This window comes from Acipenser ruthenus, chromosome 6 (assembly GCF_902713425.1).
Source record: "Acipenser ruthenus chromosome 6, fAciRut3.2 maternal haplotype, whole genome shotgun sequence".
In the NCBI taxonomy this organism is placed as follows: domain Eukaryota; kingdom Metazoa; phylum Chordata; class Actinopteri; order Acipenseriformes; family Acipenseridae; genus Acipenser; species Acipenser ruthenus.
The window spans coordinates 2838723-2910811 of NC_081194.1; the positions used below are offsets into that span (position 1 = coordinate 2838723).

At 41.6% G+C, this 72089-nt stretch overlaps 2 protein-coding genes across 2 annotated transcripts; both read left to right on the forward strand.

Annotated features, from left to right (window-relative positions):
* Positions 1-11699: 11699 nt before the first annotated feature.
* LOC117410783 (tumor-associated calcium signal transducer 2-like) lies at positions 11700-16308 on the forward strand. The gene is made up of 9 exons (XM_034017606.3): positions 11700-12045; positions 13006-13110; positions 13669-13927; positions 14040-14105; positions 14419-14482; positions 14564-14656; positions 14833-15033; positions 15262-15309; positions 15703-16308. The coding sequence occupies exons 1-9, from the start codon at positions 11988-11990 to the stop codon at positions 15751-15753; spliced, it is 945 nt and encodes a 314-aa protein (XP_033873497.2). The 5' UTR covers positions 11700-11987; the 3' UTR covers positions 15754-16308.
* Positions 16309-19353: 3045 nt separating this feature from the next.
* On the forward strand, positions 19354-20652 carry LOC131737250 (DNA mismatch repair protein Msh2-like). Its single transcript, XM_059024827.1, has 2 exons — positions 19354-19549; positions 20314-20652. The coding sequence occupies exons 1-2, from the start codon at positions 19430-19432 to the stop codon at positions 20467-20469; spliced, it is 276 nt and encodes a 91-aa protein (XP_058880810.1). The 5' UTR covers positions 19354-19429; the 3' UTR covers positions 20470-20652.
* Positions 20653-72089: the final 51437 nt, after the last annotated feature.

Genomic DNA, 72089 nt, shown 5'->3' on the forward strand with positions numbered 1-72089 from the left:
CGTGCTGGTAATAAAATACTTAATTAAAATTATTAAGACTGTCTAATTATCAATAGAATATGGCGTGACATATATAGTACTACTTGAAAAACACTACAGCAGTTGTTTTATTCTTCTAAATCTTTGATAAAGTTGTTATTTAATTTATTTTGAACAACGTGGCTTTTGCTTGCCAGATAATGATACAGCCTTCCACGTGTGATACACATTGTTCACTGTATTCCTTTTTCTAATAGGGAATAGAGGACCAGAAACACGTGGAAGCTGATGTTTTTCTGTTCTGTTTTAATTATATTTTGCAGGTATGTTGAACTCCGTTGTTATGAATAGAAGCGAAAGCTAGTTTAAACTGCTAGTTATTGTATTTTAATTTTATTATCGCAGTAATACTCGTTAGAATGGCTGATTCATGAGCCATATTACGCGTATGTTTTGTTCCACATTGTTATGGTAACTATTTTGTGTATTTTTGATTACTGACGATCTGAAAAATGTAGAAGAAACGGTAGATCGTATCTTGAAATATATACAGTATAGGTTTAAGCTGTAACATAGGAAAAAAACGTGTTTTGTGTAAAGCTTCAGTCTGCTTTTCTTTTGGCTGAGAGGAGTTCTGAACAAGATTAAAGAACTTATTATCAGCATTGCACTGCCTTAGTGTCCTTCACTGAACAACACACCATAGCTGGCCTGACAGGCAGGGAAATCTTTTGCACACAACAACACAACGCAGAGAAATACACGAGTGGTAGCCAGCGCAGGACAGAATTGTGAAATGAGGAGCGCCCCGGCTACATTGGTGCCGTGACTCGGATTCATCAGCAGTGGATCGACACCAGTTCGGTCGCCGAAGGTTGCTGCATCCTACTTCTGGTCAGAGTTAGAGATGGTCAGGTATTCCATGTGAAAATTTGAAGTTGTGTCAGTGAGGGACATTATTTTATTAAAGTGTATTAAGTCTAAATATTTGTTTTATTATTGTAAATTGTGTTATTTTTTTTCTATTATTATTATTTATTATTATTATTATTATTATTTATATTATTATTTTTGCAATTGTTCGATTGTAACAGATCTGTTTGAAATGGCCCATATTATAGACAGAGAGAAGAATGCTCAATTAAATGACGAAGAATCTGAATGTCATTTTGGTTTTGGGAGGGGGAGGTTTTTCAGGGATTTTGATCAAACTCCACAAAAAGGTGTAGGTAGGTTAGGTACACCTCCATTTTGTTCCACCCGTATGCAAGATGATCCCCCAACAGCGAGTCAAAATACTACTTGCCCAGATTTAGGTGACCTTATCACGCAATTAGCTCAGCAAATTAGCCATTCCATCACTGCCCAGTTACAAAACGATATGAGAACCAGAGATGATGGTAGCACAGTTTCACAAGGCACAGGGAAAAATCAACAACCTGCTGAGTTAAATCTAGCTGGTGTTAAGTTGGTAATGCAGTCTGATGTCAAGGAACCCCCATTCTTTAGGGGGGATGGTTCTGATAAGTACTCTGTTCACGAATGGCAGGAGCTCATGGATCTGTACCTGAGGAAAAGGAGGTTTCCTGTACAGGAACAGTCACAAGAAGTACTAGCTAGGCTGATGGGAAAAGCTAGAGACATTGTAAAGATTAAATTGCGCAGCAATCCTTCTTTGAACCCCACCCAGAACCCCAAATTGCTCTTTGACATCTTAAAGCAACATTTTAGTGAACTGACTTACTCATGCATGCCCTTAGCAGACTTTTATAACACTTTGCCAACATCAGAAGAGAGTGTGATGGATTACTGGATTCGTCTGAACAAGGCAGTAGACGTTGCAGAAGAGTGCCTGCGGAGGCAGGGCCGCAACATTGAAGATCCCAGTCGTGAGGTTGCGATGATGTTTGTCAAGCACTGTCCAGATCCATCTCTTGCAGGGGTGTTCAAATTCAAATCAGCTGAGAAGTGGACTGCTGGTGAGGTTCAAGAGCGGCTGGACGAGAATCAGAGGGAAAAGAGGGCACAACCCACAGCCAAACCTCCAAAACCTGTAGCCGTAAAACACGCTGCTGTTCATGCGCAAACAGCCACATATAAAGATTTGGAAGCAGCTGGCTTTTCTACAGCAACTTCTCAATCTGTACAGGTGCCTGCTACTCCTTCTCAGACAGATGGTAACTGTATGCAGACTTTAATAAGTTTGCTAGATCGTGTACTTGAGCAAAAGACACAAGCGGCAGTGATTCCACAGCGCCAGTATAACCGTACACACTCTTTCCCTATGAAAACTTGTAAAGTCTGTGGAGCCTCGGATCATTCTACACTGTCTCATTGTAGGCAGGAGGACCTATGCTTAAAGTGTTTCATGCCAGGCCACTGGAAGAGAGACTGTCTTGGACGGAAACCTAGGTACCACGAGAGGCAGGCCGACGGTGCTCACCAGAGTGGGCAGCCGTTAAACTAGGAAACCCACATTTGGAGAGGGGACATGTGGGTGAAGAGCAACAAACCCTCATCAATGAAGAACAAGATTTAGAGCTCTTGTATGCAAATTCATGCATAGTAGCGCCGGAGGGGTGCCAAGTTATAGTTCAGAGCTCGCAGAAAGTGCAGCCATTTAGTGATTTATTTTATGCACCAGTCATTGTCAATGGTCAAATTGAACTTAAGGGCATGCTTGACTCAGGTTCTATGGCTTGCACCCTCAGTGAAGCATCAGAACAGAAACTGCTGGTAGCGGGTATTCTCCCAAAGAAGAAACAATCAACAGAACAGATAGTTTTAATTGGTTGTGGTGGGAAACAGGCACATCCTAAAGGCATGTATGAATTGCAGCTGCAACTGTATGGTGTTAACTGTGTTGTTCCTACCCTAGTAGTGCCAGGCCAGCGAGACGAGCTCATCTTGGGTTCGAACGTCATCAAATACATAATGCATCGAATGAAGAGAAGTGATGACTACTGGAGGCTAATATCCAGTGAAGGTTTGCAGTCCCCTGATCTCGAACAGTTTCTCGACGTGATGGCCAGTCTGACCCGGTGGAGAGGTAGTGAGATGCCAAGTAAAATTGGGACGGTTAAACTAACTCAAGCTGTTACTCTCCTTCCCAAACACGAACATTTAGTTTGGGGGAAATTGCCCAACAGTGTTTCCACTTCCCCGGGGAGTACAGTAGTAGTAGAACCCACTACATCCAAGTCCGTGCCACGTAACATCCTCGTAGGGAGAGTGATCACACCTATGTGGGGGGATCGGTGGATTCCCGTGAAGGTCACCAATCCCTTAGATAAGCCCATCATCATGAAAAGAAACTGCAAACTGGCAGACGTCTCACCCTGTCTCGCTGCAGAGGACTTGAATGTCTTCCAAGGCATGTGTCGGGGAGATGAAGACACCTCTGTGAGACATTCTCCAGGCAGTAGCGCCACTGATGCTGATCTCAAGCAAAGACTTTTAAGATTAGGCTTGGGCGATATTGACATTGATGCTTGTAAAGTCACTAGCTCATCCAAGGAGAAGTTAGTACAGTTATTAGCAGAATACCAGGACATTTTTTCTAAACATCCTTTGGATTGTGGAGAAGCTAAGGGGTTTGTGCACCGCATCCGTCTTACTGATGACCGTCCATTCCGTCTCCCCTACAGAAGGGTTCCCCCAGCACACTACCAGAAGCTAAGACAAGTCCTCACAGAGATGGAAGAGAAGGGAATAATTAGAAAGTCTGTCAGTGAGTTTGCTTCGCCCCTGGTTATGGTGTGGAAGAAAGATGGAGGCCTTCGCATCTGTACAGATTTCAGGTGGTTGAATGCACGGACGTTAAAGGACGCCCACCCACTCCCACATCAGTCTGATTGTTTGGCAGCCTTAGGAGGCAACACTTTCTTTAGCACGATGGATCTCACATCAGGATTTTACAACATCCCCATGTGTGAGGAGGATAAAAAATACACCGCCTTCACCACTCCATTGGGCTTGCACGAGTATAACAGAATGCCCCAAGGCTTGTGTAACAGCCCAGCTTCATTCATGCGAATGATGCTAAGTATTTTTGGAGACCTGAACTTCACCAGCCTTCTGTGCTACTTAGATGACCTACTTGTATTCGGCCCCACAGAAGAGGAGTCATTGAGTAGGTTGAGAGTGGTCTTTCAGAGATTAAGGGAGAATAACCTCAAACTCGCTCCAAAGAAGTGCCACTTGATGCGTGACACAGTGAAGTTTTTGGGTCACATCATTGACTGTAGTGGAGTGTCAGTGGATCCGGCGAAGGTGGAAGTAATTTCTAGCATGACGAAGCAGGATTTGATGGAGGAAGATGGCTGTACTCCTTCTGTACGAAGAGTAAAGTCTTTTCTTGGTATGGTATTTTATTACCAGCATTTTATCCCGGATTGCTCCTCAATTGCCAAGCCTCTGTTTGCCCTCACTGCAGGACAAAAGAGGAGTAGAAAAACTGCTGGTAACAAGAGGGGTCCAGGTGCATTTAGAAAACTCACAGCTTCCGACTGGATGCCAGATTGTGATAGTGCCTTTCTCTGTCTCAAAGAAAAGCTGTTAAATTGTGTGGTTCTGGCCCACCCAGATTTTGCGAAACCATTCATTCTTTCAGTAGATGCTTCCTTGGATGGACTTGGTGCTGTACTCTCCCAAATAGCAACTGGGGAAGACAGAGCACGACCTATAGCATTCGCAAGCAAGACACTGAGTGGAGCACAGCGAAGGTATCCTGCCCACAGGCTAGAGTTTTTGGCTTTAAAATGGAGTGTGTGTGAAAAGTTTAGCCACTGGTTGAATGGTCATAACTTTACTGTGTGGACGGACAACAACCCACTCACATATATCATGACAAAGCCAAGGCTCGATGCATGTGAGCAGCGCTGGGTGGCCAAGCTTGCTCCTTATAACTTTGATCTGAAACACATCCCAGGAAGAAAGAACACTGTAGCTGATGCACTAAGCAGAGTTCCATTTACCAGACCAGTCAGTCAAAGACTACTCCAAGAACCGTATCGCAGTTTAATAGACGAAGCTGAAGGGGTGGAGGGAGAAGCTGTGCAAGATGCATTCCGATGGAAGTGTCAGTCTTATCAGGTGAGCATGCAGGCCCCTATCCAGAAAGAGGTCTCTCCAGTTCACTTCTCATGCTCATACAGCCAAACTGCAGTCAAAGCTATCTGCGAAGCCCATACTGAATGGGAGAAAGCTACACAATTCAGGGCAATAGATTTGGCCCAGCACGTTCAACAGCTGTTACCCTCAGGACAGGATGTCTTACCTGTCCTTTCACTGCAAGAACTTCAGAGCTGCCAGCAACTAGACCCTGTCATTTCAAAGGTGATGCCATTTGTGAATCGGCAGAGAAGACCCTCCAGACGAGAAAGGCATGGTGAAGACCCGAAGGTCTTGATGCTGTTTAAACAGTGGGACAAACTAAAAGTCCAAGATGGAGTTCTGTACAGAGTGACGAAGGATCCCTTGAGTAGGCGGAAGAAGTTCCAATACGTACTACCTGTGAGTTTGAGGGAGAAGGCAATGTCTGGGATTCATGATTTGGCAGGACACCAAGGACAGGCCAGGACCCTACACCTTGCAAGACAGAGGTTCTTCTGGCCAGGCATGGAGAGTGATGTAAAGAACTATGTTAGATGTTGTCAAAGATGTGTTCTGGGAAAAACACCGGAACCTGCAGCACGAGCTCCACTAGAGAGCATCAAGACCTCTGTTCCCATGGAGTTAGTGTGCATCGACTTTTGGTCGGCTGAGGACGGAAAGCAGCGATCTGTGGATGTTCTGATTGTGACTGATCATTTTACAAAGTTAGCCCACGCATTCCCTTGCAGAAATCAAACTGCAAAGCAAGTTGCTAGAAAGTTGTGGGATAATGTGTTCTGTGTGTATGGGTTCCCTCAGAGAATACACTCTGATCAGGGAGCAAACTTTGAAAGTGAGCTGATAGCAGAGCTGCTCAGACTGTCAGGGGTTGCCAAGTCACATACTACTGCCTACCATCCAATGGGGAATGGAGGAACGGAGAGGTTCAACCGGACCTTGGGAAATATGCTCCGAACACTGCCATTGAGAGCCAAACACCAGTGGCCACAACAGATACAAACTCTGACATTCGCTTACAACTCAACTGTACATGAGACGACAGGTTATGCTCCATTTTATCTCATGTTTGGTCGCGTTCCAAGACTGCCAGTTGATGTTATGTTCAGACAAGTCCTGAATGACCCAATTGTAACTGATTACAGTAGTTATGTGGAGTCACTGATCACAGACCTCCAAAATGCAGTGAGCATTGCTCAGCAGCATGCCTCCAAAGAACAACAGCGACAGGCGCGAGAGTATAATAAGAGAACCAGAGGAACCTTTCTCAGTAAGGGGGATAGGGTACTTCTAGCAAACAAGGGAGAAAGAGGTAGAAGGAAGCTAGCAGACAAGTGGGAACCTGTACTGTATACTGTGACTGATAGAAATCTGCAGACTCATATTTACAAAATTACAGATGACTCTGGGAACACTAAGGTAGTGCACAGAAATCTGCTCCTAGAGGTCAACTTTCTGCCACTTGAATTACCCAGAGAAGATCCATCTTCTGGAACAAACACTGAAAGAGGCATCGATTCAGTATGTGAACCTCAGTCTGTGGATCTCATCAGCACCCTGGAAAGCGAAGCTCCAGAACATCGCACAAGCTCTTGGATACTACATGGATCAGGAGGTGCAAAGGACCAAAGATCCCAGGAATTGGAAAGTGACTTAACCTCTTCATCTGCTCAAAGTACTGCTGGTTCAAGTGTGCTAGATAGACCCGACAGTCCCCGACAGTTTATCCTTGACACAGGAACCTCAATTGCCCATGACAGTTTATCAGTTGTCTCTGAAACAGTTCCCTCAGATGAACCTGCCAGTTCCAGAACAAATGTACCTAGACAGGAACCAGAAATGGTCACTGGTCCAGTTAGAACACGAGCAGGTAGAGTAGTGAAATCTGTGAACCGCCTTATTGAGAACATGGTTCAAAGGCCCCTTACGAAGGGTATTGCCAGTTCAGTCAGCAAATCATCACAGTCATTACTCAGGTTATTTGAAGGGTAAATGAAAAGGTTAATGGCTATTTCAGGTCCTGCGCCGTGAAAAATTCAGTTGGGTTTTGTTAAACCATTTCTTTTTCTAAATTTCCTTTTTTTACTGTGAGTTTTGGGGACAAAGCAAGGGGAGGCCAAGTGTTATGTGGTGTATCTGGCACCACATTATTCTAGAAGGACTTGAGGCCTGATCAACCTCCAGCTCCTTTGAACCTGTTAAGCAGGTAGCTTTAAGCTGAAGTAAAGACAAGGTCTTTTTGTAAACTTGTGCCTAGTCTGTGTCCAGGGTAAATACTTGTACTTTTGTTTTTCATTGTTGAGCTCAGGAACAGGATTTTGGTGTAATTCAGGAGGGGTGAATGTAACAGGAACGGAAAGGCGTTTGTGTATTTACACCAAAATTCTGATCCCTGGTTAGTTGTATAGCGTTTCGTATATCTATTGTGATGGGAGATTCAACAGCCTGCATTTTTTATTGGCGTTTTGGTTCTTCTTGGCGCCTTATGATCACGTCATCACTCGGCTTCCTTCAGTCTGCTTTTCTTTTGGCTGAGAGGAGGTAAGCACAGCTTCGTGCTGGTAATAAAATACTTAATTAAAATTATTAAGACTGTCTAATTATCAATAGAATATGGCGTGACATATATAGTACTACTTGAAAAACACTACAGCAGTTGTTTTATTCTTCTAAATCTTTGATAAAGTTGTTATTTAATTTATTTTGAACAACGTGGCTTTTGCTTGCCAGATAATGATACAGCCTTCCACGTGTGATACACATTGTTCACTGTATTCCTTTTTCTAATAGGGAATAGAGGACCAGAAACACGTGGAAGCTGATGTTTTTCTGTTCTGTTTTAATTATATTTTGCAGGTATGTTGAACTCCGTTGTTATGAATAGAAGCGAAAGCTAGTTTAAACTGCTAGTTATTGTATTTTAATTTTATTATCGCAGTAATACTCGTTAGAATGGCTGATTCATGAGCCATATTACGCGTATGTTTTGTTCCACATTGTTATGGTAACTATTTTGTGTATTTTTGATTACTGACGATCTGAAAAATGTAGAAGAAACGGTAGATCGTATCTTGAAATATATACAGTATAGGTTTAAGCTGTAACATAGGAAAAAAACGTGTTTTGTGTAAAGCTTCAGTCTGCTTTTCTTTTGGCTGAGAGGAGTTCTGAACAAGATTAAAGAACTTATTATCAGCATTGCACTGCCTTAGTGTCCTTCACTGAACAACACACCATAGCTGGCCTGACAGGCAGGGAAATCTTTTGCACACAACAACACAACGCAGAGAAATACACGAGTGGTAGCCAGCGCAGGACAGAATTGTGAAATGAGGAGCGCCCCGGCTACATATGGAGCATAATTCGTGCCTAAATAAATAATCAAACAAACACAAATCGAAATACATGATATTTATTTGTTTATTTCTGTTTTTGCATTTTGGCACTTTTCACTCTAGCACGTCTCATTGCGCGTCAATCAAACTGGAAGGGCGGGACACTGCCGCTTTTGAGTTCGATTACCAACTGGACAGAATCGAGAACTGACGTCTGAAGAAACCATTAACATCCTCAAAAACAGGTTGCTTAACAGCTGAACATTTAACTAATTTTAAATAAAAATAAATAAATAACAGTTGGACTGTAAACTGCATAGTGAAGCAACGAACTTACTGAAACGGGAACCATGTATAGCACTAGTCCCGCCCCTGCGTCCGTCACACATCTCATTTGAGCTAAATGAGAATTTATTTTGCATATTAAAATAACCGGGGGGGTCGTTTATAAATTGCAAGATCGTAAGTTCAAATATGATGAACAAAAAATAAATACATAAAGAATGATGTATGTAACATTCTTAACACCCTACACAAACCTAATGGTGAAACAAGCCAAAAATCGCGTTTGTATTTAATCCAATAAAATCGGAAAATGACTTTGTGTGTTTTTTTTGTTTTGTTTATTATTTCTCTGCCCACAGAGCTAAAACAAAAAAACGTGTTGTTTTCCTGTTTTCCAATTTCCTTTTATAAAAGGAATAACGATATATACACAACCCCAAGGCAAAGTTACTAGATCATCGATTCACTTACGGGATTGTCTCGCCCTTCCAGGGTGATTGACGCTCAATGAGAAATACTAGTGAAAAAATCGTGCCAAAAATGAAAACGAAATAAATAAATAAATAAATAAATAAATAAATGTAATGTATTTCGGTTTGTATTTATTCCTTTCGTCGTTTATTTATTTAATTATTTAATTTTGGTACGAATTATCCTCCATACAAGTGTGTTAGTCTTTATTGAATTTATTATAAATAATATTTCAACTGTGTGCTGTCGGGTTTTTTTTTTCAATTGTAAAAAATATATATCATTTCAAGTACACCCTTACATTATATAACTGTAATATCGCCCACTCTTATAGCATATATTCATAACACAACTCCTTAACAGAATTAGTCAAGTAGATATTCGAGGTATGACACAGGCCCGGTTTTTGGGATGGAACCGCATAACAGTCTCGCGTTTTGATTGGTCCATGTCTGTCACATGAATATGTCGTCACACGAGTGGAAGGGCTTGCAGGCATTTTTAACATTGTGATCAGAGAGAGAGAGAGTGATCTGCTTTCGACCACCTTGTGGCCCCGCACAAGGAGTCACCATTTTCATGGTTCAGATGCCATGACGGCTTGGCAAAGTGAATTTTTTCGTCATGACGTGAGTTTTTGGGTGAACCACCACACTGTTTTAGGGGGTGGTTTTGGGTGCGCCCCTGAGTCTATATCACTTTGAATGGTGGTTCTACATGCTCAGGTTTGAGAGATATGCCTGAAATGTGTTTTTCAACCCTGCCATAGACATGAATGAGGCTGAGCACCCTGAACGCCCTGAAAATGTTTTTTGCAAAGAATTGCTGTGAAACTGGGCATATTACATTCAGGCTGGTCTAGAACCCTTCGAACGGTGGTTGTAGGTGCTCTGGTTCGAGAGATATGACTGAAAATGTGTTTTTTAACACTGCCATAGACATGAATGGGGCTGAATACCCGAAAATATATTTTGCAAAGAATTGCTATGGTGTGCATGTAGGGGTTGCATGGTAGTGTGTGCATGTAGGGGTTGCATGGTAGTGTGTGCATGTAGGGTTTGCATGGTGGTGTGTGCGTGCAGGGGTTGCATGGTGGTGTGCATGCAGGGGTTGCATATTGGTGTGTGCATGTAGGGGTTGCATGGTGGTGTGTGCGTGCAGGGGTTGCATGGTGGTGTGTGCCTGGGGTTACATGGTGGTACACGTGTGTGGAGGGGAATTGGAGTGCAGGTTTTGCGCAAAAGAGGGGCGGGGAAAAGACTGGGAAGGGTAGGGTAAAAGAAAAATTACTACAATCATTTATTTTCACTGTCGACTCCCAGTCTCCTTACCCTCATTTTATGATTTGATTTTGTGATTATTTAATTATTGTCAAATAAACGGCCTTCATCTACTCACAGATGCAGTCTCATTTCTGTCCAAAAAGAACCTGAAACACTACAATATATTGATGGACGTTATATAAGATGTCCTTTTTTCGGAATACCATGTTCCTTCCCCAAAATGTGTTTTATTATTAGTCTTTAATAAAGGAAAACGACTGCTTTAATTCGTTTTCATGTATCTATTTCAGTGCAATGTAGTTTCTTCATGTAGTAAGAAATACGTTTTTTTTAACATTTACATTTTATTTGTTTTTTCATAAAAAAAAGATTTCTGGGAAGAGTAAAAAAATACATTAACTTTGATTCATGTACTAAGGGTTACTCTCAAATGAATTCACGATCCAGTTTATGGTAAACTGCATGGATGACTTAGAAACTTGGCTGTCAGCTGAGTCCCCAAAATTGGGCTGAATTCGAAAATGCAAAGCGGCCCAGAATTTGGGACATTATCTAAAAACCAAGCGGCCCAGAATTTGGGACATTATCTAAAAACCAAGCGGCCCAGAATTTGGAACGTAAATGAAAACAGGTGCAGTCTATATGTAAAACTGTGATTACATTAGAGATAAACTAATGTATCCTCTAACAAAACTGCAATAGTGTATACATTTTATATTAAAATATATCGCAAAAACGATTACAGATATATGCTACTTGAAAGAAAAAAGTTCACCACCACAGAAAGCCAATTCTTAAATTCGTGCATAACATGATAATTCATATAAAGTAATCACCCATAGTTTGTTATATCAGTACAGCGTAATACCACATTATATTTTAATGGAAAGGTTGTGGAAAGCAGATCACTCTCTCTCTCACTCGCTCTGATCACAATGTTAAAAATGCCTGCAAGCTTTTCCACTCGACATATTCATGTGACAGACATGGACCAATCAAAACGCGAGACTGTTATGCGGTTCCATCCCAAAAACCGGGCCTGCCTATAGTTTCACACAGATTAAACCCTCTCTTTTTTTCTACAGGAAGGTCCAAATAAGGTATGTTGGGTTGTGCAGGTGAGACGATGAGGTAATCACTAATTTAACCACCGAAGTTTCATCTTCGAATCTGACGTCACTAAACAGCTATATAAACCAGATGCAGGGGCCAGTAGAACTATAAATTAAAAGGAGACGGTCTTAATAGGAACGCTATTCCTGAAACCAGCCATCTTGATTGAGCTATCGACAGTCTTGGGATAACTATTTTTTTCTAAATTGGTTTCTAGTGTAATCTGAGAAGATCCCACCCCCCGCCTTTTGTTCTGGTTACTGCTTTATATTAACGAAACCGGTTTCACGAGCCTTACCTGGGAGGGGTCAGACATCAGCTCGGAAAGAGAGGCTTGTTGCCCACAGGTTCATAATCAGATAACTTTTCGTCTTTAAAGAGTACGGTCGACAGCTTTATCACCAGAAACATGATGTCTTTTGTGGTCGTCCTCGTCCTGGTTTCGGTTGCCGCAACAACAGCGCAAAGTGAGTATTTTCATTTTTGGTGATTTAATTCAGAAGGTGTGTTGCTATTTTTTTTTTATTTATTTATGTATTTGGTGCACATTTGTTTTAATTTAGAAGTCAACAGCTTTCTAGGCCAACCTGTTTATCTTATTTATTCAAGGTTACCTACCTTTGTATGACATAAACAACTAAGTGTTTGCGTTGTTTTATGTATAGTGAAAATGATTTTTTTAAAAGTAAACTCCATATTTTAGATGTATAATTTTTCTTCATTAAGGATTAGAAAGTAGTCTGTTTTAAAATTGTTACTTGCTAAATACAGGTAAACTGTAGTATTTAAAGTTTCATCAACTATTTACAGTTGGTGTTTAGGTGCGATGCGCTAAATGCGTAATTTTTAAATGGCGTAGACTTTGAGGTTTTAAACAAACCCCGGATTTGTATATTATTGAGCTGGGGGAGGGGTTGTTTGTGCAGTGTTCCTCTTTACCTGGCGGGAAGGTAGCCGGATGTTCCTCGGGTCGTTGCGTTAGTACAGCGAGCCAACGCCCTTCCACCCTGATATACCTGTCCGCACTGGCAACGTTTGTCTGTGTAGTTTCTCGGACTAAATCTATGGGATGCGTGTTGAATGTATCCGAATGCATTTGCTGTACAGTCTTAACATTTCTCTTTGTTATAAGATCGTCTGTTTTGAAATGCGGTAACATGGCAACACTAATAAAATCAATGTTATGAGTTGCGTTTAAGAACGCACTAGCCTAGTTTTTAAACGGGTGTCTAGCCTTGCAGTTAAACTGAGGGTATTTGTGGTATACCATACTGTGTTGTAAAACACCTTGCCACAGTATTTATTAGAGGCGGGTAAGACCTGTATTCCAAGCATGTCAAGACAATGTTTAACTGCAGATTGCGCAATTTGTACCCGATTGTGATGACTGTCAACCTGTTTAAAGACGTATGTTTTCCTTATTCAAGATTGCGTGTGCAATACAATGAAGTGGGCAACCTGTGACGGCAGCCCGTGTGAGTGTAAAATCACGCTAACTGACCAAGTTAAACAGACGCTGGATTGCACAAAATGTAAGTATCACAACACATGGTATTTCAAATGTACACTGTGGGGGGGGGGGGGGGCGGCAGCAACAGCGGCAGCAACAACAGTAAAACCACTAGTAGTCTGCCACAATGATTGTATTGCATCTAGACAAGGGTGTGGTTGTTATGGATGCATGATTTGACATGTTTTTATTTGTGGTCTTAACATGGACCCATTAAATGTGTCTGGATTCCTCAGTAGCTATTTCTAAAGTGTTATCATGCACCCTAGGCCCGAAGTCTCACTTAGGGCTTGTGTTTGGTTTCGGTCTTGAGGCTTATTTGTTGGTTGTCTTGGTTCAATGACCTTTGCTGCTGCTTGAAAGGACCCAAGTGACTTGAGTAACACAGTCCTTGCGTCTCTCCTTTTAATGAGCACAGTAAAGCATGTAGTTACACTAATTTGCATTTTCAGTTTTACTTGACTTTCAGTGGCAGAAGAGGTGTGCACTTGCTGTGTACTTTTTCTGTACAAGTGTCTCAAATGTAGATGAGTGTGGGTCTTTGGCATAGCCTCTTATTTCTCTTGCCTCCCCCACACAGTGATTCCAAAATGCTTTCTGATGAAAGCTGAAATGTACAGAGCGAAGAAAGGATTGTCCACTCGTTCAGCGGGGAAACCGACTGACCATGCCTTTGTGGACAACGATGGCATCTACGATCCTGACTGCGAGGCCAGTGGTGTCTTCAAAGCCAAGCAGTGCAACAACTCTGATACCTGTTGGTGCGTCAACAGTGCTGGTGTAAGGAGAACCGATAAAGGGGGCCAGGACCTGAAATGTGAGAAACTAGTTGAAACTGTGTAAGTACTCTACTGCTGTATTTACATCCCATATTTTTTTTTTTTTTTTGCAAAGCGATTTCAAAACTAATGAATTGCCTCCTTCCCCCCCCCCCCCCCCCCCCCCCCACAGGTGGGTGCAAACCCAGCTGAAGCACACAGAAGGTGTGAATCTTAATGATGAAGCAAAACTGAAAAGGTACAGTGGCCTATATTTTGAGTTATTTATGAACCTTCCTTTTGGCCCAGATTTTAAACAACTAAATTAAGGGGAATAAGGTGGACTCCCCCCATAGCTATTTAAAGTTTTTCTGAACAGTGGAGATTGGGTCCACTGCCCTTTTTTTTGGGGGGGGGGGGGGGATCAATTTCATTGACGGTACCTCCTTATCGTCTCCTTGCCAGACCTGATGAAGTGAGTGCATGTATTGGTTATTGCCATTTCTCCCTCTTTGCATTTTATTTTAGAGTTTGGGAACTTCAGCTAACAAGTTTTGTTTTGCTCTCCACAGTGCCATAGTGAGGGCCATTGCAGAACGCTATAGTGTTGATGATAAGCTTGTGACTGAAGTGAAGGTAAGGAATTGAAAAAGAACACACCCAATTTAAGAATGCTACAAGTGAATAAGTATTACATATTTGTTTCTCTCCTTGTAGTATGATAAGGATAGCCGCACTATTTTGGTCGATCTGAAAAAAGGTGCAAGTAATGTGGATATTGCAACAGTGGGCTACTACATGGAGAAAGATGTAAGTATACTTGTCGAGGTCTTGCACTTCCGTGTTCACTAGAACTTTTGGGCGGGGTTCATATCCTCGTTGCACAGATTTTACGTTTTTTTTTTTTTTTTTTTTTTTTTTTTTTTTTCTCTTGGGTAGTCAAGACTAACTTGTTACCTCCTTTTTTTTTTTTTTTTTTCTTTCAGATCAAGATTCTGCCATTGTTTTACAATGACAGTAAGAAATTTTCTCCCAGTGTTGACTCGAATAATGTGACTTTTGAGAACATCCTGGTGTATTATGTTGATGCTGAGCCCCCTACGTTCACCATGAAAAGATTGACTGCCGGCGTTGTTGCCGTCATCGTTGTAGTAGTCCTGGCCATTGTTGCTGGTCTGGTTGTGCTGGTTAGTATTCACTTTAGATTAAGCAGTGAGGGTGGAGCAAAAAATGTGCATGCCAAACCCTTGTAATTAAGCTTGCTTTGGTTGCTTTGCATAACTAGTCTGAGAATTCCTGTGTTATATAAATTGCAGTCTTAATGTTTTGTAAGTGATTCGTCTGTCTTGGCTTCCCATTTTTTAGATATGGGAGTGATTCACAAGGCTTCTAACCATCTATCATTCTTTTCATAGTTCATTTCCAGGAAGAGGGAGAAGTCTGCAATGTACCAGAAAGCAGAGGTGGGTTTCAGAAACTGAACTTGTATGTAGCTGTTTTTGTATAGTGCATTTAATGAGGGCTGCCACAAAGTGCTTTACGTGAGGGGAGGGGGGGAAACCATGGTAGTAATTAACAGGAGTACCCATAAGTTACTTTTAAGTCAAATATGCTAAAGTAAAATGCCATAAGTGTCGCTTTAGATAACTCTAAGCCATGACTAATCTTGTAATGTGTTAATAGCAAATTTACGTTTTTTTAGAATCATTTCTTTAACTGATTTTGAAATGTCTGGGTTTCAACCCCCCTTCAGTTTTTTTTGTTCATGTGCTGAACCTAACTGCTCAAACTCCTTGCACCCTGGTTGAGCCAATATATCCTGACTTGATACTGAAACTTTTCTTTTGCTTAAACAGCAGACCAGGGAGCTGGATGAGATGCAGAAGGAGCAGCTGACTTCTTCATAATGCAAAAACTAGAATTGAGAGCTGGAGGTATTTGTTTTGACGGCAGGAAACTAAAAAGCCGGAAACTAAAGCCGGTTTGATTGGAATAAAGGACTTTGTACTAAAACCTGTCCCCCAGCCTTGTGTGCAGAGGAGCTCACTGAAGGTCTTGCATTAATCACCCTTGTGAAATTTGTGGCATTTGCTTAAATGCCATGCCTCACTTTGTACTGTATAGCATTTGACCTGTATTGTTAAACACCAATTGTTACAAACCACAAATTTTATATGCATAAGACATGCTTGCATTGCACGGTTTATGGATGTCAGACCTCAAGTGAAGACATTAGGTAGATGGGTTTCAAATGGGTAAATGCGATAAAGCTTTGTAATATAAATGCTTTTTGTAATTGCTATAAACTAATAGGTCAGGTTTATAAGTGGATTTATTTTTTGGAAAAATTGTGTTTTGCTTTTTATACAAGATGTGTTTTAACTGTACTATTGGGTGGGGAAGAGGGTATTCTATGGAGTGATTTAAGAATTTTTTTTAAACAATAAATTTGTATTACTGTTGTCCTGTCTTGTTTTTCTTTTCCCCATCCCTGAATTGCTAGTACTTTGAACATTGTCATGTTGGAGTGCAGTAAATTAAATGCCTTTGTCTGGCAGCATGCTTTGACAGCCACCATTAATACTGTGCTGGCAGATATTTACATAACTTGTATATTTACCTGTTCGTTTCCCTTTTATAGCAAAACCAACTTAAACTTCTATTTGTTTTCCACAAATAGAAGTGGAGCATTAATAGTATTGAAAGGCTGTAGCAAAACCTGAAATGTATTAATTTTGATAAACATTTATTTTAGTATTGTTTTGATGTGATTTAGGGTTTTTATAGTTATGGGTACATTGCTAAAATGCTTATGTTCAGCAATTTAAATGCAAAATTTAAAACTTGTGTGAACCTGCTCCCTGTAGAACCGGTGTCTTTAGAAGCAGTAGCTTCAGATTACTGTCAGGCTGGGAAGGGACACGGCTCATGTGAATAGGGAAAATTACAACACGACAGGAACAGGTTTTGTTCAAGAAAATAACAAGCGGTGCCACCCCAGTCTCAGTCTCCTACCTGAGAACCATTTAATTTACCTTGGATAAATCAAAGTTTTTCACAGTTCTATTGTATTTGATTATGCTATTCTGGATGCTGTAGATTTGTTCTCAATCTCCCATGACTAGTGTTTTGTTTTAATGAGTGAATACAGAACACTTTAATTGTGTGCAAAAAATATATATGCATCTAATTAAGTTTTAGATATTTCCTAAATCTATGGATGTAATTTCAATGATGGTTACATGGCTTATGCAAGTTTCTGTTGAATGTGTCACATGTTGAGTTTCAAAAGCCTTTTTCCCCACTGTAAAGAGCACATGGAGTCAGTTGCACTAGCAGCTGCTCAAATGAGTGATGCATTTGTTTACATGGGGAGTAATGCAGCATGGTCTTAATCTGAAACAGACATGACTGAAAATCACTTTACTGGGAGGTATCCTTGCACCTACATCCTGAAACCCTTTCACAGTCCCAGCGACCCACCTCAGGATCTGCGTTGACACATTTTGACCCGGGTCGAGTGAGATAAAATGCTTGACGGCTGTTCGTGAGCCAACACAATAACAAACAGCCACGCCTGGGTTTCACTTCCATAAGGAACATTTCTGTTTAGCCATATTTTAGTTAATTGAGACATAGCATGAGCCAGAGTTGCAGCAGGGATCTAGAAACATTTGCTCTAGTCAACATTTGGGCCGACACTTCAATCCAGAGAAGCTTGGATGGAAGCATCTGTAACAAGCTGCTTCCGGGGTATTGATACATGTATTGTTTACTTGCGTCTGTCACCCAGGTCAACCCTGCTTTATCAAAAGCAGTGTGAAATCATGTACCCGACCCGCATGACACCGGGTCCTGACCCGGATAGGTTTCTTTGACCTGGGTACAGCGTGCCAGTGTGAAAGGGGCTCTATATGTTCCCTACAAGCACTTGCTTGCCACAGTCCTATTCCAGTGTGTTTTCCTGTGTTTCAGCATGTATTTTTACAGTTTTCCCATGCCAAGTACAAGGTTTTCCTGGAAGAAAACTTGCTTCCTTCTGCTCTGACAATGTTCCCCAACTCTGAGGATTGGTTTTTCCAGCAGGACAATGCTCCATGCCACACAGCCAGGTCAATCAAGGTGTGGATGGAGGACCACCAGATCAAGACCCTGTCATGGCCAGCCCAATCTCCAGACCTGAACCCCATTGAAAACCTCTGGAATGTGATCAAGAGGAAGATGGATGGTCACAAGCCATCAAACAAAGCCGAGCTGCTTGAATTTTTACGCCAGGAGTGGCATAAAGTCACCCAACATCAATGTGAAAGACTGGTGGAGAGCATGCTAAGACGCATGAAAGCTGTGCTTGAAAATCAGGGTTATTCCACCAAATATTGATTTCTGAACTCTTCCTAAGTTAAAACATTAGTATTGTGTTGTTTAAAAATGGATATGAACTTATTTTCTTTGCATTATTCGAGGTCTGACAACACTGCATCTTTTTTGTTATTTTGACCATTTGTCATTTTCTGCAAATAAATGCTCTAAATGACAATATTTTTATTTGGAATTTGGGAGAAATGTTGTCAGTAGTTTATAGAATAAAACAAAAATGTTCATTTTACCCAAACACATACCTATAAATAGTAAAACCAGAGAAACTGATGATTTTGCAGTGGTCTCTTATTTTTTTCCAGAGCTATATATATATATATATATATATATATATATACACACACACATATATATATAGTTGTTTTTTTATGGATTTCTATTAAATTAATAAATGTATCAAAATAAACTGATTTTTTTTTTGTGAGGGAGGTCCCACAATTCCTTGTAACTCTTCTTGCATGTAACCCATCTGTATTAAACACCTGCAATATGTCACACATGCCTTGTAATGCAAATAACATCCCTGACCTGTTTGTATACAATCGATGTAACATATAAAAAAAAAGCTGCATCTGCCAGTAGTTGCTAGACATTCTGCTGCCAGAGCTCCCACCTCTGATTTACAAAAAACCAGGACACCAGGGTCATACAAATAAATAAATCAATAAATCATTTCATGTCCCAGGAAGTCTTACAGATTTCCCAGGACAGCTGCCTCAAAAAGAGAACAATCCAGGCAAAACCAGAACGGGTGGAAACCCTATCTGCTGCACACAAACGCAAGCCCAGTTCAACCTGCTCACATGACATAGTTAACTAGTGATAAACACGTCCCATAAGACTATCTACCAAGGATTAACTGTGTGTTAAAGAGCCCTGTTTTGGTAAATGAATTAGGGCTACTATTATTATAACGTTCTACACTTAATATATTCATGTCGTGTAGATTTGTAAAGGCACAATCACATGAAATCTAGCTGTGAGAGCGTTTTGCTAAAACACGTTTTTTTTGTCTTCCTGAACAACGACAGCCAGGCGTGGTTCAACGTGCCTCCGTACATAGAACGTAATGACTTAAAGCACCACGTGTTCCTGGCACCATCGCCTTTTTCCTTTGGTTCTGTGTTTGTGCTCATTCTGTGGCGGGAGATTCCAGCATGGTGGTGCAATCGAAACAGGGTCTGTCCATGGATAGTGTTGCAGAACATGGTTTTCTCAGCTTTTTTTTTCTCCATGCCTGAAAAGCCCGACACCTCTGTCAGGCTGTTTGATTGCAGTGATTATTTCACTGTGCACAGGAAAGATGCACAGTTTGCTGCAAAGGAGGTATTCAAGACTAACTGGGTTATTAAGACCTTTGGTTCATGTACATATGAGTTGACTAACGGAGGTTATGTAGTGGTACATTGCACCCGTGTTGAATAGATTGTGAAGAATGATGTTACTGTACTTTTTTTTTCTTGCATCTCTGTCAGCATTTGAAAGTGTGGCTCTAGTTTGAGGTTTTAGCAAATTCCTGCACAATGCAACTTATTATTAAAATTAGTTTGGAGCTGCTTAATTGGTAGTTGCATATTTACAAGGGCGGAAACACATTCACCCGCACATAACAAAGTGATATTTGCTTTTGTTGTGATTTGAAATCCTCTTAAAGATGTGGCGTCCTATAAACACTGGAGGTTAAACAAATATAGAACTACAGTATAATTACTGTTTCTGTTTTTCTTCCCAGTGGCTCACTTGGTAAAGGCACGGCCGCTTGGTGTGCAGGAATGAGTCACACAGTCAGGGGAGTGCATGTTCACATTCTGGCTGTGCGAGGTTGACTAACTTCACTGGGGATTTCACAGGTAGCGTCGGCTGTGGGATCGGAGGACGCCCGCTGACCTTCAGTTCTCCTGAGCTGTTGTGGGGATTGCTGTGGTGAGGGAACGTAATTGGACATTAAAAACTGGGTAAAGTAATTGGGCATATTAAATAAAAACCAAAGTGGTTTGTGTTCCTAGCTCATCAGTACCTAGGCTGGCCAGCCCTGGTCAATCCGATGGAAGGTGTGTTTGACAGGCAGTGTCGCGTCTCATCTGTGGCAGGAAGTGCAGCGAGGGGGCATTCTCATCACGGACTGGAAGAAGGCAGAGTTCAGCACCAAGGACGTTGTGCAGGACCTGAACCGACTGCTGAGAGCCGAGAAGGGGGAGCAGGTCTCCAGTGCTGCCCTGCCTGAAACGGAGAAGCAGGTGGGGTGAAATCCAGCCTCTACATTCTTCTGATGGGACTACAGGGTGCCGATTAAGTCAGACATCACAGGCACTACAATTATGCCTATCAGGACGCCCGTTAAATTGAACTGCCACTCCCTGTTGATTATCTGCACCACCCTTCAAAATGTGTTCCCCTTTGCTAAGACATTTTGTGCCTGATGCCTAACTTCTGGGACACCCTCTTTTGCTACTTTATGTATTGTTCAGCTTGCTCATGATACGATACATATCGCGATACAATAAATTCAGCATGAAACATAAAAATCACACAATTGTCTCATTTGTTTGTGCAAGTGTTAGCAATAACTGGTAAAGCACTTTTGGTCAAATGAGCTTCACAACCTGTTTTGCTTTTGTTTCCCTGTTTATTCTTTGAAAATTACAAATCAGCCAATGGCTCCTCCTAATCCAATTGCTGGTGCCACTTCAGGAGCAAGTTGGTTCTGCCATATTCAACTGCTTATAATACAACAACTTGTTAAGACAGTAAAAACAAGTTTAAATTGCAGTGAGTTGGTTCTGCTGTTTACAGTATTGAATACTAAATGTTTACACAACACTTGAACACGTTTGGTCACCATCACATCTGTTGCATGAAACTGGCACTCCCGTATTCTGCTGGTGTTTATACAGCACCTATCTGGACTTATAAGCATTTGTATTCAATTGAATTATTATTGTTATTAGTGTATTGTTACTGTCCTTCTCGCACTTCAGTTTATTAAAAACATGTGATGTGTTTTTCTCCTCCCCTTTGCTATGCTGCTGACGAACTTGGAAAAAACACCCTTAAAACAGTGATTGGTAGGTGGGTCTCCTAGAGTACATGATAAATAATATGATCTAATTATCAGTGTAGACACAAATTAATGCATGCACACCCCTAACCATAAGTGTGTTCTGTTCAAATCAGAGGACTCCAAGGGAAATAGATCTCTTCCCCTTTTTTATGTCCTTCATTATCAATTTCTATAATTCTTGTTTGTAATGATTCTTCATATCTTGCAGTTAGTGGGTTTAACAAATCATTGTGTATCAGTGAATCGTGATGCTTTCTTTACAATACAATACTGTTTTTTTATATAGCTCTCTTCATGCAGAGCATCCCAGGGCGCATACAATCTCCAAGAAAGCCATTGGCCAACCAGTCCAGCTCAAAAATAAGATAATTCAAACAAATTTGATTTAAAAGATTTGACTGTACCAGAATTCCTGATATGACATGGGACGGAGTGCCAAAGGCAGGGAGCAGAACGACTAAAGGCCCTTTACATGACATAGCGTATTGTAAGTGAGGTATGAATCGGTTGTATTGATACTGTAAGATTTTACAGGCTACCTTGAGCAGAGTCCCTGGCACTGCCTGAGGGCAGATACTGTGCTATTTGAATAATGATGCATGCTTCTTGTGCTTCACTGTGTGGGGTATGGGCTCGGCAGATACTGTGCTATTTGAATAATGATACATGCTTCACTGTGTGGGGTATAGGCTCGTCAGCTTTGTCCAAGAAAAGACAATTGGCTTTTACTGCTTGTGGTTCTCTTCCCAGACAATAAAACAGGCCAAGGCTACAAAACCTTAGCACTACAATGTGTTGCTGGGGAACTGCTCACTGATTTTGAAAGGTTCCAGCCAAAACTGCAGCCTCGGTGTCAGGTAAACAGTGCACGGCTTGTGGGCCCATGTGAGACTAGACGAGAAGTGGTTATTCAGCTTGTTTAACGTGTTTCAAAGTCGTGTTATAATTCAAATGAGGGGGTTAGTTATAGTGAGAGTTGTGTTGTGTTGGTCTGGGATGAAAGAGACGGAGAGAGAGGGGGGGGGGGGGAAGTCGTATTGTAATAGTACCACTTACTAATATTATATGACATATGTAATGATGTTTTATAATAGGGGCTTGATTTTTTTCAGTGCATATTCCCAAATACAGGAATATATTACTTGTCTTTAGAGAAAGCTTTTTTTTAATTTAATTTTATTTTTATAGCTGACTTGGGTTCATGAAACATCAGGAAACTAAAAGTCTCAAAAGCCAACCTAAAGCGATACATTTCACTTTGCTCTCACTCCTGATCAGCTGCATTAACACTGCTTGAAGTTTCAGCACAATAAGGACCTAATGTTATTGGACCTAGGGGGGTTGAAATGAAATAAAGATTGTCACCAGTTAACTACTTTTCATTGGATCCTCTTCAAACTCAAATTGATGCCCCTTTATATAAAGGCTAAAGTTGTAATACAGCAAATAGGCCGTGAGTTGCATACCAATACATCACAGAGCAATCAACACTGCTCATTGGAACAGCTCCTTGGGAGCCATTTTGGCAGTCTTCCTGTTTCCACACTGTTTTAAAATGGTTGAATGGATTCCCTTGATATTTTAGTGAATGATTGCCCTGGAACACTGGTATTCTACCCACGGCTCAGCACTCACTGTATAGCAACCTATTACAAGGCCATGGGCCATATTTGCAAAGTATTTACCCCCTTGGTAACCATCAAAGAAGCTTCAAATCAGGGTTGGGGTCAATTCCTGTTTTTCAATTCCAATTCCTTTGTAAAATGAATTTCCAGTTCCCAATCCCCATTAATGAATTCCAACACGTCATGGATCAAATTGGCAATATACTGTTCAAACAAGCTTCTCGCAACAAATTACTTGAATTGAAGTCACCATTAGTCAGTTAAATTAGCTTCAAGTGAAAAGTTGAACAGTCACAACAATTATATCTCTAAACTATTCATTCCAATTCCTTCAAAGGAATCAAAATGGGGAATTGATTTTGAAAAGGAATTGGAATTGAAAAAGCAGGGGTTGCCCCCAACCCTACTTCAAATAAATAACTGATGTTACTTGGACCTTAATGCTAGTTCTGTAACTTGTTTGTTTTACCAAAATGACAGTGAAACCTAGTTCCATGGTAAATGCTTTGTGAATATTGTCTTGTGTGACTCGGCTCAATGGTAAATGCTTTGTGAGTATTGTCTTGTGTGACTCTGCTCAATGGTAAATGCTTTGTGAATATTGTCTTGTGTGACTCGGCTCAATGGTAAATGCTTTGTGAATATTGTCTTGTGTGACTCGGCTCAATGGTTAATGCTTTGTGAATGTGTGACTCTGCTCAATGGTAAATGCTTTGTGAATATTGTCTTGTGTGACTCAGCTCAATGGTTAATGCTTTGTGAATGTGTGACTCTGCTCAATGGTAAATGCTTTGTGAATATTGTATGACTCGGCTCAATAGTAAATGCTTTGTGAATGTTGCCCTGTGTCTTGGGTGATGTAGGTTTTCTCTGCTCTGCGCTCTCTTCATTTACGTCTGCTCATGCTTTCCAGGTCGCCATGTTGTCTGGAACTTCGCTGACGACCTTTAACCTGAGTCAGTACATGAGGCTGGACAACAACGCAGTCCAAGCGCTCAACCTGTTCCAGGTATGAAATGCAGGAAGCTGCCAAAATGTTACCCGAGGGAACAGAAGACCTTGATTTTAAAAGTCAGAAAAACAGAAATAGTGACTTAGTGTTTTTTTTTTTTTATCTATAAATAGTTTTCTTAACAGCATTTGGTTATTGTTACTCACACATGAATAAATGAATGAAGCCCAACCTGTCTCCTGATCTGCAGGCCTCCCCGGACAACACCACTGGATCCCAGTCTCTGGCGGGTTTGTTAAACAAATGTAAAGCCCCTCTGGGGCAGCGACTGGTGGATCCGTCAGCCCCTAGTGGACAAGAACTGCACTGAGGAGAGGTCAGTTCTGCTTCAGGCTTTACTCCCCTTCACTCTCCACAGTCACAGAGCCACATGTGTATGGACTCGGGCAGAGTTCACTGAATCAATGAATTAATGATAATAAGAAACTGGAATGATGCAGCACGTTCCTTTATCTTATGACTCGGAAGGATCGAAGTACAGTCACGTTTTCATTTGATCCAGCAGTGAAGCACCGATGTTATGATCAGTACGATTCTATTAACCCTTTTCTATTGTTCAAGTAGTGCCTATTCTAGCAGTTATCTCCAACCGCAGGTCCAGCACACCAATATGACATGAACCTGCACTGTAGTAGCCACCACTTATTCTGCGCATTATGTTGTTTACTAAAGAGTTCATGCATTTTGCGCTCGCCTATGTAAACTCTGTTTGTTCTGTTAAAGATTGTTTTTCATATTTCGTTTCCGATCCTCTTAGTTTACTACATAGAAAAGGGTTGTTACTAAATCTCTCTGTTAATTCTGGTCACACCAGTTATTGCATGTTTGAAGCCTGGAGGCTCTTTTGGCTATAAGTTTAAATCTTGTTTATATGCTTATCACAATTTTCATTTGCTCAGCGGTGTCTTCACAGTAGTGAAACAGTTCTATTAGTCCAGTTTCAAATATAAAATGTGCATTTTTTGTGAGGTTGCTGTCTTTTGAAGACAAAGCCCTCCTCGTTTTTGTTGTTTGTGTGTAGCGGGCGGAGGTTCAGTCTATGCAAGCCAATGACAGCAGAACACCAAGATGATACTTGTCAAGTTCGGTGAGATTTAGTTTTGCTTACAATACATTAAGAATGTCCTACAGCAGCAGTCTTACACATCCTATACATAGCTTCAGTTAATCAAGACACAACTTTAATTTAAGACAACAGTGGTGACTCATGAACGGTGTAGAATGGGATTAATGCAGTCTGTGTTAGGATGCAGCAACAAACAAACTGCAGTCTTTACAAGAAGAAAGGCCACTCCCACTGCACTGGACAACCAGCATTTGTTTTGTTACCTAATTTATTTATTTTATTAAATAACAGGGATTCAAAATATTCAGTGTTGCATTTGTATTGATATGCTAACAAGATTATAATATTGTTGTAGGCCAAAAAAATGAGAACTGTTTTTTTAGAAATGTTTGTGTGTGCACACGCAATGCTAAAAACCTGTGCTGGGGGGTGCTGTGTTTGTTGCCTTGTTGTGTAGTATGGGATTTACAATGTACTGGGACAGCCTTCGGTGTAAAGGAAGAAACCCATACCCATGGCTTCAGAATGTGTGTTGTTTTTGAGCCATATATAAAATACTAGCTGGTGATACCAGTTTGAGAGTGGGACAGATGTGCTGAAGTGAGCTCTGGTATGCTGATTGAACAGAATGAAATGAAGTGTCCACCAATTACCTGTATCCCTGTGTTTTACCCTCCTGTTGTAACTTGACCTGAAAGCACAAAGCAGCAAGATGTTGGAGCGACGCACCTGGGTGTAGTTTGTTTACACTGTTCTAGAGCAGATTATTTGTGTACATGCAAAACCAACGGGATTTAAACTGATGGTTGTCGTTATGGTGATTAGTTCCTTTGCATGAAGACCATTTTCCTGTCCTTTACTGGTGGGGGGGGGGGGGGGGGGGGGGGGCATACACCTAAGAATAAGAAATGTCTTTTCTGGTGTAATATGGTAATATGTGGATTTCATCAAATAGAAATTTCCACAACGCTTTCAGTAGGTACAGTAATGGTCTGTCTTAACGTGTTGGAAGCAGGCAGTTCTTCTGTGGCTTGGTTGGGATCTCTCTAAATTGAACAACATTGCTTTTTTAAACTCTACTTGCGAGAAATTGAAACAACCTGTAATTTCTCAATTTTGTGGTGTTGCCTGTAGTTTTACTATAATGCTAGTTGGTAACTGCTTATGATTCATACGTGATAACACGTTCTAATTATTCTGCTAGCTACCTGCTTAAGTAAACTTGTAGTAAACGTGAGTGTTTTCAACAGGTTTGTTTTAAAGCTTCCAGGAGTTGTGGTTTTCCAGTCAAAGGTGATCTCTATGAATGTGCTTTGAGGTGTTTAATGGACAGCGCTTGTATTTACTGTGTTTTTAAAAAGTTGTTCATTCGAACGGGAAAGCAGATTGGGAAATGTCCGTGCCTCCTGACGCCTGCATTGCAGTCAGACACAGACAGAGACACTGTACCTCTGCTGAACAGCGCTTTTGTTTGAAAATGGGGTTCTCTCAACGCCTTTCATCCTGGCACAGACTGGAACTTGCCAGTTTTTTCCTCTGGAAAAGTTGGACTCTTAGTCAGTGAGATTCAGATGGAGGGCAGGTGACAGATGGCAAGCTGGGTACAATGAGTGAGTCGTTGACACCAGTTAAAAACATTTCTGTGATTACTCTGATATTAAAATGTATTAGTTATGCAGTTCTTGCAACCTGGTAAATTAATCCACAGCAACTAATATCTTCAAATAAAAAATAAATAAATAAATAAATACAAAAATAAAACAGCAGCAATTGCCTTTTGTTGTTATTATTATTTATTTCTTAGCAGACGCCCTTATCCAGGGTGACTTACAATTGTTACAAGATATCACATTATACATTATTTCACATACAATTCCCCATTTATACAGTTGGGTCTATACTGGAGCAATCTAGGTAAAGTACCTTGCTCAAGGGTACAACAGCTGTGTCCCCCACTGGGGATTGAACCTACAACCCTCCGGTCAAGAGTCCAGAGCCCTAACCACTACTCCACACTGCTCCATACTGCTTTTGTTATCCACACCAAATGGAAATATGCAAATACCAGACACTGCTGCAGTAGTACTGATATATGAGGGATGCTAATAAGACTTCTATTGCAGAGCAGTTTCACCCATTCCAGGTTTTACTATGAGCTTGATTAGCCACAATGTCTATTAGCCACAGTGTGGTTCTGATTAACCAGGAGTGGGAGTCTTATTTCCATCCCTGTATACAACTAAAGATCCTGTTGTGTCACGCCACTTCCAGGTATATGAAAAAAAAAGGGTACTACCACGCAATATTTCTATAATGCATTTGCGTAACTGTAAAGCTGCCTTTAAAACGGCATTGGAGCAGAGAACCTGAAATAATACTGGGTGTGTGGATGATGATGAGGGGAGGGGGGTGGTATATTTCCATACATATCTGATTTTGTGATGGTTTGTGGTGTATTCAAAATTGTTGTGCTTCCACCGAGACCAGTGAGTCATTGAAGGTAGGCTTACACTGGTTCACTGAGAGCTCATCAGAATGCCCTGAGGTTGTGAGCACCATGGCAACAGCAGAGAGTAGGCCTTCCCACTGAAACCGGTTGACACTGTTTTTCATACCCCCCTTCTTCCCTTTGAATTCTGGGTGGGGCAGTTTCTGTTTGGGTTTTCCACATGGGACCTGCGTGACATGGAGTAACCTTTCTGTGAAGAAGTGTTTGTGGATAAAGACAAACGGAAGCTGCTTCTGATAGAGAGAAATGACTGTCCATCTGGCTCTCTCTTTTTATAGGAAAGAAACAGAGGAATGTTGAATTTAGGATCCATCTATTAATGTTGTGAGTTACAAGTGTTAAGCTTAATTAAGCAAAGGTGTACAAATTTAACATTGAATAAAGTTAAATAAATAAATAAATAAAAATAAAGTAGGATGTTTTAAAAGGTGTAAAATGAGTAACTCGGGAAATTAATTTAAGAGATCATACCTGCACCTTTCTTGCAAGTTTTCTAACCTTAGCAGTCAGTTTCTTTTTTGTTTTAGCACAGTGGCAAAAGCTTAATCAGTAGCAAGGTCTCAAATGCTCAAACACAAAGAACATACTGTTTGTTGGTATCCAGCTATATTTAGAATGATGGCCTGTGGTGCAGGTTGTGCAGTATTTTATACCTGTAGGCTATTTAATTCATAGCCCTTCATTTGATGCCTATCTACTCTTCATTTGTTTTCTGTAGCATTGTATTGTACTTTACACTTCGCTTGGCCACCTGGCCTTTACATTGGTTCTAATGGGGGGAGCTGAGATTTGAAGATGTCATCTACTGATATTTTTTATGTTGAGTTTTTCTGTTCTAAGAAATTAAATATATCTTCATATAGCCCTAGGCAGGTCTCAAGTAAAACGCAGACTATTGACAGCTATCCATTGACGGAAGTGTTGAGGGTTTTTTTGATTCTTCAAGGCAGCCCCTGGGCCAGAGAGAAATCTTGTTGACACTCCTCATCTGTGGTGTTTTGTTTATTGTCTCTAAATGACGCCCCCCCCCCCCCCCCCCCCCCCCTCCCGCCAAAGCATCATTGTCGTTGACGTCAGTACCTACCTTATTCAAAACTGGGCATCATGAGCAGTTCATCTTCAAACTAGTTTTAAAACGAATTTCTTCGTGGCAGGCATCAAGTGTCCTTCCCAACGCCCCCTGGCTCTGATGCTTTCCTAGGTTTCACTGTATTTCCATGGCAGAGATGGTATATTGGCACAGCCGGTTTGTCATCATCAACCCCTGTGCTGGCTTCAAACAGTCATGCAAGTCAGCTGTGCAGTAGATTTGCATGAGCCCTGTCTCAGCTCTCTGCCGGGACTTTTATTTTCTATACGGATTATAGATTATATGCAAAGTTGAATATGAAGGACATTGACAAAACTTCACCTTGAATAGCCTGACTCTGTTTTTCTATCTGGGTCGGCAACCGTGCAACAAAGAATTGTGAAACTATAAAAATGCATGTGAAATGTGCTTCATATTGGAATTATTATTATTAGTTTATTTAGCAGACGCCTTCATTCAAATCATTTACTGAAGTGTATTGGTAAATGCATGTATGTCATCGAAGAATGTATTTATTCCTGCGTATAAATAATCATTAATGTCGAACAGTATATTTCTGCATACACATTTTTCATTAACAAAATAATCATTAATGAGCTGACAGTAAAATTTAACATGGTACTGAACAATATTGTGATCCACTTACGGAGAACAACCGACATACGGGTGAATTTGCATATAACAATTCACAATGGTGTTGAAGGATATTGTACTCCAAATACGTAGTTTTTGATGAAAAAATAACATTCTGTTAAATGCAAATTAAATCATTTAGGACCTTTTCGTTTTTTCAACAGAAAATCACACTTTGGTTACGACACAAAACGCAGTCAGTGAATAGATATATTTACTTACTGCAGCATGGTAGACTTCTGTGGCACTTGTGGGCAGCAGTGTGGAGTAGTGGTTAGGGCTCTGGACTGGACGGTCGTGGGTTCAATCCCAGGTGGGGGACACTGCTGCTGTACCCCACCTGCTGTAAAAAAAATAAGTGATATCTGTAGCCAAAGGCACTTGGCTATTCTTGAGATTTACAGGTAAACGTCTGAAATAAAGAGTTATGTTTATTTAGGACATTTACCGTTTTGCTCGGTAAATGTAGACATTTACCAGTAAATCTTAAGATTTGACAATATTCTGAATTTTACCCTAACATATACACAAACACTCCCCATATCTTAATATATAAATAAGAAAGTTTGTCTGTCTGTTTGTTCCTTTCTGCATTCGGAACCTGCAGGAGCCAGTGCAACCAAACTCTGCACGGCCTCCTCTTTCATCCAGGGGAAGGTCCAGGGCTGGGTTTGGATCCAGTCTTTTGACCCCCGGGGTGCTTTTATTTAGTAACCCCTTTGCTGGATCACTACAGTAGCCGTGGATCTCAAATTAAAGAAACCCACAAAACCAAAAAATTAAAAATGACAAAAACCAAAAAAAAAAGTTAAAAAAGGAAAAGGGGTCTGAGTGCATTGTGCGACACACGAGATCGGTAACTTACAGGAAACCATAAGGCTGCAGTTCCCCAATTTGTCATACATGAAATATTGAAATATTGAATTTCCCCAGGCAACGCTGGGTACTTCAGCTAGTACAGGATATTAAAAAAAATATTCCTTCCTAATAAGTGAAGTGGAGCTCTCTAGTGGTATGTTTGTATACAATGCACTGATATCTGCTCACCAAGGCTTTCTGACATGTTCAGTTTGTTCTTCTAATTTTTTTTTTTTCCAGGATTAAACATGGTGTTTAATTTGTGTTGTAAATCACAGACCCATTGGCCCTCTACTGTGTTTTCAACCTTTCTGATAACTGTACCATTAATTCAGAGTAAACTTGTCACATCCTTGTAAGCCTTTTTTGTTTTGTTTTGTTTTCAATTGAACAAATAACATCCTCCCCCTCTGTCTGAAGGTGTGTCTGAAATTGTTGCCCCCAGGCATGCCTCTTCCACCTGCCCCCAGACACTTCACTGCTCACAGGTGGTTTGTTTGTTTTTGCTGGGAAGCTGCTGAGTAACCCCCCCCCCAATGCAAGCACATGTCTTTTGTGGCTTGGAACTTGGTTTCAGGAAACAAGGTTTGTATGGCACACCAGGGGAGACAGCAAAGTTACCTCAAACTAGGTAACCTGGAACCAGATTTTAAGCCACTGTTCCTAAGAAAATGGCTTTGTGTTCCATCAGTGTAACTGTTTCATCTGGATTGTTTTGTATTGAATAAGTACAGGTTTGAATACACATTGTACAGTGGCTGTTCGGAGGGAAGAATTGCAATAAGATAGCCACAGTGTCCTTAAATAGACTTTAGTGAATGTTTTGGTTTCTTTTACTAAAGTATTTGCCCTCCCTTTTATGTGCTGCCGCCTTGCATTGAAACATATCAACAGGTTATTTTTGAGAGAAAAAATGTGAGGTTTCTGTAGCAAGAACAAGGCTGGTTAATGACTATACTTCCAGGAATATGTGACCAGTGCGAGAAAAACAACGAATGAGACAACAGTTGAGAGAATTCTAGTGTCTCTGTGGGCTTTTGAAAAAAGACAAACAAAAACCTGAAATAATGTAGTGGAACGGTGTGTGCCATGAGAAGCCAATAGAGAGAGCGATCATGCTATATATTACTGAAGCTCAGATTAGAGAAGCTTTCATTCTAAATTAACACTTTGATGTTTGGCTGAAGGTGCAGCTATGAGACTGACTTGAGATTTTGTAGGAATACCACGGTCTGTTATTGGTTAATCAGTAACTACCCCTAGCAACCGGGAGGAGGGGGAGGGTGGGGCTTGAAACTGGTTTCTTTAATCCCCCAAGGTGTCTCATGACCTAGTTAATGAACAGAACCCTGATTCAGTGTGGAACTGGAACGCTTTTGCTTTTAACTTGTACAAAGTTTTTTTGTTTTTTTGTTTTTGTTGTTGTTCACACTGCTGTACCAGAAAGCACCACAACAGTACACAGCTGAGGACACAACAAATTATAATGGTTTGTGTCTCGCAGCTCCTTTTCATTGTCAGTCCCACCTTTATCTACAGCTAGCCTGTCAGATAGAAAGACTAAGAGATGCAAACAAGGCAATTGGTGTTTTAAATGCTTCTTTCATTGCACTGCTCTGGCTTGTCAGGAGCGCACAGAACCTTCCGTAGTTTATTTTGTTTAACCCATTAAGTGCCATTGTCCTCATTTGAGGACAGGCTACTTTGTAGTTTTTTGGAGCATTTTTTACTGGCATCTACCTGTTTTAGTTTTTTCTTAAACTATATTGTTATGATAACTTACTCTAATTTTGTTAACCTAAAAGTTAAGTCTAAGTGTAACGCGCACAGTACAGTGTGTTGTGTATTCCAAGTAGGTGATTGGAGTTCCCATGGCAGCAGGGAGATCCCGCTTTAAAGGGGGCCTCTTGTATGGATGCACAAATGTTTTATGAATTTGCATGCGAGACGTGACCGGAGATCCTGGAGCTCAAATAATCCATTTGGATTTGGCTGAAATCCCTCCAGGCTCCTGAGGAGAGTGACCGTGTGAAATGAAAGTACCTGTGTATTATTATTATTATTATTATTATTATTATTATTATTATTATTATTATTATTATTTGTTTATTTAGCAGATGCCTTTATCCAAGGCGACTTACAGAGACTAGGGTGTGTGAACTATGCATCAGCTGCAGAGTCACTTACAATTACATCTCACCCGAAAGACGGAGCACAAGGAGGTTAAGTGACTTGCTCAGGGTCACACAATGAGTCAGCGGCTGAGGTGGGATTTGAACCGGGGACCTCCTGGTTTAACCACTGGACCACACAGCCTCTTATGTATGTCGCGCAGCCCCCTGTAAGCATGCGATACGAGAGTCATCCCCTCCTCCAGGCCCCTGAAGAGTGTGACCGTGTGAAATGAAAGTTCCTGTGTATGTCGCGCAGCCCCCTGTAAGCATGCGATACGAGAGTCATCCCCTCCTCCAGGCCCCTGAAGAGTGTGACCGTGTGAAATGAAAGTTCCCGTGTATGTCGCGCAGCCCCCTGTAAGCTTGCGATACAAGAGTCATTACCCCTCAGCTGGACCTGTCTTTTTTTTTTTTTTTTTAATTTAGTCGTTGTCAATTATTTTCTCCCAATTTGGAATGGCCAATTATTTTTAGGCTCAGCTCACCACTACCACCCCTGCGCTGGGTGAAGATGAACACACGCTGTCCTCCGAAGTGTGTGCCGTTAGCCAACCGCTTTTTTTCACACTGTGGACTCACCATGCAGCCACCCAAGAGCTACAGCATCGGAGGACAACGCAGCTTTCGGGCAGCTTACAGGCAAGCCCGCAGACACCCGGCCAGACTACAGGGGTCGCTGGTGTGCTGTGAGCCGAGAACACCCTGGCCGACCTAACCCTTCCTCCCCCCTGGTGGCGCTTCGGCAATTGAGAGCCACCTGTAGGCTATTTAATTCATAGCCCTTCATTTGATGCCTATCTACTCTTCAGCTGTTTTCTGTAGCATTGTATTGTACTTTACACTTCGCTTGGCCACCTGGCCTTTACATTGGTTCTAATGGGGGGAGCTGAGATTTGAAGATGTCATCTACTGATATTTTTTATGTTGAGTTTTTCTGTTCTAATGAGCACCACTACACAAACATCATGGGTGTTAGCTATGGACTATATAGCTGATATAATGAACAAATTAAATATATCTTCATATAGCCCTAGGCAGGTCTCAAGTAAAACGCAGACTATTGACAGCTATCCATTGACGGAAGTGTTGAGGGTTTTTTTTATTCTTCAAGGCAGCCCCTGGGCCAGAGAGAAATCTTGTTGACACTCCTCATCTGTGGTGTTTTGTTTATTGTCTCTAAATGACCCCCCCCCCTCCTGCCAAAGCGTCATTGTCGTTGACGTCAGTACCCACCTTATTCAAAACTGGGCATCATGAGCAGTTCATCTTCAAACTAGTTTTAAAACGAATTTCTTCATGGCAGGCATCAAGTGTCCTTCCCAACGCCCCCTGGCTCTGATGCTTTCCTAGGTTTCACTGTATTTCCATGGCAGAGATGGTATATTGGCACAGCCGGTTTGTCAGCATCAACCCCTGTGCTGGCTTCAAACAGTCATGCAAGTCAGCTGTGCAGTAGATTTGCATGAGCCCTGTCTCAGCTCTCTGCTGGGACTTTTGTTTTCTATACGGATTATAGATTATATGCAAAGTTGAATATGAAGGACATTGACAAAACTTCACCTTGAATAGCCTGACTCTGTTTTTCTATCTGGGTCGGCAACCGTGCAACAAAGAATTGTGAAACTATAAAAATGCATGTGAAATGTGCTTCATATTGGAATTATTATTATTAGTTTATTTAGCAGACGCCTTCATTCAAATCATTTACTGAAGTGTATTGGTAAATGCATGTATGTCATCGAAGAATGTATTTATTCCTGCGTATAAATAATCATTAATGTCGAACAGTATATTTCTGCATACACATTTTTCATTAACAAAATAATCATTAATGAGCTGACAGTAAAATTTAACATGGTACTGAACAATATTGTGATCCACTTACGGAGAACAACCGACATACGGGTAAATTTGCATATAACAATTCACAATGGTGTTGAAGGATATTGTACTCCAAATACGTAGTTTTTGATGAAAAAATAACATTCTGTTGAATGCAAATTAAATCATTTAGGACCTTTTCGTTTTTTCAACAGAAAATCACACTTTGGTTACGACACAAAACGCAGTCAGTGAATAGATATATTTACTTACTGCAGCATGGTAGACTTCTGTGGCACTTGTGGGCAGCAGTATGGAGTAGTGGTTAGGGCTCTGGACTGGACGGTCGTGGGTTCAATCCCAGGTGGGGGACACTGCTGCTGTACCCCACCTGCTGTAAAAAAAATAAGTGATATCTGTAGCCAAAGGCACTTAGCTATTCTTGAGATTTACAGGTAAACGTCTGAAATAAAGAGTTATGTTTATTTAGGACATTTACCGTTTTGCTCGGTAAATGTAGACATTTACCAGTAAATCTTAAGATTTGACAATATTCTGAATTTTACCCTAACATATACACAAACACTCCCCATATCTTAATATATAAATAAGAAAGTTTGTCTGTCTGTTTGTTCCTTTCTGCATTCGGAACCTGCAGGAGCCAGTGCAACCAAACTCTGCACGGCCTCCTCTTTCATCCAGGGGAAGGTCCAGGGCTGGGTTTGGATCCAGTCTTTTGACCCCCGGGGTGCTTTTATTTAGTAACCCCTTTGCTGGATCACTACAGTAGCCGTGTATCTCAAATTAAAGAAACCCACAAAACCAAAAAATTAAAAATGACAAAAACCAAAAAAAAAAGTTAAAAAAGGAAAAGGGGTCTGAGTGCATTGTGCGACACACGAGATCGGTAACTTACAGGAAACCATAAGGCTGCAGTTCCCCAATTTGTCATACATGAAATATTGAAATATTGAATTTCCCCAGGCAACGCTGGGTACTTCAGCTAGTACAGGATATTAAAAAAAATATTCCTGCCTAATAAGTGAAGTGGAGCTCTCTAGTGGTATGTTTGTATACAATGCACTGATATCTGCTCACCAAGGCTTTCTGACATGTTCAGTTTGTTCTTCTAATTTTTTTTTTTCCAGGAATAAACATGGTGTTTAATTTGTGTTGTAAATCACAGACCCATTGGCCCTCTACTGTGTTTTCAACCTTTCTGATAACTGTACCATTAATTCAGTGTAAACTTGTCACATCCTTGTAAGCCTTTTTTGTTTTGTTTTGTTTTCAATTGAACAAATAACATCCTCCCCCTCTGTCTGAAGGCGTGTCTGAAATTGTTGCCCCCAGGCATGCCTCTTCCACCTGCCCCCAGACACTTCACTGCTCACAGGTGGTTTGTTTGTTTTTGCTGGGAAGCTGCTGAGTACCCCCCCCCCCCCCCCCTAATGCAAGCACATGTCTTTTGTGGCTTGGAACTTGGTTTCAGAAAACAAGGTTTGTATGGCACACCAGGGGAGACAGCAAAGTTACCTCAAACTAGGTAACCTGGAACCAGATTTTAAGCCACTGTTCCTAAGAAAATGGCTTTGTGTTCCATCAGTGTAACTGTTTCATCTGGATTGTTTTGTATTGAATAAGTACAGGTTTGAATACACATTGTACAGTGGCTGTTCGGAGGGAAGAATTGCAATAAGATAGCCACAGTGTCCTTAAATAGACTTTAGTGAATGTTTTGGTTTCTTTTACTAAAGTATTTGCCCTCCCTTTTATGTGCTGCTGCCTTGCATTGAAACATATCAACAGGTTATTTTTGAGAGATAAAATGTGAGGTTTCTGTAGCAAGAACAAGGCTAGTTAATGACTATACTTCCAGGAATATGTGACCAGTGCGAGAAAAACAACGAATGAGACAACAGTTGAGAGAATTCTAGTGTCTCTGTGGGCTTTTGAAAAAAGACAAACAAAAACCTGAAATAATGTAGTGGAACGGTGTGTGCCATGAGAAGCCAATAGAGAGAGCGATATGCTATATATTACTGAAGCTCAGATTAGAGAAGCTTTCATTCTAAATTAACACTTTGATGTTTGGCTGAAGGTGCAGCTATGAGACTGACTTGAGATTTTGTGGGAATACCACGGTCTGTTATTGGTTAATCAGTAACTACCCCTAGCAACCGGGAGGAGGGGAGGGTGGGGCTTGAAACTGGTTTCTTTAATCCCCCAAGGTGTCTCATGACCTAGTTAATGAACAGAACCCTGATTCAGTGTGGAACTGGAACGCTTTTACTTTTAACTTGTACAAAGTTGTTTTTGGTTTTGTTGTTGTTGTTCACACTGCTGTACAAGAAAGCACCACAACAGTACACAGCTGAGGACACAACAAATTATAATGGTTTGTGTCTCGCAGCTCCTTTTTATTGTCAGTCCCACCTTTATCTACAGCTAGCCTGTCAGATAGAAAGACTAAGAGATGCAAACAAGGCAATTGGTGTTTTAAATGCTTCTTTTATTGCTCTGCTCTGGCTTGTCAGGAGCGCACAGAACCTTCCGTAGTTTATTTTGTTTAACCCATTAAGTGCCATTGTCCTCATTTGAGGACAGGCTACTTTGTAGTTTTTTGGAGCATTTTTTACTGGCATCTACCTGTTTTTAGTTTTTTTCTTAAACTATATTGTTATGATAACTTACTCTAATTTTGTTAACCTAAAAGTTAAGTCTAAGTGTAACGCGCACAGTACAGTGTGTTGTGTATTCCAAGTAGGTGATTGGAGTTCCCATGGCAGCAGGGAGATCCCGCTTTAAAGGGGGCCTCTTGTATGGATACACAAATGTTTTATGAATTTGCATGCGAGACGTGACCGGAGATCCTGGAGCTCAAATAATCCATTTGGATTTGGCTGAAATCCCTCCAGGCTCCTGAGGAGAGTGACCGTGTGAAATGAAAGTACCTGTGTATTATTATTATTATTATTATTATTATTATTATTATTATTATTATTTGTTTATTTAGCAGACACCTTTATCCAAGGCGACTTACAGAGACTAGGGTGTGTGAATTATGCACTTGAACTCGCGACGTCCAGACTATAGGGCACATCCTGCACTCCACACAGAGCGCCTTTACTGGATGTGCCACTCGCGAGCCAGAACCTGTCTTCTTAAGTCAATCACTTACAGTTGGCATGTCTGTTGGTGCATTGCATCTCTCCATCTCCTAAAGGACTTTCATTTCACTTTGCTTGCACTTATTCCAAGCTTGATTAGCCACAGTATATAGGTAACAAGCTCATGTGTTTATTAAACTCATAGTAAAACCAGGAATGAATCAAACTGCTAAGCAATGGGACTCTTATTTCCATCCCTGTAATGTAATGGACTGGGTGTAAAATGCAATGGGTTTGGTGGTCTCCGCTAAGCACTCAGATTGCAGATTAGCAGGCATGGTCCAACAGCTTTGACTAAAGGCACCATGCTCCTCACTTATCACAAGCACTAAAAATACAGTTTCAGATAACGGACAACAAAGACCTTAAGTGTTGGACACTAAGGCTACACATGCATCAGAAATGGAGGATGTTCATAAGAATAATATGTCTTTCTCTGAAACATGTTTATTTAAATATATTTAATGTGTGTGTGTGTGTGTGTGTGTGTGTGTGTGTGTGTTAATAAAATGTCTACGTCTTTAACATGAGGAATAGCAATAAGGAAACAAGTTTGCAAGTGTGGAGTTCTTAACTTGGAGCTTCTGTTGTAACCAGGTAGCTGCTTCACAATGCCCCTGAACAGTATGCCTTGCTTATCTGTACTGACCCCTGGCTGTGCATCAGGACCTGTTTATTCTAGTGTTGACTGGACTTTGATGCAGCAAACTTCAGTGGAGCTTTTAAAAAATGCAATGACATGTTCCTCTGTTGAAACCAGCTATTGGGACATCAGCCCATTTGCTGTTAGCTAGCTCTGATCATTTTGTTTTCCAAAGATAGAGGCAGCATTACAATACAGAAATTAAATTAGAAATTATGATATTGGGAAACATTTAAAAAAATCATACTAAGATTTGTTTATGTTTTAGCACTAAGGGACAACCATCCTGTCACGACATACAGTGTCTTATATGGAAATAAGTCATAGAAAATGTATATAGGCACATACTTAAAAAAATGGGAGATTGTAACTCACTCTCTCTCTCGTAAATTGTTTCACCTTGTGGTATCAAAGTTTACATCAAAGTGGTTATGAATAGATGAACTAATTCATGGTTATGAATAGATGAACTCATTCATTATTATTATTTGTTTATTTAGCAGGCGCCTTTATCCAAGGCGTTACAGAGACTAGGGTGTGTGAGCTATGCATCAGCTGCAGAGTCACTTACAATTACGTCTCACCCGAAAGATGGAGCACAAGGAGGTTAAGTGACTTGCTCAGGGTCACACAATGAGTCAGTGGCTGAGGTGGGATTTGAACTGGGGACCTCCTGGTTACAAGCCTGTTTCTTTAACCACTGGACCACACAGCCTCCTATTCATTATGAATAGATGTCTAGATGAACGCATTCATGGTTATGAATAGATGTCTAGGAGAAATGCATGGTTATGAATAGATTAACTCATTCATGGTTATGAACAGATGTCTAGATTAACTCATTCATGGTTATGAACAGATGTCTAGATTAACTCATTCATGGTTATGAATAGATGTCTAGATTAACTCATTCATGGTTATGAATAGATGAACTCATTCATGGTTATGAATAGATGAACTCATTCATGGTTATGAATAGATGAACTCATTCATGGTTATGAACAGATGAACTCATTCATGGTTATGAACAGATGAACTCATTCATGGTTATGAATAGATGTCTAGATTAACTCATTCATGGTTATTAATAGATGTCTAGATTAACTCATTCATGGTTATGAATAGATGAACTCATTCATGGTTATGAATAGATGAACTCATTCATGGTTATGAATAGATGAACTCATTCATGGTTATGAATAGATTAACTCATTCATGGTTATGAATAGATTAACTCATTCATGGTTATGTCTAGAGGAACTCATTCATGGTTATGAACAGCTGTCTAGATGAACTCATTCATGGTTATGAACAGCTGTCTAGATGAACTCATTCATGGTTATGAACAGCTGTCTAGATGAACTCATTCATGGTTATGAACAGCTGTCTAGATGAACTCATTCATGGTTATGAACAGCTGTCTAGATGAACTCATTCATGGTTATGAACAGCTGTCTAGATGAACTCATTCATGGTTATGAATAGATGTCTAGATGTACTCATTCATTGCCATTAAGGCTAGCTGTGTTACTATGGAGTATTTCATAATTTTCACCCCACAGCAAAATGAGTGTCATGTTTCTTCTAATTGCACATTTGCAAGCAATGTTTAGAATGCAGTTTGTTTTCTAGAAGACTCCCCTAGAGCTTTTCAAAAACAAATGTGCAATAAAAGAACATGTTTTCTAGTATGTAAAATCTGCAGTTCCAATTCCTTTTTAAAATCAATTCCTAATTCCCGTTCCCTTTTAATAAATTGCAGCACATCATTGATCAAAATTCCAACTAGCAGTAGTACTTGTTAAAATGAGCTTCTCCGTGGCAACAAATGCCTTCAGTTGAAGTCCCTTGGTGAATTCAATTGGAGTTGAACAATCACAACAATTATGTCTCTAAAATATCAGTTCCCTTGGGAATTGATTTTAAAAAGGAAATGGAATTGGAATTGGATATCAGGACTGTTCAGACTCTGACCACCTTCCAGCACCCCTTACTCATTTTCTTGATGAGCTTGACTTCCTCCTCTCCTCCCTCCCAGCTCCCTCCACCCCTGTTCTATTAGGTGACTTCAACATCCACCTCTCCAGCTATAACCTCTCTGCTGGATTTCTTCCCCTTCACTACTTCGCCTCCTGTCGTCGCCCCCCCCCCCCCCCCCCCCCGGGCCGTCAACTGGACTGTGTCTTCACCGGGGACTGCTTTTCCCCCAACCCACTCAGCCACTCCTCTCGATATTTCTGATCAGTATTTTATCTCCTTCTCTCTGTTGCTCCCATCCCTTCCTACTCGACCGACGTCCTGTGTCACCTTCTATCGAAACTTCTGCTCACTCTCCCCCTTAGTCTTCCTTCCTTCTAAACACGCCTCTGCCAAACGCTCCTACTTCCACTTCAGTCTTCTCGGCTGATGACTGTGCTTCCTTCTCCTCCAAAATCAGATATCCTCAAACTCTTCAATACCTCGCCTCCTTCCTCACCCACCCCCTGTCCTCTGATCACTCACTCCCCATTACCCTCTGAAACCCCTACTAATCTACCCTCCTTCTCCTTCTTGCCCCTCTCGGACTCTGATCTTTGCTCCCTGCTCCAGAGCCATAAAACCACCAGGTGTGCTCTAGACCCCCTCCCCACTCACCTTTTCCAGGCTGCTGCCCCTACTCTACTCCCTTTTATTTCCTCTATTGTCAACACCTCTCTGCTCTCTGGCTGTTTCCCCTCTGCCTTCAAACAGGCCTGCATCCCCCCCTTGATCCCTCATCCCTCCAGAACTACCGTACTGTCTCCCTTTTCCTCTCTAAAACCCTCGAGCGAGCGGTACATCATTACTGCAGAGTTGGTTCCAGATACCCATGATTCTCTGTGTAAAAAAAAAAAAAAATGTGCCTCCTATTTTCTGTTCTGAATTCCCCTTTGTCTAATCTCCACTTGTGACCCCTGGTCCTTGTTGCTTTTTTCAGGTCAAAAAAGTCCCCTGGGTCGACATTGTCAATACCTTTTAGGATTTTGAATGTTTGAATCAGATCACCGCGTAGTCTTCTTTATTCAAGACTGAATAGATAAAATTATTTTAGCCTGTCTGCATACAACATGCTTTTCAAACCCAGAATAATTCTGGTCGCTCTTCTTTGCACTCTTTCTAGAGCAGCAATATCCTTTTTGTAACGAGGTGACCAGAACTGAACACAATATTCTAAATGAGGTCTTACTAATGCATTGTAAAGTTTTAACATTACTTCCCTTGATTTAAATTCAACACTTTTCACTATGTATCCAAGCATCTTGTTGGCCTTTTTTTTTATCGCCTCCCCACATTGTCTAGATGAAGACATTTCTGAGTCAACATAAACTCCTAGGTCTTTTTTCATAGATTCCGTCTTCAGTTTCAGTATCTCCCATATGATATTCATAATGCACATTTTTATTGCCTGTAAAGTGTACTAAAACACCCAAAGGATCACATGGCTGAACTGCAGCAAACCCATCTAAAAGTAGCATTTATTTAAAAACTCCTAGAAATCCATTTCCTTACTAAAGTGGCCACATAGCCTCAGTGCTGGGGAGCACACCCCCTGTATAACTCCCTGTACTCTATAGCAGCTTTCTCACCCCCTACCTGCATTCAGCCTATTGCACAGCAGTTTAACCCATTCTTATTTTACTACCAGCTTGATTAGCCCCAGTGTGTCTAGATAACAAGCTGAGGTGTGTCTTATTAAACTCATGGTAAAACCAGGAATGGTTCAAACTGCTATGCAATGGGAATCCTTTTTTCCATCCCTAGTGTACCGTGTGTCGGCAAAATAATTGATCTTATTTACATTGTGCTGTGCTAGTAAGTTCCAATAGGGCCTGTGTGCAGCATTGTTTAAATATACATATATCATAACATACACTGTAGGTATCACTGTGGACTACTGCTACTGAAAGCTGTCATGTCATCCTTCAGTTTTCTCATCTTTCAGTGTAGTATATTAAGTGATGAACCCCAATGTCGCAGAACTGGGCAGATCATACAAAGTACTTATGCATCAATTCTCAAATCCCGGCAAGATCACAACCTGCATTTAAATGTGGAATTGAAAAGGAAAAAACTTTCCACTCCCTCTGGTTTTTTTTTGAAGTGCTACTTTATTATATTAGGACCGTTTTAACTCAGTGCTTCATCAAAACGACACTGCACTGCTTTATAATGCGTGAGACTGCAGAGGCTAGCACTCTGTCTTCTGCAAATAAAGACAACACAATATCTGGATGCACCTTTCTGTCAACCTAATTTGTTTTCTAGCTTGTGTTTGGACTTAATATTATTACCAAGTAGCGCTTCTTCTATATAGCGAGTTATTGCACAGGTCAGCAGTATCCAACCTGCTTTGAATCTGATGCAGTCCTTAAATATAAGCTCCTTTGAAAAGATGATATAAAATTGCAGTGCCGTGTACCCACAACACTTATTCACAAGTCTGCAGACTGTGCTGCAGTTTCCAGTTGATGCAAAGTTATAGCTTATAGCTTATAGCAACTCCTTGCCTTGTTTTGTGATGATGAAAATGTCACACTTACAGCCTGCTGGGGACTGGAGTATTGCAGGTGTTCTCTTCTTCTATTTATATGTATTTTCCTTTAGGCATCCATAGGAATATTGTTTGTATTCTGGGCATATACTGTATAATATCCTTGTCCGTCATTTATACCTTTTTAACCATTTGCCCTTTGCTATTTATTTTAAATATGTACTTGCTGTATAAACAGAATATTTAATTGTTTCTAGTATACATTTTTTATTTGCCTTTTTATTCAGTATCCTCTGCAATTAACCTTGAATCGCTCCCAGTCGCATCTTCTGATCGTCCTCTTTATGCGCGCTCTGTTTGTTTTTTTTGGCTCCTGTTTCTATGCTTTTTTTAAGTCATGGATGCTTTCTCTTATAAAATGTTTTTTGAAGAAATCAAAATAAAGGATATGTCAATGTTTTTTTCACTAATTGGCCTTGTGCAGGGATGCATGCACACAAGCAGGCTTCTGGACTTGTAGCTCTTATTTAGTAATGGGTGCAGGCTAATTGATTTGAAAAACAGTGAGTCAGGCCTGCTGATCTTGTCAAGCTACCCCCTGGTAAATTGAAATGGTCTCCAAGGATTTCTCAGCCTCCCAGTGCAGCTGAAGAGGAAGGCAAGCCCAGCTGATCCTCCTTGCTTTTAACAGCCACAGTGAGAGCTGTTTATAAAAAATGGATTGGTAGCAAAAGTAAAAAACAGTGCATGTGTAACAGGGCAGAGGATGGACGCGTGATCCTGCACACCTCAAGCGAACGTCTTAACCACTATGCAGAAGAGCCGGGCTCGTCTGCATTCATGGTTATAAAGCTTTTAACCTCATATCATCTCACCGACGGGGGACTGTTACACACGCCCATACATAATCGCTCACAATCGCTTATTAATCACACACTACTTAAAAGGTTTGAAATATTTGTATAAAATCAAACGTTTCTCGGATTATAGCCAAATGCAATCCGAAAGAGGCAAGAAGTGTATGATAAAGGACAAGTGATGATGCAAAATCAAGACCATGTGTTAATAAAACAAAGTTATTTTTCAGTGTTTCTTTGAGTCATTAAAGTAAGTCCTTAGTCATAATGTTTGTTTGCTTGATTGAGAAGTTTCTTCAGTTTTATTCCATATTGCATGTTGCTATGATTCAAAGCTGTATTCTCTATGCACAAAAGAATGTGTAATTGCTTGTTATGGATGGTTGAGAGACTTTATTATATAGCACTGTGGCGTTCTTGCATGTTGTTCCCGCACTGAAGCAGGAAGACAGGCAGGTGAGAGTCGGAATGAAGCACGGAGACACAGGTGCAGTGAAACACGTCAGCACAGCGCTCAGTATTTATTAACATATAAAACAAACAAAGAAAAACAATAATGTCATGTGACGCTACCAGCGATGGTAGCGCACAGAGGACGGTACAAGACTGTAAAAGACACTAAAAATAAAATACAACAACCTATCAATCAAAGGTGTCGTGAAAACGGCAGGCCTTGCAGCAGCCCCGATCATAGTGATCACTATGTTTTTATACTGACGCTCCGCTGAGACACGCCCACCTGCCTGCTGGAACAGACGATTGCTTTCAGCTGCTGCTCCATGCAGACAGGTAATCGTCCCCGGCGGAGTGCCACAGCAGTTAAACAATTAAATCAATTGATTTACAACATTAACCCAAAAATACAATAAAACTACATATTTCCCATGTGTAGGGCTTCCGCCCTCCCACAAACACCCACTGCCCAATTACATGTTTTCACTGCTGCACGTTTGCATTTAATCACTCTTTTGAAATGGTGTCGTTTTAGTTCTCTGCTGAAGGGCGTGGCAGGTTTTGTTCTTTTTAAACTAGCTGTCACGTCAGGTTTGCTGTGATTCAGTTTACACTTCCTTATCCAACAACCATTCAAACGAGTTACCCTTTATAATGACGGGATGTGGTCTGTCTGTGTGTATTAGGAATACCTTTATTAAAGAGCCCTTGAGATTTCATAAAGAACAAAGCTTGTACTACAAAAGAGATGTCACAATCCAAACTTTAACCTTACACTTGGAAATGGATTGTTCATGTTTCTGTATTAGCCAGTAAGATACTGCTCTGAGCCGTCCCATGTGTGGCATTATTAGTGTACCGAGTTTTTGACATCCTTGGCATTATTCTGGCTCCTCATCCACTAAACTCCTCCATTCTACTGTCAGTTCCAATAGAACATGGGGCATTTGCCAGCTACATGTTCTTGTAACATTTTAAATGGTTGCCTGCTGATTTCAAGGGACATCCGTCAATTTTTATGAAAGTTCACAGTCATACGTGGAGTGATTTTGTATTATACAAGTGTGTGTTGTCTTGGTATGGGCATTATTACAGCATGTGTTCATTTTTTCAGCTATTTGTTTTAGATCTAGACACACGTAAGAAAGTTTACAAACAAGAGGAGGTCATTCGGCCAATCTTGCTCGTTTCGTTGTCAGTAGTTTATTGATCCCAGAATCTCATCAAGCAGCTTCTTGAAGGATCCCAGGGTGTCAGCTTCAGACAACATTACTGGGGGGAGTTGGTTCCAGACCCTCGCAATTCTCTGTGTAAAAAACTGCCTCCTATTTTCTGTACATAGAGGCATTGCTTCAAATGACACTTACATTGCTCTGTATTGCATTACATTCTTTCCTGTACCCAGCAGGGGGGAGGGGATTAGCAGGCTGTTTTCCTTGTCCTTTGGCACCACCTTCCTAGCCCCATCTGGTAAGGAAAATAAAGCAGTCCTACAAAGGTAAAACTGTCAACGTGTATCTGCCACTTCAGAGTGAATGAACATGCAGAATCTTGATCACTGACAGATTTCAGCTGAATTGCTTCGGGGAATGCTTGCCAGCACTGTGCTCAGCGTGCACGACACAGCTCTCTCCAGATCCATCACAGCCCTGATTGTCTGAGCTGGCTGGTTTCAGTCAAACTGTCAGCTCGACGGTGTGTTGGTACAGAGTGTTCTGTTTTAAAGAGGTGTCTCCTTGGCAGTCTCCTTGCTTTTGTTTTCTGTGAACATGCTAATTAGTGTTGCTTGTGATTGCTGGTTGTGCGCTCACATATACAGAGGGTCCTTATAATCGCTTAAAGGTTAAATGTGTCTAAAACCTATAAGATGCTAGGAGTGTGTGAACAGCTTGTCGTGTTCCGAGTGTGACGGACAGATGGAGGGGATCAACTCATTGAGGTCCCCTAAACAAATCACTTCAGCAAACACTGTTTCCCAGTCGGTCCATGTCAAATCAGCAATGTATGTTTCAGTATTACGATTTCAGATGTTGTTCAAATAAACTGGGGTAAATGTTGTGGCCCACTTTTAGTTGCAGATCCACTTTGCAGATAGTGCTCACTAAACATTGTGTTGCGTAGTGCCATCTGTTGGGCATACGTGGAACTGCAGATTTGGGTTTATATACTGGTAATCCACTAAGAAAGTGTTTACCAGTGGTTTGTTTTGAAGGAATTGAAATTGATTAAAAGGGAATTGGAAATTAAAATTGATTTTTAAAAGGGAATTGGAAGTAGAATGGGGCAAAGGAGTTGACCCCAGCTCTGGAGGTTACTATAATTGCTGTAGTTATTTCAAGGAGCCTGTGGAAGACAATGTAGTACTATACTGAATTCAATGAACGAATTTCCAAGCATTTGTGATTTTAAGGGATATGTAACTGCAAATGCCATTTTTTTAACAGATGTTCTGCTGTTTCCGATAAATATTTGAAAAGTCATTTTATATGGTATAATATATGGCAGTAGGGTAGAGTAAAATTACCTCTCTCTTTCTTTTTTCAGTCATCAGTTAGTGCATTACAAGAGGATGTATAACTTGGTGTCTGGTGGTTTACTTCAGTGGGGTTTTAAAGCACAGTAGTCTTTTCCTTTTGTTTTTGTTCCCAGAAATGCATTTTAAGTGTACACAGGTCATCTGCAATATAATAAATTGTGGCCGCAAGCAAAGGTATTGAATTGAGTCACTAAGAAAAAGGAGCTCAATAAACCAATTGTTGGATCTGGAGGGGGGTAATGCCTTCAGACAAAAGTTAATTAATTAGTATATTTGCGGCCTGTATAGATTCACATGGTTATAAACCACGCTCCGTCCCTCTTGGACTTCGACAGCAGTAAAATAGCGTGCACTGTCTGTCTGTCTGTCTGTCTGTCTGTCTGTCTGTCTGTCTGTCTTTCTTTCTTTCTTTCTTTCTTTCACGGTGTGTGTTGGGAACGCTGTGTGCTTCCTCAAGCTGTTTCAGACCTAATCATGTTATAGATTTAGAGATTAGGTTTGTCAGTTGGTTCAGCAAAGAGGCCAAGGCAAACAAAAGCTGATTTCAGGAGTTTGTATGAGATTACTGAACAGCACTAGCGGGAAAAATCTATTAAACTGTTTGTGAACGTGTGGGTTGCAGTGCTCAGGTGTACAGGTGATGCAGGTGCTTCAGCAATGACAAAGACAAAACTCCCAGTTCTAAACAGTTATTTTATTTATCTTTCTCTCCGTTAAATAATAAACGCTGGCTCTACACACCAATGTGTATTGCCAGCTTTAAACCACAGGGTTCAGTCCCAAAATAATAATAACAAACATAGCCACTGTCACTTCTCCTGACAGTGAGAGCTCTGCATGCAGGTGCTGGTGCAAGGAATTCAGTGACAAGTAATGTAAGTGCAGACCGGGCTTGATGCTGGCCTGTAGCGACAGCTTCCCGGCTCGTGTTAGCCATCTAGTAGTGACATACACAGACAGTTAGATTGGGCTTGATGCTGGCCTGTAGCGACAGCTTCCTGGCTTGTGTTAGCCGTCTAGTAGTGACAAACACAGACAGTTAGATTCCACAAACAAACACATTTAACACTCACGATACGTTTACACAGTCCGTTTCCTTTATCGGTCAGTTTCGTAATCATATCCTTAGTCAAGCACCCTGCGATAGCTAGTTCCGTCACGTCTCCAATCCATGACTGACACATCGCGTATCGCTTTAGGGTGATGACCTCGGGCATTGTGACCGCCCCCTTCCTGGCTGGCTGGCTTCCGACTGACCCTGGAATTAACTGTCAGACCAACCAGTACGAGGCACTTTGTTCCTGTTATACAGTGCCCTCACAGGTCGGGAGGGAGATTGTTGACTAGGATTAATTCACTCTCTGTCACGCTGTTATGTCAGGAAAGCATAATTTGTCTGATGTGCCATTTTTTCATTGTCATGGAAGCTAACAAACGGTAACAGTACCCTCTCTTCGAGGTATTCTGGTTGCCATATAGTGGTCATGTGATCTTTTGGTTTCCTGATTTAGTAAGTTTCCAGTTATTGCCCTCACATTTGAACCAGTACCCCTTTTACAACAGTGATTCTTACAGTTGTCGTTACTGCTGAACATTTTAAACCTACTGTCTCCGACACCGAGTGGTGATGGCTTCATGTTTGCAGTAAACACTGCAGGCTAAGTGTGTTGGTTAAATTAGTATGTGACTCAATATGCCTGCCACGTTATTAACAGAACAGGGCAATTTAATTTTTTGGGGTTTAAAATCGTGATTCTATTTAGCTGATCTAGGCTGCTGTGCAAAATGCCACGGGTAATTACACTGCATTACATAGAAATGTTTGAGTGGCTCACACTGTGTGCTTTTGATGCATATGTTAAGTCTAATACCCTGTTATCATTCCAGTGCAGGTTAAGGTTCTCGCTCCCATAGCTGTCATTAAGGGTCTCATGATTGAACTGTATTTGCTGCTGCTGAGCCCAGAATACACAGAAGAGCCTGTGTGAAAATTACAAAATCTTTGGCATTCTAATTAAAGACAAAAGAAAAAAATGGCCTATAGCAACCTCTTTTCAGCAAAATCAATGGCTGCCCAGTGACTTGTAAATGTCTTTGCTGCTGTTTACAGTAAGCATGCCGAGTCACACTGTTGAAAGCTTTTTATTGAAGGCTCGGAAGGGGCAGATTAGTAGTGTAGCTTTAATCTTTGAGGTGAATGTTAAGCAAAACTGCAGACTGAAGGAGGCACGAATCTGGAACAGGCACACTTCCTCATACTGAAGATTGTATCTAAGGAATATTCTCGAGCACATAGTGCAGGGATGGAAAGAAGACTCCCATTGCATAGCAGTCTGATCCACTCCTGGTTTCACTGAGTTTAAGACAACACACCTGGAGCTTGCTACCTGTACTGTGGCTAATCAAGCTTGTATTAAAGGGTAAGTAGCACGAAGTGAGCGATCCCGCCCTCTGACAGACTGGGGGTTCAATCCCAGGATGGGGGACACTGCTGCTGTACCCTTGAGCAAGGTACTTTACTTAGATTGTTCCAGTAAAAACCCAACTGTATAAATGGGTAATTGCATAAAAATATAAATAAATAATGTGATATCTGTATAATGTGAAATAATGTATAATGTGATATCTTGTAACAATTGTAAGTCGCCCTGGATAAGGGCGTCTGCTAAGAAATAAAATAATAATAATAATAATAATAATAATAATAATAACAAAGGAAAGAATGTGTTGGATGTCAAAGTGAATATGATAACGGCAGTGAGTGATGAAGCCAGTTTGCTTAAAAAAATTAAAAGCAGACCGGACATTTCCATCAATGGATTTAGGAAATCTGGAATTTATGATGCGATCAGAAACTTTGAGGCTGTGTAAACTGCGCCTGCTACTGTAGAACTGTTCTTTTTTAGGTTAAGCAGTTTTGTGTTATTTATTTTATTTTTTTACAAGGGGTTAATTAAGTAGCAGCCAAAATTGTATATGGCAGACTTCTTAAAGTCTGTAACAAAATGGTGCAAATTTGCTTTGGATTATTGTTGTCGATAGTGTAGATACTACTATCCACTGTGCTGGTACCGCAAAGTCCCTAAACAATATGTTAAAATAAATTACTTCTGCACCATAGAAAAATGTGTTGATTTTGCCAGTGCTTGCAGTCTATTAACCAGTTTTAAATTTTAAAGCGTTTTAGTTTCGGCTTTATTGTTAAAGTTTTCAGACGTGCAATACTGTCCTACAATTACTGCATGATACTATAACGCGCCTGGTGCTGCCGTCTTCAGGACTGAGACAGAGCTGATGCAGCAGTATCCCAGGATGCTTAGCGGGACTGTGAACTGTTCATGTTTCTGTTATTAGTGTGTATTAGTTATTGTATGTGTTTATCTTACCTGCCGTTGCAGTAATTGTGTTGCATCTGTTTGTCTGTCGTGCCCCGTACCCCTTCCGTGTGTGTTCCCGGTGCGCACACCCATGCTGGGCCCAGACAGCAGCCATCGTGGGAGGCCCAACAGCAGCGCTGGAGGGATGGTGGCTAGTCCCACCCTGAAGCAGATGACATCACCCCACCTGGGAAGGGAATTCCCGAAGACCCACCCGGCCGTGCAGGAGCTTTTGCAACAGAGCAATGAGGGTCTGACAAGTGAAGAGAAGGAGCAGCTGAAGGCGTTGCTGGTGGAGTATGAGGACACCTTTTCTGCGAGGGACGAGGACTGTAGCCGTACGGACTTGGTGCAGCACCACATTGACGCTGGTTCGGCGGCTCCAATTTGCGAATGGCCGTGGCGAAGAGTGGAGCCACCGAGCAGAAGATCAAAGAGATGGCTGCGGCGGGGGTCATTGAACCCTCGGATGGTCCATGGTCCGGCTGTCCTGGTTAAAAAGAATGATGGTTCGTGGTGGTTCTGCATAGATTACTGGGAGCTGAACGATGTGACCCGCAAGGACTCGTACCCTTTGCCACGCATTGACAACGCCCTGGATTACATCCCAGGGTCACGTTGGTTCAGTTCATTCCATCTCCGCAGCGGCTACTGGCAAGTGGGGCTCGCGCCAGAGGTCAGGCTGAAGACAGCCTTTTCCATTGGGCAAGGACTGTTGCAGTTCGTACTCCCAGTTTCGACGGTGCCCTGGGAACTTGTGTCGAGTCATGGACTGTGTACGTAGTGCTGGGTTGAAACTGAACCAGAAGAAATGCGACCTACTGCGGCGTGAAGCCAAGTTCTTAGGGCACATGGTGAGACCAAACTGCGTGGCCACTGACCAAAGCAAGGTGGCAACCGTGCAGCAGTGACCAGTACTGACCAACGTCTCAGAGCTACGCAGTTTCCTTGGCCTGGCCTCCTATTACCATCGCTTTGTTCAGGACTTCGCCAGCATCTCCAGCCCCTTCCACTGCATTACTGACAAAGGCAGCCAGTTCAGCTGGACTCTGTGAGTCTGTCTTCACCAAGCTCCGCAAGGCCCTGTCCCTGGCTCCTGTCCTCACCTACTCCTTCATCGTAGACAGAGACACAAGCAACTGAGTGTGACGGAGCTGGTAAGGGGCGGGCTGCTGCTGGGGCTGCTAGGGTCCTATCTCTCACCAACGCGGAGCTGGAATAAGTTCATGCCTCCGACCCAGTGCTGGTCGAAGTGCGGGGCTGGGTAACCTCCCAGCAGCAGCAGCCAGCCTGGGACCAGATGTCGGCATCCGCCCTGGAGGTAAAAGCGCTCCACTCGCAATGGAGCAACTTGGTAGTACGGGGTGTGCTGCTTTACCGAGCCTGGTAGGAGCCGGTTTGGGGTCTAACTCAGTGGCAGCTCTTGGTCCCCAAGGCTCTGTGCGCTGCCGTGCTCTGCAGCATGCATAGGGTGGCTGGAGTAGGACACTTCGGTGTCAACAAGACCCTGCGGCGCCTCTGGGACAAGTTCTACTGGGCTGGCTGCTGGCAGGATGTGGAGCTACACTGCCACTGCTGTGACACCTGCACCGCTCAGAAGGGACACATGGGACGGCGCGCATGCACCACTTCATCAGTACCAGGTGGAGGCTCCGATGAAGCGGGTGGAGGTCGATGTCCTGGGCCTCTTCCCCCAGACTGAGGCTGGGGCCATGGATTACTTTACCAAGTGGCCCGAGGCATATGCGGTTCCCGACCAAAACACCATCACCATGGCTAACTGTTTGGTCAACTAAATATTCAGCCGCTCCACCTGTCTTATTGCCAGCCTCGCTACCAGCCACAGCACCGCTGTCAGCCCGTTTTCCAGCACCACCACCTGCCAGCCCGGGACTGTCCTCTAAATGGGACGCTGGGAATATATATTGTAAATTTGCCTTTTATTTTGCACTGCTAAAAGATGAAAACTTTTCGAATGGTAGCATATTGATTTTAGAATACAGCTTGTGTTGTGATTTGATACGTAATGACTTAAGAAGTGATCACACAAGCATGATCCTATTTAAATCTCTACAGGTTTTTTGTTTCATTTAAGACACGTTTGCTTCAATCCCTATACTCTTCCTTTTAGTTAGGATAAATGGGCTCCTCAAGTAGACCAACTTCACAGATAATTCCTTCATCAATATGCTTTTGAGGGGGCTGTGTGGTCTAGTGGTTAAAGAAACAGGCTTATAACCAAGATGTCCCCGGTCAAATCCCACCTCAGCCACTGACTCATTGTGTGACCCTGAGCAAATCACTTAACCTCCTTGTGCTCCGTCTTTCGGGTGAGATGTCGTTGTAAGTGACTCTGCAGCTGATGCATAGTTCACACACCCTAGTCTCGTATCTTGTAAAGTGCTTTGTGATGGTGGTCCACTATGAAAGGTGCTATATAAAAATAAAGATTATTATTATTATTATTATTATTATTATTATTATTATTATTATTATCAGTGTGAATGAGTGCATGTTCTTTTATTGAAGCTGATTTAACAGCTAATTAACATGTTAATTTGCTGCAGTACATAATGATTCTGTGTTTCTGAGGATTTGCTTGCTTTCCGAGTGTTAAGCTCCAGTTTTGCGGATGGAATCAGGGAATTGGAAGAATGTGTTCGTCATGAATTGATAAGGACTGTTCAATAGTAGTTCATAAAGGATTTCATGATTTACCGTATTCCTTTGAATTTAAGACGCACGTTTTAAACCAATTTTTTCTTCAAAAAATTTAAATTCGAGTACAGTATAGTGATGCATGCATTAAAATCGCCAACAAAAGCTGTGACTGCCCGAGTACACAAACAGCAATGTGACTGACTGGCAGTTGAAGGGTTCCGTAGTAGGAATCCTGCAGCGCGGACGCTCTGCTTCTCGATGTAAACAATGCAAGCTTTCGCTCAGCGCCTGCCTGTGTAGCTATGGCCGTGGTGCAGTAGCCTTGAACTGGCGTTGCTGCGTTCTTAAACAGGCGTAGGCATGCCCCCCAGCCAATCAGGACCTCCCGATCAGCTCAGCTCTGGGCAAGCCTTCCTGTTTACCACAGCAGCAGTGCAGATGAACCAGCGAGTGTCCTCCCTGTCACAAAGCATCATTAGCTACCTGAGAAATTCGAAGAGAAGCTTTTACAATTTCAGCATTTCGTTATTAGGCTCAGTTCTAATCAGACCCTGTATTTTTCTAGTTGCCAAGCAATACAACAGTTCACAAAAAGGGAGAAAAACAGGTGTGAGTAATCACAAATGGAAATGAGAAGCAGCACATAACTGTAATGCTCTGTGTGACAGCAGACTGGAAATGAGAAGCAGCGCATAACTGTAATGCTCTGTGTGACAGCAGACTGGAAATGAGAAGCAGCTCATAACTGTAATGCTCTGTGTGACAGCAGACTGGAAATGAGAAGCAGCTCATAATTGTAATGCTCTGTGTGACAGCAGACTGGAAATGAGAAGCAGCTCATAACTGTAATGCTGTGTGTGACAGCAGACTGGAAATGAGAAGCAGCTCATAACTGTAATGCAGTGTGTGACAGCAGACTGGAAATGAGAAGCAGCTCATAACTGTAATGCTCTGTGTGACAGCAGACTGGAAATGAGAAGCAGCACATAACTGTAATGCTCTGTGTGACAGCAGACTAGAAATGAGAAGCAGCTCATAACTGTAATGCTCTGTGTGACAGCAGACTGGAAATGAGAAGCAGCACATAACTGTAATGCTCTGTGTGACAGCAGACTGGAAATGAGAAGCAGCTCATAACTGTAATGCTGTGTGTGTGACAGCAGACTGGAAATGAGAAGCAGCTCATAACTGTAATGCTCTGTGTGACAGCAGACTGGAAATGAGAAGCAGCTCATAACTGTAATGCTCTGTGTGACAGCAGACTGGAAATGAGAAGCAGCTCATAACTGTAATGCTGTGCGTGTGACAGCAGACTGGAAATGAGAAGCAGCTCATAACTGTAATGCTGTGTGTGAAGCAGACTGGAAATGAGAAGCAGCACATAACTGTAATGCAGTGTGTGAAGCAGACTGGAAATGAGAAGCAGCTCATAACTGTAATGCTGTGTGTGTGACAGCAGACTGGAAATGAGAAGCAGCTCATAACTGTAATGCTCTGTGTGACAGCAGACTGGAAATGAGAAGCAGCTCATAACTGTAATGCTGTGCGTGTGACAGCAGACTGGAAATGAGAAGCAGCTCATAACTGTAATGCTGTGTGTGACAGCAGACTGGAAATGAGAAGCAGCTCATAACTGTAATGCTCTGTGTGACAGCAGACTGGAAATGAGAAGCAGCTCATAACTGTAATGCTGTGCGTGTGACAGCAGACTGGAAATGAGAAGCAGCTCATAACTGTAATGCTGTGTGTGACAGCAGACTGGAAATGAGAAGCAGCTCATAACTGTAATGCTCTGTGTGACAGCAGACTGGAAATGAGAAGCAGCTCATAACTGTAATGCTCTGTGTGAAGCAGACTGGAAATGAGAAGCAGCACATAACTATAATGCTGTGTGTGTGACAGCAGACTGGAAATGAGAAGCAGCTCATAACTGTAATGCTGTGTGTGACAGCAGACTGGAGATGAGAAGCAGCACATAACTATAATGCTGTGTGTTGGAAAACATGGAACAAGTATTGAATAGCAGTTTGCTACGCATGAGGAATGACGGCTGTATTCATGTTATTTTTCTGAAAAGTGATTTAACATTGGATAGAAAAAACTGTTAGTTCCAAAAATGCAAGCACTGCTGTGATAGATGAAAGCTGCAATATGGTAGAGAAGTTAAGATTCATTTGTGTCAAAGCAAATGGCTGGCCAGCAGAACACGGCTGTACAAACAAGTCCTTTGATCTCCAGCCCTGACATGAAATTTGGGGAATCCACTGGGTTATAAAACTAGTTAACAGGTTTTTGCTTAGAAAATACAGCTGGTTTATGACGGGGTCATAAAGCTAGTTTTCAAAGGGGACCGAAGAGACCAGGCTCTAAGACTTCAGAGAGATCCAAAAAGAGATAATGCCACTGGGATCAAAGTGTCTTAGGAAAATCGGAGAGATAGGAACAAGGAAGATGACAAAAACCAGATGTATGGACCTTTGTGACACCAGGGTCTGAAGAAAGCACTGAGTTCAGAGATCTTCACACTAGAACACACACACACACACACACACACACACACACACACACACACACACATAATGATAATGAGTTGTACCTTTTCTATTGGTTAAGTGTCAGAGAAAGAGGAGGGGAGAGACACCTATGCAGAAGGGTATTTAATGTCATGCAACAATTGTAAGAACGAGTATTCTGTGTCCTGTACCTGGGACCAGACTCCCTGCATATTTCAATAAACCTAACAACTGACTGAAGAAAAGGACTCTGTGCAGTTTCTTGAATCTACTTACTCACCATCCTCTTTTTTTAAGTTACATCACTGTGTGTGACAACAGACGGCTACAAACTGCTTCCATACGTCATTTTCTTATATGAGTAAATGCATCTTTGTAAATACATCTTTTATTTTATTATTTTTTTATTTTTTTATTTAAGTTAAGGGTGGGAAATTTGGGTTGTGTCTTAAATTTGAAGACGTCTTAAATTGGAAGGAATACGTATTCAATCTGTGTCTTATGTTTTTTTCATGGGCTGATGTGGCCAGTTCCGCTGGTAAACAACTTGTGGAATTTGAACAGTATTGGAGATTAATGTCAAGGATTCCCCTGGGTGTGAGAGGAAGCAGCAGCAGACTTTCTAATGTCATTGCCATTGATGGCCTTGGCCTGGATACTTCTGACTTGTGTTACATGAATCTGCTTCTAAAAACAGAATGTCTTTGAAACCATGCGCTGATCGTGTGCGTGTGGTTATAATCCTATGAATTCTTTTTTTTGCATCTGTTTTTGTTTGTGCTATAGAAATGTTCGTTTGTTACCTGTCTCGTACGCAGGGGCATGAATGATCAAGTTAGTTGCATCAAAAGTAGTTTCCTTTCTGTCTTTTTTTCTTTCTCTGTCTCTTGTTTGTTTTTTTCTGTCTCCTTCAGTCAGTCTGTCTGGAATAGCTCAGTGTTGGGGAAACAGAGCCACTCGGAATGATTACAAACATTGTAAACACAAAAGGCTGGTTTCACATACCCCGATTAGCACTAATCCTGGACTATCCAATGTTATTTTTAGGTAATACAGACCATGACTATTGCCAGCCTGGTCTGTGAAACCAGCCAAAAATGACATTTTAGCACAGGCGTTTCAGGTTTTGTTCTCTGTCCTGCTAATGTAATGTTCCTCCCTCCTTGCTGTGACAGGAAACCACCAGATGCTGTTGAACTCTGTGCTTATCTCCCCTCTGAACGATCTGTTCAGCGATTTCATCAAGTATCAGGAGATGATTGAAACTACCCTGGACATGGATCAGGTACAGAGACACTGTAGGAAGGGGGGTGACCACCCTGGACATGGATCAGGTACAGAGACACTGTGTGGAGAAGGTGGGTGACCACCCTGGACATGGATCAGGTACAGAGACACTGTGTGGGGAAGGTGGGTGACACCCTGGACATGGATCAGGTACAGAGACACTGTGTGGGGAAGGTGGGTGACACCCTGGACATGGATCAGGTACAGAGACACTGTGTGGGGAAGGTGGGTGACACCCTGCACATGGATCAGGTACAGAGACACTGTGTGGGGAAGGTGGGTGACACTCTGGACATGGATCAGGTACAGAGACACTGTGTGGGGAAGGTGGGTGACACCCTGGACATTATTATTTTATTATTATTTATTTCTTAGCAGACGCCCTTATCCAGGGCGACTTACAATCGTAAGCATGGATCAGGTACAGAGACACTGTGTGGGGAAGGTGGGTGACACCCTGGACATGGATCAGGTACAGAGACACTGTGTGGGGAAGGTGGGTGACACCCTGGACATGGATCAGGTACAGAGACACTGTGTGGAGAAGGTGGGTGACACCCTGGACATGGATCAGGTACAGAGACACTGTGTGGGGAAGGTGGGTGTCACCCTGGACATGGATCAGGTACAGAGACACTGTGTGGGGAAGGTGGATGACACCCTGGACATGGATCAGGTACAGAGACACTGTGTGGGGAAGGTGGGTGACACCCTGGACATGGATCAGGTACAGAGACACTGTGTGGGGAAGGGGCAATCATTCATCTGAGATCCAGAGAGCGGGCGGACTCATACTGAATATCCAGGCAATCATTCAGCTGAGACACAGAGAGCGGGCACACTCATACTGAATATCCAGGCAATCATTCCCTGAAATTGATGGCTTCCTTTGAGATGACGATTCCCCTTTTTGTTTGGCTCACACAATCAGCAGATTTGTCTGACACCCTGATTTGAGGTGACCCCAAATCTATCCTGTGTTATACAATACAGTATTCTCACAACTCTGCAAGTTTTTAATGATCTCTAATCTTCCAAGTTGTTTTTGTTTGAATAAATAATGGTGTAAAGACAAAAACTCTGGATGTGAGGATAGAAGAAGAAATTGAGACTGTTCATCATGAATTAATAAAGAATGTATGTTCTCGCCGCTGAAAAATTTAACATTTGGGTACTCTGTTATAAAAGTTTAATAATTGATGTTAATAAGTGCTGATATTGTACAAAAATGTGGAATGTGTCCACTAATGGAGCCTGGTGTCAAAGAATCCTCCCTGAGTCTGAACAGAATCAGATAATTGATGTCAATAGTTCATACATCTGCCTTAATTAATTAAAATCTGCTTTTAAAATGTAATGTTAGATTTGAAGTCATGAAAGCTCAAACCGAGCAACAGTGATGCTATGTTCACTGCAGTGTACTCCCCTGTAGAGCTCCTGTCTATTAATGTTCCTGTAAGTTGCATAATTAACGTGGTATCCCGATCACCGCTCGCATCCAGTTCAAGACTCTTGTACTAGCCTACAGATGCCTTGACCAGACTGCACCCAGCTACCTCCAGACCCTCATCTCTCCCTACACCCCCACTCGACCTCTCCGCTCCGCCTGCACTAGAAGACTGGCTCTACCTCCGCTACGCTCCCCTGCCTCCAGAGCCCGCTCCTTCTCCACCCTTGCTCCGCAGTGGTGGAATGACCTTCCTACAGATGTCAGGACTGCCCAGTCCCTGACCACATTCCAGCGCCTCCTTAAGACTCACCTCTTCAAACAGCACCTGTAGAACTCCTCTGTTTGTATCCTGGGACACTATCACCCTTCATGTAAATGTGCTTTATTTTGCTCTTATCTGCCCCCTATTTTACTGCATTTAATCCTGTACTTCAGAATACTGTAATCTGCCAAGTGTTTAACCTGTAGTACTTTGTATTTAATCACATCCTGATGTAACTATCACTATTTGATCATATCCTGATGTAACTATCACTATTATCTGCTGTATTATTGAATTGTGGTTTGTCACACTTGTACTTTGCTTGAACAAAAGTTATTGTATTTCTTGCTCTTATTGTATTACTTGTATTGTAAGTCGCCCTGGATAAGGGTGTCTGCTAAGAAATAAATAATAATAATAATAATAATAATAATAATAATAATAATAATAATAATAATAATAATAATAATAATATTTTATTTATTTATGCATTCATTTATTATCGCATTAATTAATAAAAAAAAAATCTGTTTTCATCAGTAAACAAGTATTCCCCAGTGCAGTAATGCTCAATAATGGTGTGTTTGCCTTGCACACCTTCCTGGTGCTCTGAAGTTACTAACAATGGCACCACAAGCCGCTGTGTCTGTAATATACATGTTGGCTTCTCACAGTGAGTGAATGCTCTTTGTCGTGACCCGGGCGGTGCTTTGTTTGTGTTTCTGGGTAATGTGTGGTTTGGAACGAGGTCTTGGTCTCCATGGTGCATATCTCAGATAAATCAGGAGAACATTTATTTATGAAGCTGAATGACTTTTACGTTCCATGCAGCGTGTTCTTTATCGCACCTCTCGCAGTATATACAGACCCGGATAGTGGATAGACACAAGGAAGGGCATGCTTAATTACAATTAAATACACGCCATTATTGGGAGGATGTGTGTCATTAACAGCAGCTCCGATTATATTAAAAAGCATTCAGCTGTGCAGGTATGAAAGGCTTCTTCTCTGAATTTCATTCATGTGACACACTGCCTGCTCCATTCATAAGAAGCGGGCTGAACAGGCTTTCAGTGGAGCTTTACTGGAATCTTATCTGTTGAAACACCATAAGTAAAAAGGTTACCTAATACGCCACACCTTGTCTCCTCATCTACATGTTATCGGGTGGTAATTGTGACGTGTTTGTCAGGCTGTCTGAACTCCTCAAAGAGCAGAATGTCAGACAGCATTACAGCAGGGTGAGCCGCAGTTCAGGCTGTGCAGTTTCAATGACGGCGTGTTTGACCTTCAGGTGGAGCACCATGAGTTCCTCTTGAAGCTGTCGTTCGACCCGAATCTGAGCGAACTGCGGGACAAAATGGACATCCTGGAGAAGAGCATGCAGTCTGGCTTGAGCAGCGCGGCCAGAGAGCTCGGTAAGAAGCTGCTCACACCTGAGCTTTCCGTTAATTCTGGGGAAGAGGGGTTTCATTGCAACAGTTTTGTTTTATTATAGAGCAAGTAGCTTCAAATGTACATTTCCCTTTTTTTATTTTTAATGCGCCCTTTACTTTTTATGATAAGTCATTCTGAGAGATTCTTATTGCATTCTCTACTTTAAATGTATACCCGTTAACCCTGTCAGTACTGGAAAATCACTGTATATCTTAACCCGTATGTAGATCCCATGCATAAAACATACAGCATCATTTAAATGAGCCCCACTACACAGGATCTCCTGAAAGACCCCTTGGCTGACTTCATTTTTGTTTCTCAGTTTAAGTTCCTTTTCTCCCTTGTTAGGAAAATTTGAATTTATCTGGCAGACAAATAAACACAAGCGCTTCACACTTCCACACAACGAGATCAAGTTAGAGATTAGTTCAGTCACTCCTCATCGGTGGGAACCGCAACAATCTGGCATAGCGTTATTGCTTTCATACTGCTTGTATGGTTCACTTTACTGCCATGGAGATGGTAGACTCTACAAATACAGCAATGAAGACTTGAATTTGATTTGCTTCATCACGTGTCCAGATTATACCTTGTTGTACAGATTTAATTTTTTTTAATAGCTAGTAGAATCTATTAGAACGATGGTTGATGCTGTATTAATTAAACCACAATGGATTGCTTTTGAAGCTGCTGTTGAGTTTGAAGCTTGGGTACTGTTTGGGGTCAGTTGACCTCTGCTTAAACAGGACCGATTGACAGAAATAAAAGTATTTCATGACCGTTTTCATACCACTTAGCAGGAAAGCTTGTCTGTTTAAAACATACTTTACAAACGACTTTCAACACCAATAAAGCCACACAGCACTCATAGAAACCCTTGCACATTAACTGCTGTTAACCCATTTATTATTATTATTATTTGTTTATTTAGCAGACGCCTTTATCCAAGGCGACTTACAGAGACTAGGGTGTGTGAACTATGCATCAGCTGCAGAGTCACTTACAACTACGTCTCGCCCGAAAGACGGAGCACAAGAAGGGTTTAGTGACTTGCTCAGGGTCACACAATGAGTCAGTGGCTGAGGTGGGATTTGAACCGGGGACCTCCTGGTTACAAGCCCTTTTCTTTAACCACTGGACCACACAGCTACAGATGTCAGATAGAGACCTTCTGTTGTTGGCAGACCTGTCACCTCATACACTCCCTTCTTTTGTAGCAAGACAGCTGGCTTGTTTCTGAATCGCTGTTTGCAGTCAAAGGATTTTTTTTTGCTTCAAAGAATACAATCTCTTCAGGAAGTAGTCTTGGCTCGAAGAACATTTGTCAGTGAAGCCCTCCTGCCCACTCACCTCATACAAAAAGATATTTTGGATAGCTTTTATGCCAGAGATTACTTGAGGTTGCTTGTGGTTTTTTCCCCCTATAGGTCTGGAGGCAGGCAAAACTGTAAAGCTGGAGTCAAGTGCCCAGCTGGGGTATTACTTCCGAGTGACTTGCAAAGAGGAGAAAAGCCTATGCAACAAGAAGCAGTTCAGCATCTTAGATATCCAGAAGAACGGAGTGAGGTTCACCAACAGGTAGGTCCTGCCAGGGTGCTGAAGAATAGCTGAAGCAAGGACAGAGTTACCCTGCACAGCATCTACATGACGTTAATGGCAAAATAAGACCTTAATACTACTAACTAGGGGTGTGCTGGTACTTGGCTTTTAAGAAGCATTTATCAGCAGGTATTAATTAAATAAATCCATTTGTTACTGTGTTAATTTCAAAACAAGAAAAGCTGTCCGTCCCTCACTTTTTTGAGTACCAATCAATTGCAATTAAAAGCCAATTGGAAGCACATTTTCCTCTCATCCGGGGCGCTGAGATTTTGTCAATGGATGTGAGGAAAATGTGCTTCCAGTTGGCTTTTAATTGGTACTCAGTTGTAAAAGTGAGGGAAGGATAGCTTTTCTTGTTTTGAAATCAACACATAAATGAATGGATTTATTTAATACCTGCTGATATTTAAATTATGATTATCAGCACACCCCTACTACAAACAGCCAGGTCTTTTGATGTGTTTATTTTCATGGAAGTTGTTCTTGGCTCTTGCAGTTTATTTTAGTTAGCACACATGCCATTTTTCTTGTGCTGTTTTGAGCTCATCATTCATGGTTTTGCAGCCCAACACATCTCTCAGGCTTAAAACGTGAACTGGTGCCCGCAACGTGAAATTTCAGTGGAATGTATCGATTGCACAGAACATTTAACTGAGCGCCACTACACAGGATGTTAAATGTGGATGACAGCTGCGGTGCTGCATTAACCAGTGAAATGAAGAGTCTTCAGATGTGACATTAATCACAGCTGCGTTGATCGGTGTGTGCTGCATTCATTTACGGAGATTAACTACATTTCAAACTATTCTGTGTCTTTCACTAAAATCTGTTCGTTGGAGCCAAGTGTTCCCAGAGGCCCTGCTGTAAATGAGTTAAGAAGTGTTCATTGCATGCATGGTTCTGTAATTTAAATAGTTTACATTAAAACGAGTGGTTTAACACAACTTCCAGTGTGAAATCCCTTCAGCACCATCTGCCGTCTCTGTCGTCCAGTTTCTTGCCAGCCAGCTTTGACATCACAAAATGGTAATTAAAATAAAAACATACTGATGTCTAACAAGTCCAGCATGCAGTGTGAGGTGGAAATATTAAGCAAAGCCTGTTTTGCTGACTTTTTAAAGAAAATACAAAACTAAAAAAGTTGTGTATGAACTGCATAGATGTGCACGTCAGTCATTGATGGGTGTGTAGCTCCCTGCTTGAACCAGCTCTTCTCTTCTGAATACTATCACTCATCAAGCTGAACACCAAGACGTATGATATGCAGCAGGTATCGGATGGTTACAGTTTCTGTATTTTCACTTTTCCCCAAGCTGCACACCACAGACTTCTCTTATTTTGAATTGGCCTCATCAGTATTAGGCTTGCCATGTTCTCTGCTGCACTGCAAGCGCTGTGATTGTCGCTTCACTCCTCAGCACATGACAGAAGAGCACACTGCGAGTCCTGCTTTTTATTTAACCAGTCGCTCTATTTTTCTCTCTTGCTGCTTGAAGGTGATGTGCTGTTCCCAGGAGCTCCACTGTAGTAAAACACTGTAATTAGAGGCATGCTATTGAAAGCTTAATTGGCTGTACCAGAAAATCAATTTGGATGCAGACTGAAATGCTAGGCTAGTAATGCTAAGCAAGTGTTCAGTTTTTTACTTTTTTAATGCATTTATTTTTTTCTGTCAAGACGTTTTTTTTTTTACTAGTCTCTTTACTAATTGGAGTTTGCTGGAAGCAGATAGACTCAAGAACAGAAATTACATTACAGTCTCTGGTACATCCAATCCACAACCTTAGGTGAACCCCAACAATGTATCTATTTATTATTATTTTAAATGCTTTGTGTAATTCAATACTATCTGGGCACCGGACACCTTTTGATTTTGAATGCATTACCTTGGACTGTGGATTAAACAGTGCAGTCTAATCAGATATTAAATCGGCCCCTCCAGAAACGGATTGCACTGCATCAGCAGGCTCTCTTCCCGACAGATGTTTTAAAGAGACACAGAGGTCGATTCAATCAGTCATATCTGGATTTTATTTTTAGGGGGTACTCCCGGGCTAACCACAGAAAGATGGTTTATGCAATACAGGGGGATTCTCCCAGAGGTGTGAAAAAAAATTGGATTAATTCCAGCTGTGGGTTATCCCAGCCGGTATGTTGTATCCCACCTCAGGACCAACGATTATCCCCCTTAACATAAAATGTTCTTGTTATGAGGTGCTATATTTAACTACATACCTTGTTGCTAAAGGGTTTGGGAGCAAGCTTGCACTTAGACGTGATTCTTAGCAGTCTCCAGCTGTCCCTGTCAGTCACAGCACATCCTGCACTGTGGCACCTGCTCGCTCAACCCACTTCATCATCCTTCTGTTAAACAGGAATCTAAATTATTGTTTCCTGCTGAAAATGAAAGCACAGTGTACCTTTCTTGACAAATGAATAAAATATCATATTCAGTTGAGTTTAACAGTTAACAAAGCAGGCTTTTAAATTTTTTTAAAATAATATTTAATGAGAATTTCCACCCACATGCTCATGAAACCCTGATTGATGTCTTGCACTGTTGAAAATCATTCGCCTGAAGCCACCCTAACCCGATTATCGTACATTTATGTTGATGAATGTTCTTCCCTTCACCAGTTCATTTGATGTGGTGTTGATTGGTTCAGAGCTGCGTTTTACAGGCACTGGAAGGATATTGATGTATGCTGTATGTGATGTGGGGATCCAATGTAATTGCGTATATTCTGTGACCGACTCCTATGAGAGAACTGTACTAATGAGATCCTTGCTGCTAATCCGTTCAAGGGATAGATGTGTGTGTTTTTAAAGACAATGTTTGCAATTATTTCAGTTACTTTGTTCACAAATTAGAAAACTGCCCTGTAACAAATAAAGGAAATGCATAAATGTTTGTGCAATTTGTGAGGTGTAACAGAATAAATTCACATGGGGTCTGAACTAGCCTCTCGCCCCTAAAAGCCTGCATATATATATATATATATATATATATATATATATATATATATATGAGAGAGAGAGAATAATAGATGGGCTTCAGTGAGTTACAGGAAAATAATTCTATTTCGGGTTTATGTGAAGTCATAAACTACAAGACTGTTAGGTTGAGTAGTTTATAAACTGTCACAGAAACCCGAGATGGAATTATTTTCTTTTTACTCACTGAAGCCCATCTATTATTCTCTCTCTCACATATATATCCAGGCTTTTAGGGGCGAGAGGCTAGTTCATCAATCAGGGCTGCTGATTTCCTGCAAACAGACAGCATTGCTGAAGGCGGATAAGGAGGCCGATAAACGAATTGTTCTGGACACTTCTGACACAGGCCAAGCACAGCCTCCCACATCCATAGCAGCAGAGTGAACTAATCAGTACTGGCATTGAGAGACTTGCACAGTTTTATAAATATCTGTTGTTGTGTTAACCAGTAATGTACAGTACAGGACAGCACAGCATACTGGGCTTGACTTGCCTTCTGACCCTCTGTGCTAAATGTAATGACACCCCCCTGGAACTGGCTCGGTTCCTGCTGCTCTCAAGCTTGCCCAAGTTACGCCGGTACTCAAAAAACCCTTCCTTGACCTGGCTGACGTATCTAATTTCCATCCCCTCTCCAATCTCCCGGACAACAATCTGGCTGCATCACAGTACTGAAACTGCTCTGCTCCGGATTGTGAATGACCTCCTGCTCAATGCTGATGCTGGTGCTCCCACTGTGCTTGTCCTCCTTGACCTAACAGCTGCTTTTGATGTCATAGATCATGGAATTATTTTTGACTGCCTTGAGAAGTATGCTGGGATCTCTGGAACCTGTCTCTCCTGGATGCCCTCTTACCTATCCGGACCCATGCAGTCTTCTATGATGGAAGCAGTGGTGTTGCAAACCCGGTCACTTGTGGTGTCCCCCAAGGATCTGTTCTTGGACCCCTTCTCTTCAATATCTACATGCTTCCCTTGGGTCACCTCATCCGCCAACACAGCCTCATGTTTCACTCCTATGCTGACAACACCCAGCTCTACTTAAAACTCAACCCTGGAAGCCCCTCTGCCATGGTCCGGCTCTCAGCTTGCATTCAAGACATCGAGGCCTGGATGTCTGCCAATTTTCTTCAGCTGAACACTAACAAATCTGAACTCCTTCTGGTAGGATCTAAAACTCAACTTAAGAATCTAAATATAGCTGCCCTGAACCTCGGAAACTGTCTGCTGCTGCCTTTCCCCACAGTACGAAGCCTTGGTATACTTCTTGACAGCAACCTCTCCTTTGATGCCCACATCTCCTCCGTGGTCAAATCTTCCTTCTACCATCTTCGAAACATTTCCAAAGTCCGTCCCTACTTTTCCCTCCCAGATGTGGAGACACTTTCTCATGCATTTGTCTCCTCTCGACTCGACTACTATTGTAACACTACTCGACTTATATTGTAACACTTGAATGTATTTGTATTTGCTTGCGATTGTAAGTCACCCTGGATAAGGGCGTCTGCTAAGAAATAAATAATAATAACTCTCTATATGGTGGTCTCCTGGCACGCACCATAAACCGACTGCAGCTAGTCCAGAATGCCGCTGCCTTACCAGATGTATAAAATGTGATCACATCACCCCCCATCTTGCCCAGCTGCACTGGCTACCTATAAAGATTATTTTGAAAAATCTCCTGCTCACCTACAGTGCCCTTCATCACACAGGTCCCGAGTAACTCCTCAACATGCTGACCCGCTGTGTCCCTGCCTGCAAGCTGAGGTCCTCCGACTCTGGCCTGCTTGCTATCCCCAAGCAAAAGTGCACCACACTTTGAGAACGCTCGTTTAGCTTCATGGCTCCGACTCATTGGAATGCTCTCCCAGCTTTGGTGCGTGATGCTCCCACCGTCGCTCGCTTTAAATCAACTCTCAAGACCCACCAGTTCTCTCTTGCTTTCCATGCTCTTTAAGCCTGATATCTGTTATTAGCTGCTGTGTTGCTGCTACTATTTCATGTATTATGCACTTTCCACTGTACTTAATGTATTATGCATTTTTCACTGTATTGTTTTATGCATTTTTTTTTTTACTGTAGTATGTATTATTCATTTCACTATTTAAAGTATTATGGATTTTCTTCTTGTTACTGCATCTTGTAAAGTGCTTTGTGATGGTGGTCCACTATGAAAGGCACTATGTAAAATAAAGATTGATTGATTGATTGATTCCAATCTTGTCACATTTTGAAAGCCAATGCTGTTGACAAGCAGACTCAATTGTCTCATGTAAAGTGGTGGAAGCTGGAAGAGCTGGCTGGATACTCTAGGCAAGAGATACAGTGTTGGCCTTATAAATAAAATTGCAGGTGAGTGTGTATTGATATGCGGCTTGTCAATGACAGTTCCATTGACAGAATTGAAGCGTGACTCCTGCAGAACTGTCCAGAGAGGTTCAACTTTCGTTATAGTATTAATTCATTGATGTGCTGCCTTGCTCTGGTGCTTCGCCCAGCCTGAGTTGCACTGAAAATAGCGTCTGATCACATACAACTTTGCATGCTTTTGGAGCATATTGAACAATTTGTTTCATATTCTTTTGGTATGCATTTCCAAAATAAACTGAACGTATTGTTTGAGCGCATGTCGGATGTGATGTGCGTTAACATTTCTTTCACGTGCAAATTTACAGAACTCATTTTTTTTTTCATTGCAGTGTAGCAGTAACTGTTAATTAGTGTGTCGTGTCTTGGGCTCAGACAGGAGATTTGAAGTGACAATCTCACTTCAAGATGTTTATTTCATAACCCTAGAACAGCAGATCATCATGCATCTTTCTTGTGGAATTCAATAACAAGATATTTCATTGTATGCTGTGTGGGACTCCTTCCTGTTACTTTTATTGTTTTATGGTAAATTGACTTGGTTAAAAAAACAGAAAAGGAGACTGCACGGGATTTTAAGTTTTAGTTGTAATTCGATGTAGAATTTCTGACATTGCAGAGTCTGACCATGAAGCTTGAGTGGATTAAACCAAGCAAACGACAAAATGTTTTGTAAAATGTGTCTGTTTAGCCTCTATTATTCCCTTCTTTAAAGTTCTTTAAAGCTGGTGCTCCAGTGTGCTTGGTGTGTTTCTAAATGTGTTAAAAATAATGTAAGTGTTCACACTGTTTGACCGGGGATACAGCATTCAAGGTGAAAGGTCCCCATCTCCCGCGCTCTCCTTTCCTCCCTCACCCTCTCTATCTCTCCCTGTGCCTGGCTTGTAATGTGCAGTCTCAGGATTTGAGCTTTCTGCAGGAGAACTAGCCCCAGATGAATTGACTACACTCTGGAACAGCTATGATTGATGGTGTGAAGATAAGTAAAAGTAAAAGCCATTTCAGGTGCACTTATTCAGCTGGTGATGCATTCTACCTAGAACTGTTTCTACACATGTACAGGTGCATGACCCAGTTAACAGTGACACTTTGTTTTGACTGTTTAATGCAGGACCTGTTTAAAATGAGTATTTGTGACTTTTATTTGTTTACAGGACTGCATTATAAAACTTTAAATATAGCAGTTAGGCAGCATTCAGGAGTTAACCCAAACCAATACTTTAAGTGCAGTACAGAAAACAGGACCAGAGGGCACAGTTGGAAATTAAGTGGAGATAGACAGAGGGTAGGTGTTTCTCACACCTAGATGAGGTGTTTGAATACATTTGAACATTACCGCATATATACATATAAACATTAAATATATATATACTAATTACAAAATGCTTGCTTTGCAGCGGTACACACCTATGAAGTGCACGTTGAATGCAGTGAATGCACGTTGTTGTGAAACGGGGGATTACAGGGTCTTAAGTTTTGAATGTAGATACGTGCGCAGTTCACAAATTCTCTGAACATTTCACTTGAGGCCTATTTTTTGTGTTTTCCCTTATGTCTCTCAAATTCAACCTACCTGCGAATTACACAGTATTAGATACTTTAAACGCAGCACAGAAAGCAGGACCACAGGACACAGCTGGAAATTAAGTGCAGATAGAGTAAGTAAAGGGGGTAGGAGACACTTCTTCACAGGGTGGTGAGGGGATGGAATGGGTTACCTAGTCATGTTGTTGAGGCAGAATAATTGGAATCCTTTAAGACACAACTTGGCAAAGTTCTGAGATCAATCAGCTACTAGGAACCGGACAAACGTAGGTGGACTGAATGTCCTCCTCTCGTTTGTAAATTCTCTTATGTTTCTTCTGTTTGTTTCTTATGTTGGGAAACACAGACTAGAGATCCAAGTTTATCATAGTATCCCCTGAACTTGCGCTTCGGGACTTTACTGTACATACTGATCCTGATATATTAACAGTTTAATTCCATTGATTGATTAATAAAAATGACCATATTTTCTCCCCAGGCCCTAACATGGGTGGCAAGTCGACGTACATCCACCTGGCAGGCGTGATTGTGCTCATTGCTCAGACCGGCTGCTTTTATGCCCTGTTCAGCATTGAGATCAGCATTGTGGACAGCATACTGGCTCGGGTCGGACCGGGGGATAGCCAGCTGAAGGGAGTCTCCACCTTCATGGAGGAAATGCTGGAGATGGCAGCCATACTCCGATGAGGGCGCTGTGAATTTAACATGCAGTCACCTGTCTCCAATACGCGATGGGGACTGGAGATGAGATAATGGCTATAATACACTGGTAAACAGTATGAATACAACTGCCCTATTGGACCCTGTGTGCTGGTTAAGGAAATGGTTTGCACAAGGCCTGAACAGGGGGAAGAACCATTTTGCATGCTCCTGGCCTGTTGAGATTGGTTTCCTGAATGTTATTTTGAACACTGACCAGTTTATGGGGTCTTTTCATTCTGAACGCTGTGGCACTTTCTTTTAAGTACACAATACTAACAGCTTGTTTCAGTAGGAGTCTGACGTGTTTCAGTCATATAAAGGTTTATTAAGCTACTACCAAGCATGGGGCGCTGGTGATTCCTCCGTGCTGATCAGGTTGGTTTCTCCTCTTGGCAGGTTGGCCACAGAGAATTCTCTGATCATTATCTACGAGCTGGGAAGAGGCACATCCACGTACGATGGGTTTGGCTTAGCCTGGACCATCTCAGAGTACATTGCCACCAAGATCAGTGCTTTCTGCCTCTTCGCCATTTCACTGTGAACAATCTGCATGTGACAGCACGCTTACCATGCTGTACCGTGTCAAGCAAGGTGAAACTGGGAATGTCAGTTAATACATTACATAATTATGAGTGCTGTCTATCCTCACCCTCATCACATGATTGAAATATATATATATATATATATATATATATATATATATATTTTTGTGTGTGTGTGTGTGTGTGTGTGTGTATATATATATATATATATACTGATGCACAAAAGAAATGCAACACTCAGGTCTAATGGATTTAATCAAATATTTTAGACATAGCTATCAAACAAAATCACATAAAATGTGAAGAAAAATACAGATCAAAGAATTATGATACGTTTTCAGTATGAAATGTGACACACTGTCAAAATGAAAGGTTGGCAGGCGAAGGTTGGCTGGTCGCGGTTGTCTCCTGTGGATGGCACTGGCGATTTGGTCCCACAGATGGACTCGGGTCAGGAGAAAAAGCTGGCCATGGCAAGACCTCAACATTGTTTTCTTGAAGTCATGCAATTGTAATCCTAGCACTGTGTGGTCTTGCACTGTCCTGCTGGAAAATCGACACTTCCAGATTGGTTTGCGGGAATGGAAAAACTGTTGCCTCAAGGACTTCGTCAATGTATCACTGAGCATTAAAGTTGCCCTCAATCTGCATGTGGCAAAGTGCCCCCCCCTGTGTATGTTATATGTTACGTGTTGTGTGTAAATGTTGGTGTATAGGCATTGGTACACGGGATATAAGCGGTCTGTGTTTCACGTGTGTGTAAATTGTATATTTGTATTTAGGCACGGGGATGGCACATCACATCACGTGCAAGTAAAAAGTAATATGTGAGCACGGGGAATTGCACTTTAATTAATTCACGTGCAGTTGTACCGAGATTCCAATTGAATGATTGACTAGCAATTGAATCGCGGTACAACTGCATAAAAGCTGCATGTTTTCACTCACTGGGGGTTGGTGTTCGGTGAGTGGAGAACGGGTTAGGAGACGGAGGGTATTGTAAAAGTAATAATAGTAAAAGAAGCTCACCGTGTTTGTCTGTGTAGTTCGTTTTGTTTGTCTGTTTATTTTGGCTCAAGTGCCTTGTCCCGTGTTTTGTTGCAAGCCGTTTATTTTCTGTATTAAATGCTGAGCGCAATCACGCGCTCAGCTTAACAAAAATCCAAATCTCTGTCTGTTTGTTGTGTTCCTGTTTCTGGTCTGACGCCACCCACTCTGGCCGTCTTTGTGACACTGCACCAAAGGCGTTCTTGTGTTATAGAAGATTCCTCACACTTCCACCGCCCCAACGGTTGGCTTGAACAACGTAACGGTCAGCATAACGCTCACCACGATGTCTCCACACACAATGTCTTCCATCAGGTCTGTCAAGTGCAAAACGGCATTCATTGAAAACAGTGATTTCATCTCTAAGCTGTCAACATGTTACCCCTGAACGGCCTCCGAGCATGCAAATCATTTTCATGCAGACGGCGAGCTACAGTCAGTTATTCTACTGATGCACAGGTTATTTCTTCCTGGAATTACTCGTGCTGCAGCCACTGTAGTCTGAAAACGATTACGCAGCTGGATCAGTCGGATGTGATGGTCCTGGGCCGGTGTGGTGACCCTCTGCCTTCCAGGACGTGGCCTGTCCCTCACAGAGCCGGTTTCCTGCTTTCTCTGGACTAGTCTACTGATTGTTGAAGCAGAACATCTCATTCTCCGGGCAACTTCTCTCACAGACAGGCCGCCTTCAATCATGCTGATAGCAACCAGGTGATCTTCATTACTCAAGCGGGGTCGTATCTTTTGCTGTTCTTGCGTTAACTAAAATCATGTCTTTTCGAATGGCTGTTTATACAGATGCTTAAACAACTCATGTTGGCAATTTTAACTCAACTCAAATACCAAACACTGAGCACCTTGTGTTTTTATGAAATCACATGACTTGAGCTCAGTATTTTGTTATCCCAAGGAACAATACTACTTAAACAATCAACAAACCTATCTGCTCACTATTGAAAATGTAAATAACATTATGTACGTGCCCAATGAGCTATTGATGTAAAACTTAAGACTGTTGCGTTTTCATTGTGCATCAGTGTGTGTGTGTGTGTGTGTGTATGTCTGTGTGTGTATATGTATATATATATATATATATATATATATATATATATATATATATATATATATATATATATATATATGTATGTATGTCAGTGGGCAGACAGCTGGCTAGAGTACTGAGCAACAGCACTTTTTCATTGAAATGATTAAAATGCAAACCAGGCCCCCGTGGAGGGATTTGTGACATTAATCAGGAGTGTGTGACATTCCCTTTTCTCCACCCATTTTAAAAGGAGCCATGTGAGGCTTTTCTTTATGGTGGGAAATAAACAAATGACTGAATTTTAAAAAAAAGGCCTTATCAGTCAGTCGTTTGACTTGTAGTCTGGGGTTGCTAGGGAACAAGCTGTTCTGGCCGCCTGTGTGGGAGTTGCAGAGGGAGATGAAGGAGAGGGCTGTTTCATTAAAAGGATCTCCAGTCACAGTGCATATAGAACATGGCTAAGGTCACCCCCCTCTCATCCACAGCTCTAGTGCAAGATTACCATGTTTGTAATCTGGGGGGTTCTTAACAATGACTTGGTCCAGTGGCTATTGAAAACGTCCCATTCTTTAAGAGTTAGAATATCCTTTGCTGGTTGTTCCTGGGATAGGAGAGGGTGGGGTGGTTGTATTTTTGGAAAGCTGCTATTGGTTTTTTAATAGACACTCTTATTTTGCTAATAAGAGATAATGAACCTACAACAAATGTGTTTTGTTTTTATAATCTATTTTTTTCCCTGCACTGTCTACTAGTAAAAATTAGTTTCAAAATAACTTTGAATGAATGTTGATCGCAGGCCAAAAACACTTTCTTGTAAAAGGCTCAGACAAGTGCTTTTACATCTTTGTGACGCATGTCTCCCAACACACATTTCCATTTGAAATGATATAACACGTCTCCCAACACACATTTCCATTTGAAATGATATAACACGTCTCTCGACACAGATTCCCATTTGAAATGATATAACACATCTCTCGACACAGATTCCCATTTGAAATGATATAACACGTC

What these genes read in the sequence shown, in the direction of transcription:
- LOC117410783 (XM_034017606.3), top strand. Translation starts at nt 11,988, where the DNA reads ATGATGTCTTTTGTGGTCGTCCTCGTCCTGGTTTCGGTTGCCGCAACA. An exon ending in TGCCGCAACAACAGCGCAAA is followed by an intron (nt 12,046 to 13,005) that starts GTGAGTATTTTC and finishes TCCTTATTCAAG; the next exon opens with ATTGCGTGTGCAATACAATG. An exon ending in AGCTTGTGACTGAAGTGAAG is followed by an intron (nt 14,483 to 14,563) that starts GTAAGGAATTGA and finishes CTCTCCTTGTAG; the next exon opens with TATGATAAGGATAGCCGCAC.
- LOC131737250 (XM_059024827.1), top strand. Translation starts at nt 19,430, where the DNA reads ATGGTTTTCTCAGCTTTTTTTTTCTCCATGCCTGAAAAGCCCGACACC. An exon ending in CACAGTTTGCTGCAAAGGAG is followed by an intron (nt 19,550 to 20,313) that starts GTATTCAAGACT and finishes CATCTGTGGCAG; the next exon opens with GAAGTGCAGCGAGGGGGCAT.